At 41.2% G+C, this 72089-nt stretch overlaps 1 protein-coding gene and 1 long non-coding RNA gene across 4 annotated transcripts; one reads left to right on the top strand and one right to left on the bottom strand.

Moving 5' to 3' along the window:
- Positions 1–20132: 20132 nt before the first annotated feature.
- On the bottom strand, positions 20133–50494 carry SLC35B4 (solute carrier family 35 member B4). 3 transcript variants are annotated; one of them, XM_039860922.1, is made up of 11 exons: positions 50196–50414; positions 45319–45432; positions 31032–31134; positions 29842–29891; positions 26956–27037; positions 26704–26764; positions 25097–25206; positions 23706–23781; positions 21417–21492; positions 20597–20676; positions 20133–20478 (listed from the first exon to the last, which is right to left on the bottom strand). In XM_039860922.1, exons 1-11 carry the CDS (start codon positions 50270–50272, stop codon positions 20294–20296), a joined length of 1014 nt encoding a protein of 337 aa, XP_039716856.1. In that variant the 5' UTR covers positions 50273–50414; the 3' UTR covers positions 20133–20293. The 3 variants fall into 3 exon arrangements, with proteins under 3 accessions (XP_039716856.1, XP_039716858.1, XP_039716857.1); XM_039860924.1 differs by lacking the exon at positions 45319–45432 and having other exon boundaries at positions 50196–50494; XM_039860923.1 differs by lacking the exon at positions 20597–20676 and having other exon boundaries at positions 20133–20596.
- On the top strand, positions 21194–25311 carry LOC120601197 (uncharacterized). The gene is made up of 2 exons (XR_005652384.1): positions 21194–21322; positions 23319–25311. It is a non-coding gene; the product is annotated as an uncharacterized LOC120601197 (long non-coding RNA).
- Positions 50495–72089: the final 21595 nt, after the last annotated feature.

Below are 72089 nucleotides of genomic sequence, written 5' to 3'. Positions count from 1 at the left end.
CCTCCTGCATGAGGGCCCTCGAGGTGCCCTGGCAGAACCGATGACGAGGACTTTGGGAAAGCAGGAAATGTGTTCCAGCCCCCTCAGAGACGGGGTCTGAAAGAAGCACGCTGGCTCTCAGACAAGACCTTCTAAGACCGGCTCAAATTCCTGTGGCTGCGCAAGAGAGAGAACTCTTCCGCGGGGTCTAGGGTTGAGGAATGGGCGAGGATGCAGTAGCAGAGGCCAGGGCGCCTCGCGGGACAAGCTGGGCACCAGCTGCACCATCCCCCTGAGGGAGGTGGTGGGGACGTAAGTCCACTTGGAAGCTAGGAGATCACCAGGTTGGCAGAAGGCTCTAAACCAAGCCCCCACCCCTTCCTCACAGCTCCACCCCAAAGCAGGGAAACAAGATCTATAGTTGCACACAGTGTTTCACTGAGCAGTCATCTGCCTCTGCCTTCCCATTCTTTTTCTTCATTAAAAGCCTTTACTTGGCTTTAATTCCCTGTCTCCCAGGCGCTCTGTGCTCTGTACCCAGAAATAAGCCAAGTGTTTGGACCAAGGGAAATGATAAGAGTAACAGACCCAAGAGGAAGCCAAGACAGTGTTTCCAGGGCAGGCACTGGAGCTGTAGGGTCACCAATAACCAAGAACGGACAGAAATTCTGAATCCCTAGTGCATTTTCTAAACATCACATAAGCCTCCTGGATCTCTGTCTGACCCCAGGGGGTGTGGGAGTGCTGGCAAAGACAGAACTTGAGAGCCCCATCAGCCTGGAGGATGGGGACTGGGAATCAGTTCTTTAAATCAGTGGTCCCCAACCCTTTTTCGCACCAGGGACCGGGGGCTCCTATAAGAATCTAATACCTGATGATCTGAGGTAGAGCTGAGGCAGTGATGCTGGCCCTTGGGGAGCGGCTGCAAATACAGATGAAGCTTTGCTCAGTGGCCCGCCTCTCACCTCTGGCTAGACATCCCTGTAATTAACAGGCCACAGATCCGGTACCTGTCCGTGGCCTGGGGGTTGGGGTCCCCTGCTTTAAATCAAATTTTTCCTTCAGTTATATGTGACAGTCCTTTCACAATCCAGTTTGTGGTCTAAAATTCATACCCATTACACTCCCACTCTCTGGGATTGGTGGGGAGTGTGGTTTTCAAGTGCTGATAACAAAGCTGAGCTTCCCCAAGATGTTAGGGGAAAAAACTCAGATCATATCAGTGAATATTTGATCTCCATAAAGCAAGAAACTTTTTGTCTGCCGGCACATGACAGCAAAACACTAATCTTAGCGTTGGTGAAATACCTTCTGTCTCTGTCCTCCGCCTTGGTTTTCTGTTGCCCTTAAATGCAGTCTTGGTTATATATCCTACCAAGTATGCCCCTCTTCACATAACGAACCACCTCTGCAGTGGTTGATGGATGAGGGAGCAGCTCTTTAAAGAGTCAGTCCTGACTCATCCCATGTCTGCTGCTGGAAGACATGTGCTTCTGTGCCAAAGGTAGACACGACATGATGGGGAGTTTACACACAGCCTTTATGGTGTCATTCTCTAGCAAACGTGCGTGTATATTATTGTAAACTACTGTGTGCCATGTGATCACAGGATTAAGAAAGGAGTGAATTGCTAATCATGTCAGCCCAATCGTTTTCTTCCTTGATAAATTTGCATTGTTACACTTTGGGTGAAGAAAGATTGTAATTGGCTGTTGACACTGACTGAACGAAGGAGATGTGGGGTTTTTTTTGTTTGTTTGTTTTTTATGAAAAAGAGAATTAATTAGCTTGGTGAGGGAGGTAACACACAATTCAAATCTGCGGCTCTCACAGCTGCAAAACAGGAGTGAACTGTCAAAGAGTGTTTTCACCTCTCTCTTCCCCACCTGGTTTTCTCCTTTTGATGACACCTTTTCCTAGATTTAACACATTTAAAATTGGCCCACCAAAGAAAGAGACTAGGGGCAGGGGCGGACTGGGGAGCCTTCAAAAGAAAAGGAAGAAAATGTAGCTTTCAGGGTTTACGCCAGAAACACTGCAAACGTGCGTGCGTTTAAGCAGTGTTTGAGGAAGGTGGCAGAGACATTAAGCCGGGCCGACTCTTTGTCTCTCAAGTTGGTCTGAACCAGTAACAGATAAAGAAAGAACTGGATGCTTATGTGGCAGCCAGGAGGAAAAAAAAAAGGATCTAGGTAAAATGTAACTGAACTAGAGGTAGACGTGGTGATTTAAGAGAAAAGGACAATAGCTCGTTTTGGGGTGAGGAACTGTCCCGTCGTATTAGGCAGAAGCATGATGCTTTACTCTGTGAACAAAACGTCCACAGGACTCTTCTGAGGAATTAGAGTTCCATTCTGCTGTGATTTGCAAATCGGAGAACGTAGCCTTCAGCATGAATTGAAAACATGCTCCGATGTGGCAAATCTGAGGCGAGGATTTTAAAAGCGAGAGTTGCAAGGAGCTGATGACCAAAGGGATGCGTCGCTAGGAAAACATGTCATTTGTCTTAGATCATTTGTCTTCTGATTGGTGCGGGCAACTGGACTTTCAGGGGTCTGCTGACTCATGGTCAGCAGGCAGAGAGTCACTGGACATGGCCAACAGTTCAAGTCATAAGACATTGTCAGCAGGGAATAGAGTGTCACGAAGCAGGGGCTAAGGCCTCCGTTTCCTTTGCAGTCTGCAAAATAAACTAGTAAAACAAAGGTGGTGACATGGGGAATGTAGTTGGTCAAGTAGACAGAGTTTAAACTCCAAAACAGCCTCGTCACTAGAGCAGGATCAGAGGCCAAACTATAGAAGGGTCTGGATATTTGGTCACAGAATTATATTCGAATCCTCAACTTGTTTGTTTGGAGGTTAAGTATTGTTGAATGCTCCAAATTGTTTGGGAGTTTTGGAATCTACATTCCCCAGAATCTTCACCTGCAGTGTTCTGGGATGGATTCCTCTAATGACATGTGCATGTGTGACACAGAAGGCAGAAATGAAACAGAAGCCGTACAGTTGCTTCTCTGGCGATAGTGAGCAGGCACATTGCTTTCTGCAGGTGTGTCGCTTTAGAGCCGCTTTCACTTCCTTTCCTTGATGACTTCAAGTGGCTGAACCAGCCCCAATCTGCCTACCTCTTGTGAAAAATAAACCATTAGGTTAAGTTCCTATAGTTTGAGATTCTATTACATGCAGTTAAACCTATCCTGATAAAATCTGTATCAAAGGAATGACAGTTACATTTTCATTTTCTGACATTACATATGCAAACATCTGCAGAGACAAATGTTTTCTAGAACTAAAGTTTCAGCAATACTGTCACATTGATTCTTGCTTGAAAGGGGGCTATCAGGCAATCCGGTGAATAATGGATAATGCATTAAACTCCATTTGTGCCCAAGAATACTGAATCATTGAAAATGACAACTCTCGTAATGATCTTTGTATAATGGTTGTGGGTTTCTTATCAAAGTATAATTCAAGAACGGTGTTTGTCCAGAGAGAGATGACATAATTTAAATGGTTTCTGAGACAGAATGTGGAGAAACTAAAAGCACAGTTAACGCGTACATTAACCATTCTGCAAATTACAACTACTTAACGCAAATCGTGGATAAAGGCTTTGGGATTTGATTACCTAAGTTCCTGTACTGCATATTTGGTATTGTTCATTAACCTGAGTCGTGTGCTCAGACACCAGGAAGAATGGGTACGTTCTGATGTGAGCGTTTAAGAACCAGAGGCCTCCAGAGGCCTGTTTTGCTACTTTCTGGATTTTATTTTCTTCTTGTTTTGAACTGTGCTACAGATCATAAACTCTTAGAGGAAAGGTACAAATAGGATATGAAGTCAAAGACACATGCTAACAGAATGGTAAACAAACAAATTTGAGACTAGTCGTTGACATTTTGCATACGGAGATCTACTCCAAACGGGGAGACAGGGCCAAGGAAGATCGTATAGTCTCTTCCTGAGATTTTAGAGGTAGCATAGCGCAGTGATTAAGAGAGTGTAGGTTCCGGAATCAGTCTCTGTGGGTTCAAATCCCACTTCCAACGCATTTGACTAACTGAGGCAAGTTAGCTCCTCTGTGCCTCAATTTTCTTACCCGTGAAATGATTTTCTAACTTCGATTTGTCATAAGGATTAAATAAGTGAATGTATAAATCAAGCAAAGTGTTTCACGCATGGTAAATATATGTTTGCTATTACTACTATGTCACTCTATTTAACTGCTGGAATGAAAGCAATTATCTTAACACTGTGAAAGATTCTGGGAAATCGATACAGATGTGTAGACTTCATGAGAAGACTGTGCTCATGCAGTCTTCATTTGAAGCTATTCTAGGGAGCAATAAAACTCCATAGTTATCATCATAACATCCCATAGCTTTAGAACACATCTGTGCACCACCAAGTCGCAAGCAATAATGAAGACAGATGCTAAATCTTTGGAGTGCTGATTAAGAAACAATCAGACACGAACATAACTTAATTTTAATGATGTGATGATTTTATTAAGTTAATTTGCAGATTAAAAAAAAAAATAACTGAAAAGGCTTGACTGTTAACAAATACTTGCATAGCCAGATGTGCTCTTTTTTTTCTTTTAAAGAGGGCTTTCAGCATTCATACCCATTCAATTCACTTATCCGTACTCATTTCTGATCAGTGCTTGCACACCGAACGTAAGACAGGGTCAAAGAAATTGGATCCTTGCTGACATCCACCCGCGTGCTTGAGCCCTTACGAGTGAGGGCGAGCCCCGGCTCGGGCCGAGACGGCCGCTGTCCGCGTTTGTTTTGCAGCTGGCACTGGGATCACAGGGCGCCATGTCGAAAACCGCTCCTCTGATGAGATTACACAATTTGCTAAATAACTGAACTGAACCGTGATTTAGTCTCCCAAAGAGTTCTTTCCTTTTTTTTTAGACACGTGCTAGCATTTTAGAGTTCACCACCCTGTACGCCTACACGATTTGAGAGTGAAGGGGCTCAGAGGCGGCCGAGACCTTTCCAGCACGCGGCTGCAGGCTTGGACTGTCACACGCCAAGCCCCGTCCCGAAGAAGCTCTAGTGTGGTTTTTAAAGAGATGAATTTTAATTCTGCTATATCAAGTGCAGAATCTTTTTCTCTTTCCCTTTTAATGTTACATACCCACGGGCTACTGAATAACATGGTTGAAAACAGACCGGGTATGGTAAACTGTTTCGAAAGTCGCTTTCGTGTTAAGGTTTACTTAAAAGCAGCCGATTGACGATAAAGAGAGCTGACCATTGCAGCATTATGAAATCAGTATGTTTCTATTAAGGCAAAAAGGGTTCGAGAGATTTGCTACAGAAACTTACTGCTGGGAACCAACCTCCCCAAGGAGGCTGGTGCTCTGTAAATTTCTGAAGCAGAAACAGACCTATGGCCTGTGAAGTCAGTTATGGCGACCCAGCTGCTGGGCCTTAGAAGACAGGTCGCTTACGGCCATTTGTTGTAAAATGCACCGCCACCACCACAGAAGGCAAACGTTGGAGAGCTTTTGAAACCGCACGCGAGCTCCTGAAAGGTAGTGGTGATTGCAAACACCTGCGAGAAATGTATCACGTTTATTAAGAAACAAGGATTACACAATTCAAGATAAAAACCAGGTGTCTGATGAGTCGTTTCAGAAGGCAGAAAATTGCTCTTAATAAGAAATCATGGAAAAAAGCCTCATGCAGCTTTTTCGGAAAGGCATTTTATTCACAAAGTCTCCCTTTCTTCCTTAACTCTCCGCTCTAATAACTCATAAGGCTGGAAGCCGATGTTTGATATTTACACAGCTCAAAATTTGAATACTCGCTAATGTCTTTTAGCTGTTCTACATACTCTACTGCTGTCTCGTCTCCTCCTCCCCTGATCTCTGTGCTTAAAATTTAACACTGAGCAAAGAGCTCAGAGGCTGACAAAATCAAATCCCCACCGCCTCTCCCCACCCCCGCAGAATTTGTTGGGAAATCCTCCTTTAAAAATCATCCCCTTTTTTGGAGGACGATGCTGTTTCTCTGGAATTGAAAGCAACTAGCACAGAAATGACATGCGATTGCAAATGATGCCCAGACATTTTTATTGCACTGGAGATTTAACTGCTGCTTCTCTTGTTGGTTCACAGGAGTGTTCTTCAGATCGCAAAAGACAAATAATTCAATGCACCAGAGGAATCACTGCGACCTTTTTTCTTTAGAAGTATGGGTCTTAATTTCTGCTAAACGTAGACCAAGCTTTCCTCTCCATCTCTGGTACTCTTGCAGCTTGCCTCACTCGATTAAAATCGAGGAAATTTGGTAGGACGGTTAGTGATTTAAGTAGGTAAAGCCCAGGGGAGGCGTCTCAGTGTGATACTGAACAGGTAGACAGCAAGCTCTGGGCGACAGTCAGTGCAAACTGACCACACCAGCTATGGAGATTTAAGGGTCACTTCAGGCAGCCTACTTCAGAAACTTTCAAGAAGTCAGTGTGCACCAAATCATGCAAGGCGCTAAATGCATAATACTCTTCCCTCCTAGCACCAGGCGGAGAGCAAAGAGCCATATATCGCCATCAGTCCCTGGTGCGTGTCCGCCACTCCTCTGGCTTGGAAGCTTAGGGCCATTTCCTCTTAATTGCTTTCTTGCCAGCCAGCTGATGGGGAGTGGGAACAGGTTATCAGGGACCATTAGAAGGTTTCTCCAAAACTTGAGGGAATCATATAGATCTTGGCAAGCATTCATTTATTCACGTCACAAGTCAGCCACTGCTGGGGCTGGCCATACTGAACTGAGAAAGACACGCGCTCTGGTCCCTCCCTTCTCTGCATTGTCTACCACGTGGAAGCTGCTGGAAAGAGAGGGGAACATACTGCATCGCCTCCCACCCCAGTCCGGTATGTACTGAACATATCCCAATGCTTATGTCATGCTTATGACAGGCTCTTTTACTTGCAAATATTGCTTATACTCGTTCTCAACTGTCAAACCGATCAGTAATAATAATGGATTTTTTTTTAATCTTTCATAATGGTTCTTTCAACCTAAGAATGAACCGCCACAGGAAGTGCCACTCACATCACGCTTTGATTACCTAATACAGGCAGAATCACTCATAATTCTATTTACTCCAAGCCAAAAAGAAAGTAACTGCAGCACAGGTTAAGATCTCGACTCCGGATGTCTTGACGTGGTTCTTCTCAGTGTGTATTTATTTGCGTATCTGCTCACGTCTTTGCTATGTTCTGATATGTCAGTTGGTCCACTGAAGAGCACGTCCACCAGCCCAGAGCACTTTACCATGGGTTTGTAGTCTTCACTCCCGACCTAATGTCCCCCACCTCCTTCTCCCCCAGTGATCTCTCAGCAACTCCGGCCAAGTCAGCTGAGGTAGTGGGGCTTAAAAAAGTTTAAAAAAACACTGTTTTCCGGGGCATTGCATGGGAAAGGTGGTAAAAATTCCTCAGTCTCCCCAGAGCTTATAACAATATATATTAGCATTTTCACATAACCCTTCATGTATTCACATTAATAATTCCTGCCAGATATTTCAGATCCCTCGGAGACACAAACTCTATGTTTAATGCTTAATAATAGTGAAGGCTAATTAAAATACACAATACAGATACTTCATCACCCATGATAGTAGAGAGGGCATAAAACTGATAATTAGTAGGTGGCTAGGGGCAGAAAAATTACACAAGTAAATGAAGCTGCAGCCAGGAAACTGAGGTGGGGGTGAGAAAAAAAATAGGGCAGAAGGAAAGTGCTCGGGAAAGATATTTATTAGAATCCTTTAAAAATGTCAGGTGGTTGTTTCCAGAAGAGGTTTGTTGCGGGTTGTTGTGGGTGGCTCAGATCAACTCAGCTTTCACGAGTTTTCTTCACTTGGAGCACTGACCAAATTAAAGTACTGTAGCATTTCATCTTAGATAACGGGGCAGGGAGAAGGGAAAAAAAAAACTATTTGGATTGTGTCTAAATACTTTAGAACTTAATAGAAACTTATCAAGTGGTTATTTTGGACGAAAAAGAAAGGATCAGAAATTACTAGTAAAGATGAAAAATTGGCACTTATAATGTGACAATAGAATTGTGGCAAAGGATATGTAGACATTAAATTAACATAATTCCTATATCTGCTGTTTTCTCCTGTTACTTCGTCTATGACTCTGGTCAAGCTGTCAAGTGTGCACAAAGGTACACCACATTTTCAGGCTAGTGTCATCTATTTGATCTTTGCTCTAAGGGTAGAGTTTTGGATGTCTTAAACACCCATCTCTATTGCAAACAAACTATATTCTCTATCACTGGGGCACAAAATGACATGGGCTTGACCCAGAGAAAGAAGAGAGGTATTTAACAGACATTTCTCCTCCAACGAGGTAAGTCTGATCCTCTGCAAGATAGGTTTATTTGCCCTTTTAATAAGTGCTGAAATCAATTTCAACCTGAACTGAAAATCAGCTAACCTAGAGGAATGGTTAAAAAAAAAAATGTTTAAAAAAAGTATTAACTTGTATCTGTTACACATAGTTCCTTATATCTAACTGCTAGAGAGAAAAAACAATTCCCAGGGCATTTCAGGCATTCCATTCTTATATCTGCCAGTTTCACTGTAAGTGTGTCCTAATCTGTCCATACATTATCCTCCTGTTAAGATAGCGGAGGTGTTCAGACTGAGAGAACACACCTCTCTAAAACCAGAATGTAAAACCCAGTGAAATGCTGTCTGTGTACATCGACACATTTCAATCAATTGTAATATTTCCCATCAATGTAAAAAGGGTGATACTATGTTATATAAGGCTCATCCTATTATGGGTTATCCTGTAAAGATATGTAGCAATCAGACAGCCTGTATGAAGGGCCAGGTTTTTCTATAGAAAAAGTAGCTTTTGTTATTTTTGTTTTTAAGAGAATATTTAACACATGGTATTTATAGTACCATCAGTCTGAGGAACTCCACGTATTTCAAAGAAAGTAGCTCTTGATTCCACGAATGGATTCACACCTAAATCAGCATCTTTTAGAACTGATCATTACTGCCACTGGACAGTTGTTAATATCTAAAAACAACAAAACTCTAAAAATCCTGTTACTTAGGTGAAGAAATAGTATCTACATTTGCGCAACAAAAAACCGAGGGAGGTTTTTAAAAATGTAAGTATAGTTGGTATACAATATTATAAGTTTCAGGCGTACGTGGTGCTTCGACATTTACGTACCTTATGATGTGATCACACTAAGCCTAGTAATCATCTGTCACCATGCAAAGTTATCAGCATTATTGACCGTGTTTCTCCTTCACCTTTTTCACCGTCTCCCCATCACTCTCCCCTCTGGCAGGCATCAGTTTGATCTCTTTATATGAGTCTGTTTTGGTTTGTTTTAGATCCCATATGCAAGTGAAACCACATAGTATTTGTCTTTTTCTGTCTTATTTCACTTGGCATAATACTCTCCGGGTCGATCCATGATGTCACAAATGGCAAGATTTTATTCTTTTTTATTTCTGAGTAGTATTCCATTGTGTATATACAACATCATCGTTATCCGTTCGTCTGTCGATGGACACCGAGGTTGCTTCCGTAGCTTGACTATTGTAAATAATGCTGCAGTGAACATAGGGGTGCATTTCTTTTCAAATTAGTGTTTTCGTGTTCTTTGGGTAAATACCCAGAAGTGGAATTGCTGGGTAGTGTGGTAGATCTATTGTTAGTTTTTTGAGTACCTTCCATAACTGCTTTCCATTGTGGCTGCATCAGTTTGCAGTCTCACCAACAGTGCACAAGGGTTCCCTTTTCTCCACTTCCTCATCGTCACTTGTTATTTGCTGACTTTTTGACAATAGCCATTCTGAGTGGTATGGGGTAGTATCTCATTGTGGTTTTGACTTGCATTTCCCTGATGATTGGAGATGTTGAGCATCTTTTCACATGTCTGTTGGCCCTCTGCATGTTGTCTACCCTAAGAAGGAAAATACCTGCTAAGGGCCTCTTGTGGTTAATCAGCCCAAATTCATAACCTGAGTCCAGCAGCCATTGTTTACAGAGTCCTCTCACACAGACTGCATTTCAGTGAAAAGCCACGAGCCGGACTGCCGAGCCTCCCACTGTGCTCCTGCCATCTGAGCCGACCCTTATGAAGGAGTTCCTGGAATTGTATTCCAGCCAATAGGCTGAGACCTCTCCCATCCAGTCAGAGCTGCAGAGCTACATCCTCATTTGCTTCTTTACTCCACAAGAACCAATCAGAATGCATGAAGCCGGCAAATCAGGACAGAGCTCTAAGGTAAAACAAACTGGATGGTATATATTTTTTAAATGGCTCTTGAGGCTTCTTTTTCCCTCTCACCACCTTCTCTACCTCTGGGAGGTGGAGGGGAGGTGCAGGCAGCAGCTGTTTGTGCTCAGGCTCCACCTCCAGCGCCCTCTTCCCTCCCTCTAGGAAAGTCTATCTGCTCCCTTTAAATTCAAGCCCTTTGAGACCGCCCTCTTTGCTTCCTGAGCTTTCCAACTTTATTATGCACATTTACTTCCCTTTTTTTTTGTTGTTTGTTTGTTTATCGATAAGTCCACCTTAAGGGGCACCTTAAAAGAGAAGATCTCAAACCTCTCAGAAAATGAAATATATTCTCTGATTTTAAAAACTGCTTTAATGGAATTCTCACAGCATGCAAAAACTTTGGCCATCTGAGCAAAACATTTAACTTAGTCCATCTGCTAAAGACATAACTTGGATCCTGTTTTGTTTTTGTTTTGTATTATTGTGCCTGGGATACAAAAGCTAGTGTTTGTAAAATGAAAGCTACAAGATTTCTGTGTTTATGTGCATGTTTATGCACATATGTCTACGTATGTATGTTGTAGATACGGCATATTTCTACCACTGGATGGTACTGCCAAGGTTGAACTGTAATTTCAGAATTGGGCTGTAAAGGAACTTATTTATGTAGCTTAAAACAAATGAGAGCTTCTATGAATTTGAAAAATAACACACTAATCTAAATGCCTTTCAGGTGCATATGATCTAGGATCAGTAGTCAGTGAATAAAGAGTAGCTTAAAGTTGTTCGTTTAATTAAAACAGGCATGTCTTTAGATATAATGGCTAATCGCTTTGAGGTCTTTTGAAGCCTTTAGGAAGTAATGCAAAATTAATTGTTAAAAACATATGAGATAAATAGAATAAGAGTTTTTAGGTGAAATTTTGGCAAACATTTTCAAAAATTCTTTGATTACTAAAGACCTTAAAGTCTGCTATTAAGGTCCAGACACTTGTGACAAAGCCTGATTAGGACATTACACTGACTTAAAATGACTGTATGTGAAAAATAAGGTGTGCTTGGTAAAAGAAGTTACAAGGAATGGAAATACATTTTGTTGAAGGAAAAGAATAATTTTGTCCCAGAGTAAAACGACCTTTCTAGAATAAGGAAAAAACAAAAGCTGAGATGCTTACGGAAGTTGAAGACGGCTTATGGCCAAGGAATCTTGAAGAAGAAATCCTATGTATAGTCAAGCTGGCCAGGACTGAAAACGGTTTAACTTTCTTTGATTTCAGAAGCACACTGATACAGAATTGGAATCTGGGTTCTGTTTCTGTTAAAAAGGACAAGTTTTCCTATATTAATGGTACGCTCTTGGTAAAAAAAAAAAATTGTAAAAGGAAAGTAAGGATTTGGTGTTTGTTAAGATTCCCTCCTATGCCGTGTTATCAGGTCTCTGACTGCTTGGGTAAACCAAACCTTCTTAATACTGAAAGCTAAATTTTGCTTCTAACCATTTAACTTTCTGTAATTGCTTGTGAAGTCTTTAAATGGATGATTAAACGAGTAACTAAATGGATAACTAAAATAAGGGAATCTCTCTTTACAAAAGGGAGAAATGAAACTAATTAGGCCTATTTGATATGCTAAAATTCTGAAGTCTGGAAAGTGGATTTTAATCCAATTGCTCCCTTCTCAAGGACAAAAATATACCAGTGGCGACTTACATGTTTTCTCATTGGGTAAAAGCATCTGCGTGCCAACCGGCTACAGCTGCAGCACTTACTAAAATACTTCAAGAGGATTTTTCTCCTGCTTGGAAAATCGCAGAGCTCCACAGCAACTGGGGAACCCACTCTACAAGACAAATTCTACACCAGGTATGCAAAACTTGGCCAATGTTGTAGCATTTGTATTGCACTTATCCCCAGTCCTCTGGTTTCATAGAATCGATGAGGTAGTCGCAATTCAATTGAGGAAACTTGTTGAATTTTTTAATCTGCCTCAGCCTTAAGCCCCTCCCTTGGATTCCTTAAGACTTGTTCCCTTTCATAAACGCAGATTGTCCGCTTTTTAAAATCATTTTCGGAAGACCTACGAGGCTAGATCAGGGAATGCATGAACCTGCTATAAGGAGACCTTACGGACTCATCGCAAAAAACTTGGACTCTCTCTAGTCTCCTTGGCAGGAAACGTACCAGGTGTTGCTGACTAATCCCTGCAAAGGTAATAGGTATTAACCCAAGAATTCGTGTTTCTCATTTAAAAAGGCTCTCACACTTCCACCTCATTCGCCTGATTGAACGTCCCAACCTGTAGGACACCCCAGTTAAAGTTATCCAGAGCGGACAACCGCTTGGATGAGAAGCAGATGGCACCTGACACAGATGACCTTTCCCAAGACCCAGGACCAGGCCAGTCAAGTCAGCTCCTGCTGTGCATAATTCTTATGCTTATTTCATTATCATAGGGGTTATATTCCTGGGTATGTTAGTGGTTTTAATTTCTCGTGACGAGCTGATCACCTTACCTGTGTTGTGGATTGTATTTTCTAGTTATTTCATGTCATTAACCCTCAACTATACAGTGCTTCCTAATTTTTGCTGTCTTAACCCTTGTTAATTGGGAAACCTTGACATAGAATATTATGGTACAATACTCTGAAACCTTAGCCTCCTCAGGGAACATGCTAGAAAGCTGGATTTGTCATCTGATGCCTGCCTCTACCTTTGGTAAAAGTGACAATCCCACAGTTATTCCTGTTAGTAATTTCTCGACTGGAACATAACTGTTGATTTTATAAAAACCCTCTCTGGAAAGCCACGAGGGCAGGAAACAGCACTATTCAGCACGTTCTGCCTACCATCAAAGTAGACATTCCAGTAATTTCATCTACCACCTAATAGGGAAATAATCAGTTATTGAGGAAAAATTGTAGCCTTCCACATTTCCTTTGTACAAGGAGCTGTTTTGGACGTTACGTGCATTTTCCTGTTTCTGACCAATGAAGCCAGGTTGGTATGTCCCAGTAGAGTGAAATGCTGCTAGTTTATAAAAGGTACATCATTTTAAATATGAATCATTCCTTTTTATCTTGCTAGCAGGATTTTTAACCCCTACATTGATATCGATCAGTTTTTCAAGTGAAAAAGACCTGCATCTCAATTGAGGTGATTTAGAGCAAGAAGGTGAGGCAAAAATTGACGGAAAAACTGTTACATACAATCTTTTTGAATGTGTGTTCTCCTTTACCCTGAAACCTTAAACCGAAAAGAAAATTCCCTTTAGATAGGAGTAATATCTTGGTAATAGTCAGTCTGCAGCTGAAGTCACTTTTCTTACTCGCTGGGCTGATTATATTGAATAGAGTTCAGTGTTTTGAAGACTTCCTCCCTCTGTGAGTTTCTTATATCCACCTCGTGGCAGTGTTTAAAGGCTGATATGCATTTTAAGTGATGTGTGAGAGAGAATAAGCCTAAATATCTATTAGTATGGATAACATTTTACAAGAGCTTTTAAAGTTAATGAGTCTATAAATTGTATTACTGGAGTTAAAATATGGATTTGGTTTTCTCTGAGACAGAAGGGAAAGTCCTCTTTTTAAATATCATCCACCAAGTGGAACTCGTGCCCACAACAGGAAAGAATGAGACCTGGTCCTGTTTGTTGAGAAATTTTAATTCGATGGAAAAGACCAAACTGTTATTTGACAATTAGGGGACAGTTTCACTTCACTGGCAGCTGGTCCTAACTCCTCAGTCACTGATCCAGGAAATGTTTCAACCAGAGACATGGCTTCCTGGAATATTATACCAGATTCATGAGTTTGGGCAAAAGAAAGAAAAGGAAAAAGAAAAAATGGTGAAGAAATTGAATTGTTCCCTTTCCACTCCTGAAAGTACAATGATGTATTGGAGGGGAAAGAATATTTAAAATCTCTTTCCCAGCACAAGGTAGCATTTAGGTGAAAACAAATTAGCACTGAGGTGTATGCTTTGAAATTTGGGGCTATTGGGTCTTTTCCCTTAAAATCTGAACTGCTTGCTCAATTGGTGTAATCTGCTATTTATTAGTATATGTTCGTAAAGATTTTGTCCTATTAACGATTACAGAGTTCACGAATAGCGAGTTGCATGGTAAACAAATTACTATGCCTCTTTGTAAATTGGAACATATGACTCTGGTGCTCTTGTGGACGTAATAGTACCTTTTAAATTCCAACACTAGCTGGCTTTGGCTCAGTTAGACGTGATGATGTGAAATCTAACCAGACCCATAAACGGAATGGCCCACCCAGCCGCTAGAGCCACCAGGGCTCAGCAAACATCTTTAGACTCCCCAGCTCGAGCTCCAGCAGTCTCAGACCAGGATGACTTGATTATTTGCTTGCAGCCCAGGGAGAAGGTGGTGGCCAATACCTCCTGCTGTACCTAGATAAATAACTCTTCCCAGGTAGAATTAGAAACAACCAAACTCCTTCAACTTGCAAACTCTCTTAAGGGGCATTCCAGTTTTGCCTTAAGCATCACTGGCTGGTTAGGATTTAAATTCTCTGATATTTTCAGCTGGCTCCCAACTGGGCTCAGAGCTGTTTTAAAAGTCTGGGTTGCAAATTGTTTTCCTTTTTGTTATTCTAATCTGTTCAATATGTTTCATTTTCAGGCTATTGGTATTCTGTATAACAAATGTTTAAAGCCCCCTACAAAAACTCAAGCAAAGACTGCACGAAGGAGGAGGGCACCGATCCATCATGCAACTGCACACCCTCCATACTGAGTAATATATTGAAGAACAGCAGCGAGACTGAGCATTCTTGTCTTGTTCCAGATCTTAAAGGACAAACTTTCCGCTTTTCACCATTGAGTCTGATGTTAGCTGTGGGCTTGTCATATCCAGCCTCTATCATGTTGAGGTAAGTTCCTTCTATACCCACTCTGTTGAGAGTTTTTATCATAAAGGGATGTTGAATTTTATCACATGCTTTTTCTGCACCTATTGAGATGTGATTTTTGTCCTTGGTTTCGTTGATGTGATGAGTCACAGTAATTGTTTTGTGGCTGTCGAACCACCCTCGCGTCCCTGGAATGAACCCCACTTTATCGCGATGTATAATGCTTTTAATGTATTGTCGTATTCAATGTGCTAGTATTTTGTTGAGAATTTTTGCATCTATGTTAGTCAAGGATGTTGGCCTGTAATTCTTTTTTCGTAGTATCTGTCTGGTTTTGGTATCAGGGTAATGCTGGCCTTACAGCTTTTGGGAATAATTCAAGGATAAGTATTAAATCTCCTTTAACTGTTTGGTAGAATGCACCAGTGAAGGCATCTGGTCCTGGGCTTTATTTTGGAGTTTTTTTGATTACTGCTTCAATCTCATTGCTAGTAATAAGTGCATCTAGATTTTGTTTCTTTCTCGTGTAGTCTTGGAAAGTTTTATGTTTCTTGAATTTATCGGCATATATAATTGTTCATAGTATTAATGATCCTTTGTATTCCTGTAGCATCCATTGTAATCTTTCCCTTTTCATTTCTGATTTCATTTATCCAGGCTCTCTTTTTCTTGATGAGTCTTGCTAGAGGTTTGTCAATTTTATTTATCTATTCAAAAAACCAGCTTGGTTTCATTGATCTTTTCTATTTTTTTTAGTCTTTTTTATTTCCACTCTGATCTTTGTTTCCTTCCTTCTACTTTGGGTGGCATTTGTCCTTTTTTCTAGTTCCTTTAGGTATAAAATTAGATTGTTTATTGGGAAATTTTTTCCTGCTTCCCGAGGTAGGCCTGTATAGCTATGAACTTTCCTCCTAGAAATGCTTTTGCTTTATCTCATAAGTTTTGAAAAATTGTGTTTTCAGTTTCATTTGTCTCAAAATAGTTTTGATTTCTTCTTTGATCTGTTGGTTGTTTAATCTCCATGTTATTTGTATTTTTCCAAGTTGCTTCCTGTTGTTGATTTCTAGTTTCATCCCATTGTGGTCAGTCAGGGTGCTTGATATGATTTCAGCCTTCTTGAATTTATTGAGGTTTGTTTTGTGGGCTATCCTGGAAAACGTTCTATGTGTATTTGAGCATAATGTGTAATCTAGTTTTGGTATAAAATGTTCTAAAAGTCAATCTGATCTAATGTGGCATTTAAGGCCATTATTTCCTTACTAATTTTCTGTCTGGATTATCTATCCATCGAGGTAAGTGGGGTATTAAAGTCCCCAACTACTGTTGTATTACTGTTAATTTCAGCCTTTATGTTGTCCATTAATTTTTGCTTTATATACTTGGGAGCACATTTACAATGGTTATAGCCTCCTGTACTGACCCCTTTCTCACTGTGTAATGACCTTCTTTGTCTCTTTTTACACTCTTTGTTCCAAAGTCTATTTGCCTATGAATATTGCTACCCCAGCTTTCTTTCCATTTCTATTTGCGGAGAGTATCTTTTTCCATCCCTTCCCTTTGTGTGTGTCTTTCAATCTGAAGCGAGTCTCTTATAAGCAGCATATAGATAGGTCTTGTTTTTTTACCCACTCTGCCACCTTCTGTCTTTTGATTGGCACACTTAGCCCATTTACATTTAAAGTACTTATTGATAGGTGTGCACTTGTTCATTGTTTTTTGGCTGCTTTTGTAGTTCTTCCTTTCCTTTCTTGGTCTTTCCTTTTGGTTTGCTGTTTTTGTTGTTGTTTTCTATTTTTTGTAGTTTTTTTGTTTGTGGTTACCATGAGGTTTCTGTGTGTGTATATATATCCATCTGTATCTATAGCGGTCTATTTTAAGCTGATAAAGTGCAAACGCGTTCATGAAGCACATGTTCACTTCCCCTCCACACTTTGTTTTGCATGTCTTATTTTACTTCTTTTTGTTGTGTGTAGCTCCTGATTATTATAATTTCACTCTTTTGTCTTTAATCTTAGCTTTTTAAGTGACTGATTCACTGTGTTACTTCTATATCTGCCTTTACCTGTGATATTTCTTTCCCTATATTTTATTTTTGGGATGGCCTTTTCTGCATAAAGACCCTGTAACATTTCCTGTAGAGCTAGTTTAGTGATGAACTCCCTTAGTGTGTGCTTGCCTGGGAAACTCTCTCCTTCGATTCTAAGTACGGGTAGAATGTTTCCGGTTCCTTTCAGCACTGCCTCTGGCTTGTAAAGCTGTTGCTGAGAACTCAGCTCATGGCCGTATGTAACTCACTGTTTCCACCCTTGACGCCTTCAAGATTGTGTGTTTGTCTTTAATTTTTGCCATTTTAATTACAATGTCTTGCTGGGGGCCTCTTTGGGTTCCTCGTTTGGAACTGTGCTTCCTTGACGTGTTTCATTCTCTAGATTAGGAAAGTCTCAACCATTATTTCGTCTCCTCCTGGATTCCTACAATGAGAATGTTCGCGCACTTGATGTTGCCCCATAGGGCCCTCAGGCTATCCTCATTTTAAAAAAACGATTTTTTCCTTTTTGCTGTTCTGCTTGGGTGATTTCTGCTCTTCTATCTCCACCCAGGTGGCTGACCCATGCTTCTGTATTAACCAATGTGCTGTCAGTTCCTTCCAGTGTTTTCCATTTCTTATTGTATTCTTCATCGCTGATTAGTTCTTTATCATATTTCATTTTTTTTGATGTTCTGAGTTCCTCTATCCTACTCTCAAGTTTGTTGAGCATCCTTATGAGTTCCTTTGAAACCTTTATCAGGCAAATTACTCACCTCCCTTTCATTAGTTCTTCTCTGGGTTTTCTCGGTCCTACGAGTGAGATGAAATAGCTATCTCGCCCAGTCTTGAAAAAGTGGGAGTAGCCGCCGTGTAGACTGGGTGGTTTTGGCAGGCTGTTTGGAGTAAAAGCAGGCGTGCACAGTGCCTGGGGTGCCGCCAGGCCAGGAGGAGCGGGTTCAGGACAGGGCAGCCTGGTGTGCGGGCGTGTGGAGGAGCTCCCTGGTGCTCCGGCTGTCCACAGCCAGACCTGGGTCTGTGTGCCCGCTGTAGAGCCTTGCTGATTCCACTCTGGATCAAGATGGGGCTGCCTGGTGTGTGCATGAGGCACGCCCTGTGTTCTGACTGCCACCATTCTGGGCTGGGGAGCCCTGAGCATGCGCTGCAGCATTGCTGGCTCCCTCCTGCTCCAGCTGGGCTTCCTTCCACGTGCGCAGCTCACCCTGCTGTCCTGAATGCTGGGCACTGCAGCCCTCGGCTGTTCCCTCTTACTCTGGGTGGGGCTCTCTAGCAGGCAAGTACAGCAGGGGCCTGGCTCTAACTGTGGGCACTTGCTACGGAACCTTCTTGTTCCCACTGGAGCTGGCTCCGGGAGGGGAGACTGCGGATGCAGCGCTGGGCCTTGCAGTTTGGCCAGGGCTCCTGCCCACGCCATCCAGTTGTAGGGGGGATGCAAACAGTGGCACTCACCAGCTCCTCTGATCCTGGTGGGCTCCCTCAAATTCTGGGGTGCTCCTGCGGTCCCCCAATCTTCTCGATATGGTCTCTTCTTTGCTGTGCAGAATCTGTTGTCTCTTAGTTGTCTCAGAAGAAATCGCTCTAGATAGAGGTGTGCATTGGGTGTGTTCATGGGATGAGCTCTGGGTCCTGTTATGCTGCCATCCGGGATCCGCCCAAACCCAGGCAACTTAAGTGACTTCCCCAAAGTGACCCAGTTGTCCTAGGGCACTTAGCTCAGACTCCATCGAGTAACTCCAGGCAGTGGAATATACGTACCACAGCACGGGCTAAACACAACCTGCACCCAGGAAAAAGCAAAAGGTCTTCGTCTGTGTGCGTGGACTGGCTGGTAAGTTTACCTGCCTGCAGAGGAGCAGAACCTTGTGTGAGGTCAGTGAGGGTCCAGGGCTACGTGAAGAATGAGGAGATATAACCCTGACTTCCACCTTCTTCTCGCCTCCAAAATTATCACACACAAACTACACAGGGGCACACACTCGCCTACACACGCCATGCTGACATCGTTCCTCTGACTCAAAATGATGCCACGGGAGGAAACCTAGATCTTTGAAATGATTAGTAAAAGGAGGGCGCGTTTCTACATTAATAAAACACAACACACACACACACACACACCTGCCCCGCCATAAACCTCCATCAAGAACATTAAGATACCTTACAGGAAAAACACCTATTTTAATCATGATTTGACCTGACTTTTTTTTTTGACAGCACACCCACTGTAAACACGTGTCACTTGTGAACCTGTTTGTGACCATGGGACGTGCCAGGCAGAGCTGGACTCCTTGGGTAAGAAGCCTTTCAAAGACTCACCCCACACACTCAGAAGCAGCCCTGTGAGTGCTTGGAGTCCGGGGACCTGTGGCTCTCTGGGTGCTGAGCAGGGCCGTCCTGGCGTCACCCTCGCTGCTCTAAGCTCATGGGCTTCATGTAGAAGACCAAGGGGAAACGTCTCTTTCCCAATTCACATACGACCTTTCTTATTAACACTGTGCCACACGGAGCTATGCTGCAGGTTTGTTCTAAAAGCACAGAAAGCAACAGGTGTGAAAGCATCTAACTTTTTGCATAGAAAACAAAAGCAAAATGTGGGAAAGGGTCCCCCCCAGTCCTGCTGCAGTGTCACCAGGGCTCGACTCAGAGACAACTGCCTCTTTCCCAACACGCTGCAGAGAGTCTAGCCCCAATGTCACCAGTGTTTTCATTCACTTGGTCACTGATGGTGCTGCCTGGAGCATGTGACTGAAAAGTGCTGCTTTAGAGTAGAAGGGTGACAGGACCAAGGGAAGAAGCCACAGGACGATAATGACGATTATGGCAGAGAATCATCAGTAATCAGAACAGCAGCAAAAGGGATAATCTTGTCCAAGACCATGGCTATAAAACTAGTAGCTCTGGGGACTCAGGATTCATTAACAAGTACAGTACTGAAAAATGTAAACAAAACATAACGAATGAATGGCTGTTTAGTACAGTACTATTTTCTTTTTTTTTTCTAATTCAGGGTTAAGGGATCTCTGTGCAGAGTCCACACAGGTTGGTCTGTGTAGCCATGGGAGATCTGAGCAGGCCCCGCCTTCCAAGGATTCCCTGGCACACAGCTCGTTCAGTACTGGGGGCTCACTCAGCATCAACGAAAGTGACCTTGCCGGACCGTGGCTCATACGACACTGGCCTCAGTTCTTCTTGTCCTCCTTCCGAGGCTGGCTTTTTGTGGCTCCCAAGCTGTTCCACACCTCTGTGTACATGAGGGTCCCAATGAAGACAAACAAGGTGCCCAGCCAGTGCCACAGAGTGAACGGGTTCTGGAAGTACAAGATAGAGAAGATGAGGCTCACAAACTTGCGTAGAGTCACGAAGAGTGTGACGGTGAGGGAGGTGCATTCCGTAGTGAGGATGAAGACACCCCGGATGCACACGTACCTGAAGGGCTGGGGTTAAGGCGGTTTTCTGCAGATACTGAGAGGTCGGCCACGGGAGACCCTTCTGGCCTGGTTCTTGGCCTAAATGCTCGTATTCTAAGAACTAGAAAACACAGGGGTTGGCTACGGCTGCTCTGAGGCCCCTTCCTGGTGGAACACCCTGCGGCATTCCTGTTCTGCCATTCCCTTTGTAGATCCCAACTCGAAACTGCCTAAAACCTCCCGATATACTTATTCCGGATTCTTCCCATGGTTCACAATGAAGGTCACCTCCCAAGTAATGACAGAGCGTTAACACTCTCAGCGAAGGTGACCACACCCACCTTTCTTTGATATGGCTCCCAGCCTTCCACCACTTCCAAAAGAGAACTCTGTACGACAGATCTATGAAGTGACTTCAGAAGAATGAGGTCAATCTGGTTCACTATTTCAAAGACTGAATTGTTATAATGGACTTTTTTTTTAAATGGTTCTTTTGAATGACCTTAAGTTTTAATTAATTTGAAATTCAGAATTCTGTAGCAGTTTGTGAAATAGCCTAGGATGGTACAAATCACAGAACATTCGTGTCATACACTAATTGCTGACTGTCCCTGCCCCCAGAGCATTTCTTCACAGTGCCCTGTGACTTACTGACCTCCGGCACCACTGTCATCCCCTCAGCCCTCCACAAAGGAGCTCACTAGACGGGCCTCTCCGTCTCCTGCTTACTGCAGAAGAGATCAAGGTAAGAATGAAACTGTCACTGCGCTGTTAGAACAAATGTTCCTGGGCTAAAATAATCCAGAAAAGACCACAGGGCCAAGGCGGGCAAAGGATACTGGGTGATGATGTTCATGAGGAGGTAGAACCACATGATGGGCACGGCCACACCGACAACGGGAACTTGATATAACTCTGCAAAGATTAAGAGGGGAGATGGCTGTATCACTTTTGATAGCTAAAGTTTTCATCTTTTTGAACAAAGTAATACATACCGATCACAACGGAGACAGCAACGTCATTCTGGACCATATGCCACTTTACCTGTCTTGATTCCAGGCTACATCGGTCTCAAGAATCATTACTTCATTTTCTTAAAACAAATGATAAACTCTTAACCATTCACCTGACTAGGACCCCACTTTACAGAGAAAGACTGAAGCACAGGAAGTTCAAAATGACATGGTCATATCTGACAACACGACAGGAAAGGCAACCAGTAACCAAATGCCATTTGGAAGTATGTTCAATCCTACTCGTAATCAAAAAATTCTAAATTAAGGCTGTAGCATTTTATATCTAATAAATTAGCAATTAAAAGTTTATGAATAATATTCTAATCTGGCAAGGTAAAAGTGGAATTGGCAGCCACTCAGTTGGTGGTGCTTTCAAAAAAATTTCACGATTCTTATTAAGGTGCTATAAAAGTATTAATACCCATTCTAAGAAGTTAATCCTAGATAATTCAAAAAAAGTTCTTCATTGCAGTATAATTTATAATATGTAAAAACAAAATCAATCTGTGCAATGATAGAACAATGGCTATGTAAGCAAAGATACTTTAACTAGATAAGACCTTTACATTCAAAGTCATAAAGGTTACATTTGGTCACACACACAAAAAAAACAGCGGAAAGCGAAGTAGAAAATTCAACACAAGGATTACAACTATGTAAACAGTGTCTAGAAAGGAACTGGTAAAATGAAATTAACGGATGTGGAGAATAATGGAATTTTAACTTCTCTACCTTTAAATACATTCTTATGTTAGATTTATATAATGACGTTGCACAGCGAATATTTGGGATTACAGGGAATAGGACATTATAATCCTCTAAGGCCATTTCTTTCATATTGCTAAATTGTTTTCGGTGTTTGAAACATACAGCGTAACTGAGGAAAGTCCAACACAGTGATGCTGAGATCTGGTTAGGAAAAGAACATTAATTTTCTTTTGCAGAAAATAAAAAGCCATCTAGATAAATAATTTGTTAGAACCGTATGTCTGGACTCGTGGGAAATCCCAATAATCTGGTATTCTACTGTCTCCGAAACATTTTGCAAGTATTGAAATGAAAGTTAACAAATGTTATTACTCTTTTAAATAACTTCGGAGACCCACTGTATCAGTTTTCTGAGGAAAGAGACAATCGGTATGATGTAAAATATTTAGACGGAGAGTCAGCTCTCAGAAAATTCTAGGGTAACAGGTTCATCTGAGACACTAAAACTCATAACAAGAGGAAAAAATGTGTATTTAACTTAGGGATGTTCTGAAGAAGCTTAAGGCCGTTTCCAAAAACCAAACTTTTTATAAATACACAGCCCTGTAATTTTTAGAAGAAACATTCTAGTAACTAAATCAGTTCTAAGGAATTCGATCATGTTTATTTCAATAGCAGTTTGCTATGCTGTGAGAAATCAGCTGTCAACTACATCCCAATTTAAAAAAATCAGAAATGATTAATTCAGAGCCTTAACTTTCTTACACACTCTCTTCATCAAACATTCCTGGGGGGCAAATGGGAGAGGCGATATTGCAAACTCAGGGCAGTCAGAGCTTCACACTCAGGTTCGGACAGCAAACAAGTGTTTCCTGAGCACCCACTGCCGTCCTACAAAATACACTTCAATAGGTATAAGCAACTATTGACTTTTGAACTAATTTTCCTTTTTCCTGCTGCCTTTCTTCCTGTCATTTGAAAAAAAGCCCTGTCATCAACTTTGCTTCCCCTCCCCAGGGCTGGGCCCCCGAGCAGACCTGCCTCTGGCAGGACGAACAAATTGCTGAACCACTGCCCACCCTCCCTCGTGGCTCCGATGGCTACAGTGCGTGCATCCTGCAGACAAACCTTCCACGTCCACATGCAAAAACACACATTCCAAGGCAAAAAAAAAAAATCTGAAGATAGCGCTTCATCTGCAGATAGCTGAGAAGCACCTGTAAAAAGGCTTCTGCTATTGCATCCACTGATCAACAGCATCGTATTCATGGAACTGGGATGGTTTCAAGTGGGACAGATGATTTTGGATTAAAAAAAAAAAAAGGCAGTGGACAAGTCAAGAGTAAAACTGAAACTCTGCCTCAGAAACTGTCAGGTCGTTGTACTGGATCACGGCAGACTCACCAGACTTATTGAAGAGAACTGCATGGTCATAGATATCCGAAGCCAAGAAGATGAATCCAGGAAGTGGAAGGGCGTGCTACGGGAAGAAACATTCCGCATAAATGTAAATGCAAAAACACTGAGTCATTGTAAAGCTGCTCTCATTATTCTAAGTTTTACAAGTTGTTGGACAAGCACTATCATGAAAAGCAAGTTAGACTTATTAAGTTGAATGTATCCAGTGCTTCTAAACTGCTTGACGCTCTATGTCGTGATAGCACCAAAATTACAGTTCTTGCCCGTAAGTGTAACAGTCATCACACAAAAGAAAACAAAAAATAGAGCCAGCATCTTTTCCTCAACAAAAGGGAATGAGAAAATTAAATACGCAGTCATTCTACCCACAGGATTTGTTACGATTTACTGTTTTTGAGAATGGCTAAGCAAATATAATGGACTTAAAAATATAAAGAATGTGAAGGCAGATTTTAGGGAGTTTAGAAAACTAGTGGGAAGAGAGATGGAGGGCAGGGAAAAAGAAATGAAGATAAGAATAAAAAGAGGTGGAAGAGGAAACAACAGGTAAGCAAGGGTTACTGTACTTGACAACGAGCCGCCACCACCACCAATGCAATAACGAGGAATCGCAGGTAAGTAACGTTGACTGAGCAGGCACTGTGTGCCATGCACTGTTCTAAAAGACAGATGTGAACCAAACAGAATGCTCCTTTCTTTTTTAAAGTCCCAGACCCACACGCTAGTTCCAATTAAATCTCAAATGGCTTGTCTGCAGCAACTGGGCAGTGAAGATACCCCCCCTAAGGTTACTGAACCGGAGGCTGTCATGTCACCCTGACCGTGAGGGGCTGTGCTCTGGGCATCACCTCAACAAGAGGGAGGAAGAAGTGTCTCTAGAGCAGTTTAAAATGAAGAAGCTGAAGCAGTGTAACTAGCTATCTAAACTCTCCATCAAATGGATGAAGCCCATCTGAGGGACTCATCCTCTCACCCGTCCACCCCAACGCTCTCCAACGCCCGCCTGCACGTAGCCCCTGGCCATGCTGGTTTGGTTTTTTTGTAGCTTATTTTCCTTTTCTAGGCATTGGTTTCAACCTGATTTCACTTGCAGGAACACTGGAGGTGAGGTTCTTTGTCCCTACAGTAATTCCTGGTTTAGCGGACACGTTCTGTTCACACTGACTGATCGTGATCGTCCCGCGCAGAGAACTGTGGCTCTGAATGCACATTAGCAGCCTATGAAAGTACTTCGGTCTGTGGGGCTCGAAGCAGATTACTAATAACAAATTGATCCTTCAACTACATCAAAAGGACGGCCTATTACATTTGATACCATATTACAGTAATAATAACTCAGTAATATTTATCCTCCCCAGGTTCAATAAACTGCTTACATTATAAAACAAAGCCTCCTTGGAGTGTTTCCCAAATTGTTTGTATAGAGTCTCCTGGAAAATACCCATCCTTGCTGACATCAGGAGAGCAAATGTCAGTGCTCCAATACCTAAAAAAAAAAGATCAGGTTACAAGATACCTATATTTCCAGATATATCCTTTTTTTCCCCAGATATATTCTTAAAGAACATTTACTGGTTGTTTACATATTCTACAAATATTACAAACTCATTGTAAAACATGTACAAAGTTTGAAAAAGAAATAAAAATCAACCACAATTTACCATTACAGTTTCCTACATCTCTCTAAATATATTTATGTATATTTTGTGCTAACATGGGCTCATAGTATAAAATTTTGTATCTTGCTTCCTTCACGATCTTTTTCCTGGATTTTTCTTCAGGTCATTCATTAAAAGTTTTTCAAAAGTCTGATTTAATGGCTGCATATTTGTCATCTGTATGTACTGTACTTAAATGTCTTACAAGATGAGATTACTTCCAATTAAAAATCATCATTAAAAATCAATGTACATCCTTCTACATAAATCTTTTTTTAAATGTTATTTCCCTAGAAAAAACTCTTATAAGAATTACTAAGTCACAGGTTGTAGACATTTTAATAACTCAATATATAAATTATTTTCCAGAAAGGCTATGTCAATTTATACTGTAAACCGTTTATGTGAAAATGTTTGTCTTACTGCATCCTCAGCAGCAATGCAAATAATCATTTATGATCTTGCCTATATAACAGACCAGAAATAAGAAGGTACTGCATTTTGGTTTCAATTTGCATTTCTTTGATTATTAGACAAGTGAGGCTGAACAAAAAATTATTGGACATTAATTTTTTCTCCATAAATGGTATGTTCAATTCTTTGCACATTTTTCTTATTGGAAGGTATTTTTCTAATAGCTCATAAAGACCTCTCTAAGAATAGCAATCGAAGGGGGCAAAGTTTCAAAGCCAAGAAGCGAGGAGAATATAATTTCTCTTCCACACGGTCAGTCTCAATCTGTTATTGCTATCGCTGAATGAACTTGGAGAATTTCACCTCTACATCATACAGTGTGAGGGCCAAGCTCTACAGGAGTTGTCTCATTACTTCCACAAAGAGATACTTGTATTTTAAAAAAATTCCCCAGGAAATTCTGCTGATCCACCAGGTTTGAGATCACTGCCATACGGAACGGCTAACTTCTAAAGACAACAAATCTAAGATTTAGAAATGGGTCCCTTGGAAATTTTTTTTAAAGAGTCAACTAGCTGTCATGTGCCCTTCTTTTGAAGAAGCTCTCCTGACCAGACAGACCATGGAGAAGGGCACGGCACTCTGAGCACTGATGCCGGAGTGTGTGCTAGGCAAGCAGGCGTGTACTTTTCTTTCTATACCAGTGTCGACCAGGAAAAATATGGAGCCGTGTTACCGGACACATTACCACGAATCCGGGCATTTTCTTGAACACTAAAGTTCAGAGACACACGATCCCAGGTGCATAATTTGTTTAGCCAAAGCTTCTTGCCAAGAAACCAATCCCTTAGGAGAGAACTCAGCAAACAGATTGCAAAGGCAATTATCTTTATTGTAATTACTGTACTTGCCTAGTAACCACCATGCAAACGCCTGGAATCCATCATTCTCACTCAAGCTGGACTGGGAAGTCTAGGAAATAAGAAAAAAAACATTGGTACAGAGAGCAGACTACATACAAGGGGCCCAGATGCAGGAGAGAGATTTATTAGCCATTCCCCCGCCACTCTTTCAGAGATCTGAATCCCTGTATTACATAAGCATTCCATTTATTTTATCATTAATAAGTAGTAAATATAAATGATTTGTGAACTGATTCTTACCACCTGCTTTGCTGACATGAAAGTGCAAATAAATATCCCCACAGACACCAGGGCGATGGAAGTATATTTGAATATACTGTATCTGCAAAAATAAGAACAAGAACGCCTTAGGAAAGCAGAGGTACCAGTCTCCACACGATGTTCAAGTGGGATGGCGCATGAGAACACAGGTCACCAAAATACAGCTGAAGGTCATCTCCCAGCAGAGTCCATGGAAGTCTGTGTGTGAAAGAATCAAAGCGCTGACTGGTTGTTTTACGACACCCTTTTTCTGGGTTTAAAGTTCTTTAAAACACTTTCTGATAGTTTATGGACCCCAAATCGTTTCATCAGAAAAAAAAAAAAGACATTTCATTCCATCCTGCTCTCGAAAGTCCAAATGAAAGCCTCACTCGGATCTGGCATCTGCTGCTTTTCCTGTTTTGGGGGACCCAAACCTCAGTGTGAAGACACACACCACACAAGCAGAAGGGAGTATCCGGTACAAGCAGCAGGATTCGATCCTCGAAAAATAATTCGATCGTTCATTTTCAGGGGAGTATATTTTTTTTTAAAGCCTCTGAATGACAAATGTTGTTTTTAAATGCTGGCATAGTTGAAGAAAGGGAGGACTATTAAATGAATAGGACTACTGGCAGCCATAACACAGGCATTTCGCATTAACTAAAACAGTATCATTAACATCCCTCTAAGGCTCTTGGTGATGAAGCAAAAGGCCTCAGGCAAGAAAGGAAAGAAACTCACAGAATAAACCACCCGAGGTTTACGCTCCGATACTCTCTCTAGTTCTAGTTCTGGTCACTGCGTCTCCTAAAAGGCCGAGGGAACAGGCTGAGAAGCAGAGTGAGGGGCTGTGAGCACCGTGCTAAAGAGGGGTGGGTGAGGGAGCAGGCACTGCCGGGGGCAGCTATGGAAAGAAGGGAACTCTGCAGTCTGGGAAGATCAAAATAGAGAGGCTTATAATTCAGGCCTAAAAAATAATGAGCGGCACGGGTAAAATAAATATCGATTCGGTTGTCGAATCCTGGAACGAGGAACACACTATGAATGTGAGAGGCTTCTACCCAGGATAAATAAAAGGAGATAACTATTAAAAAATAAGAACGCTTTGAAATGTCAGAGCTGCCATCCTGGAGGAACTTTCTTGCACGCGTATGCCTCAAACTTTTGGAATGTTAAAACAGGGCAAAATAACCTTTGGACTGGGCGTAAAGCCACGTTGTGCCTCAAAGAACTGTCTGCGAAGATTAACGAGAAAGCAGCAGATATTAGGAATACCAGATAACTACTGGCCTGATCATTAAAAACAGTTCGGAATTAGCATCACTATGTTAGCTTTCTGCACCGATAGAAATGCCTTCCTTCTATTGTTGTGATTATTCTTCCCTTTCTCAAAAATACCCTTTGCCTAATCAGAACACTATTTGGGTTTCTGCCCAAATCAGTGCTTGCCAAATAGTTGGGTTTTTTTGTTTTTTGCTTTTTTGATCTCAAATAATGCTTGCTGCCTCCCACTTTGGCCTTTTACTTTTAGGCGAACATAAGTTAGTTACTAATCCATGGTATTAGACAGTTAACGTAGGCAAATCCCTGCTCTCTGGCTAATATACACTAAAAGTCAAAAAGGCCAAGAAAGTTAGATTCAAGATGACAGGCCCAAAACAAGTTCTTAAGTGAAGTGTTTGAGAAAACCCCCTGACCGTTTGAGACAGTATCAGGAGAATACATCTCGTTTATAGTATGTTCTTTTATATCCCTGTTATGAACCAAAATCAAAGGTTGGAAAGACCACAAGTGTGTCCGAGGTGACTTCTACGCTACTAACATACACAATGGTTACTTCAAACATAACAAAACTGACCAATCTGTATGTACAATGGCACTTATCTGGAGAATACAGAAGCCTCAAGGGGGTAAAGAATTCATGATAAAAAGCTCAGTAAGAGAAGACAATTGTCCTTTTTGAAACAGCCCTTATTACTTCAAAACTCTAAGTGCCCACACCCTGAACTGACAGCTACTTTCCAAGCTGGTACAGAGAGTTCTAATACTTAGGCTGGATATTAAATACATTAAAAAGTTGGCATCAAATCACACAATTTTGGACTTTATAGTAAGGGTGACCTTCCCGAGGAATGTTCCAGACTATTTGTGCTGTCTTTCCTCAATGGCCCTCCTTCTTGGGAGTGAGAGGTGGGGCTAAGAATGAAGGTGGGAACCAAATACTTTGAAAAAGCACCCCAGGTACTTCTGATGTTTTCAACCCTTACCCCACAGAAAGCCGTTGGTGACAGTCACAGAGAACAATCCTGAAACTTTTCATTCTATCTTCTTGGCCATCTGGGCCTTTGTTAGGAATTTTCTTTCTAATAGGTATGATTATTCCTCAGTTCATGACTTTGTACTGATAAATGCTTTCTATGACAGCACCGTCCCACAGAACTGTGAAGCAGGAAATGTTCCAAATCCGGATTCTCTAATAGAGTCTCCACTAGCCACGTGTGCCTACTGAGCCCTTAAATGTGACTAGTGAGACTGAGAAATATTTAAAATAATTTCAATGTGAATACTCACATGTGGCTAGTGGTGATCCTAAGGGACAGTGTTCTAGATCAACTGGCTTCATAGGTTGGAATGGTTCTAAGGATTCGATGATGACATGAGCTAATTCTGCACAGAAAATGCTGCTCAAAAGCCACAGGTGGGATCTCTCACCTGGTCAACTGCCTCAGGAATGACATCGTTGTCTCAGAGAGAACTAAGAAACAAAGTAAGTGGCTAAGAGCAAACTATCTGCACTATGAGAAAAGAAACCCAGATGATCAGTTTATAGATGGGGCTCAGGGTATGCTTCCTATACACCAGTGATAAAAGTATACTGCTTACCTTTTCTTCAAAATGATAATTCCTAGAACCATGTTGGCAATTAGAGAACCCTATAAAAGGAGACAAGAGAAAGTTTTAGTGCACGAGAGAAAGACAATAACATAATTCAAGATAAATATGAACACGGATGGGGTAAAAACAGCTGGAAAGAAGGAAGTCAGGATAAAAGTAAAGTTCAGGTGTTCTTATGGCAAAAAGTATAAACCACAAAAATCTGTCTTGTAAAATAATAAAACCTTTAAAGAGGACAATGAAAATAAAAATGATCAATTCTCAATAGCTGAAGCTAAGGCTAACAAGAATAAATTATATTATAGACTTATTTTTGTCAAATTTTCCTTCTATTTATGAGATCTTTTAATAAGCTTCTTCTCACATTTAGTTTTAATGAAAGAAGTCATGCAGGGATCTCCTCTCCAAAAGGGTGTCGATCAATCATCAAGCGTTTCTTGAAAGTCTACTATGTGCTCAGTGCTTTCGAGGACATCTTAGTAATTACAGTTACCTCGGGAAAGTCCTTTCAGGAATAGTACATTTGACCACGCAGAAATGTTATAATTCCAATCATTACCCATTTTGTATCATCCTGCAATGTTATCTACATACTCTCTGAAGTCTTTCCTGTTCTTCGGGCTGAATTGTTTAGTTTGTATGTTCTTATTTACATACAAACTAAACACAGATCTCTCACCGCATATGAGGCAAAGAAGAAAACCTCTACTGCTTTGAGAGAAATCCCACCTTCATCCAGAAATTTCCCTTTAATTAAGTCTCTGTTTAAAAAAAAAAAAAAAAACAGAAAAGGATCTGTTTCATGTATTAAAAGTAAATGTAAGTTTATGAAAGAAAAAAGTGATGAGAATAAGTTAAATAACATATATAACAAGTTTGAATATAAAATCAACCAGATGAAGGAAATTAAAGGTAAAATCTGTTTCCCAGAAAAATTTTATTTTTGCTTTTATTAATCACCCATAGACCTCGGATGAATAAAACCATCCGCTTTCACATTTCTCTCTTTTTTGCCTCATTTCTCAGATAAAAGCCAGCCTCCGCTCACTCACCATGAGACCTGTTCTTATACCCTAAATAGCACTTATTACAAGGCCTTTCTACTTTGGCATGTGTCTAATTTACCCGCTTAGCTGTATATTTCAGAGGACATACTCGTGTGAGCCAGCAGCACTTACAGATCTGAATATCATATGCAGGGGCATGGCGATGTTGAGATTCAGGGCGTAGTTGTTCACCACACTGACAGTGAAGAACATGGTGACCATTACAGCATAGTACCTGAAATACAGAGGTAACAGCTTGTCATCACGCAGAATCTACTACCTCAAGATCAAGCATAGAAGGAAATACATATTTTAGTTAAAAGAGTAATTTGCTTATTTCCTCCATATTAAGACTGCATCACTATTATAATGTGAAGCCAAATACTAAGTACCTATAAAAAGACTTTACAAAGTCAGACTAACAAGAACAAAGCTTGACTTATAGAATATGTTTCAAGAAATCCTATTTTAATATTTCAATTATATAAAGAAATTGAAAACTAGGCTTCAAAAAAATGTTACCTAATAGACATCGATAGGTTTTTTAAAAAGTGAATGGACAGAGGGGATGTCAGCATCCTGTGAGAAGACTCCATTGTTTCACCCCTTAAAGTTACGAGTCGGACAATTATAACGAAGGAGTTCCTGCTCAACACAAACACACACATAAAAGATCCACCCATCAGGATGTCTGAAGGTGGGAGAATTGGAAAAAGCAAGGGAGGCAGGATGGGAGGAAGGACAGGGACGGTGGCTACAGACACAGCTGGATGCCCACCCGGGCTCCAGTGAGCACAGCAGTGGTGAAGTCAGGCTGCAGCCCTCACACTAGGACCTGGAGTGTAAGAGGGGCAGAAGGAGTTTCCTTCCTGGAAAAGGCATCCCCCCCTTCCCCACCCCCATCAAGGCAGAGCTGGGAAGAGGTGGCTGGAAAGCTTTAAACAATATAGCAGTATCGTCAGCCATTACTGTAAGGGGAGCAGGGCGAAACAGTGAGATCGTAAACTTGCCTCCTCTGCCCCACATGCCCTGGCAGAGCCCAGCAAAGCCAAAAACACACTGGAAAAAGGAAGTAGTTATGAGAGCTCACAAAAACATTTTTCCACCGCTCGCCACATTCCCCCGCCACAGTAATCATGGTGCCCCACAACCAAGGCGAGCCAGTCACAGAGGGGACATTCACCGTCCCAGTGGGTACATGGCATTTTCTCTGATGTAAAGGGATGCCACTCCACCATGATCCCAGAGGCATAAATAATGCAGGTAAGAGAAAAAACTTGCGCTGTAATACCATCTACGTGAAAACAAAAAGTACCCTGCCTATTAACCTGCTGAATTGTTGAGAGCAAAACAGTATCCAAACAAAAGATCACTAGCACAAACAATCCATCAAATACCATGAACGACCAAGGTAACTTAGGAACACAGAAAGAAAATGAAATCTCCAGAAACCAAACTCAAAGTCATGGAAAACTATGATTTAAATAACAGAGAATTCAAGACTGCAGTTATGAAGAAATTCAACGATGTATAAGAAAACTCAGGAATAAAAAAATTAATGAACAAAAGGAGTACTTTACCAAAGAAATTGAAACTATAGAAAGGAAGCACATTCTGGAGCTAAAGAACTCAATAAATGAAATGAAGAATGCATTAGAGAGCACTGGAAACAAAGCAGACCGGATGGAAGAGAGAATCTGCGAACTTGAAAATAAAAACCTAGAAATGACCCAATAGGAAGAAGAGAGAGAACTAAGAGAAGAAAGAAATAGAGGAAGGGAAAGGTAGAGGGGAAGAAGCAGAAAAGGAAGGGGTAAAATGAGAGAGAACTCTATGAGAACCGACGACACTAGAAAAAGGAAACTTAGGGTAATAGATATACCAGAAAAAGAGAGGGAGAAGGGAACAGAGAACCTACTTAAATCATTGATTTAATTATTTAAGAAATTCTCAAGCCTATGGAAAGAACTGGACTTAAGAATTCAAGAAGCTAGCAGAATCCTTAATTATATCAATGCAAAAAGAACTTCCCCAAGGTACATTTGATTCAAACTGTCGAAAATTAATGACAAAGAATTCTCAAGGCAGCAAGGAACAAAAAGACTGTAACCCACAAAGGAAATCCCATTAGTTTATCATCATCATCATCGAATCTTTCAACGGAAACATTACAGGACAGGAAAGAGTAAAAGGAAATATTCAAAGTAGTGAAAGACAAGAACCATCAGCCAAGGATAATATATACAACAAAGTTATATTTTAGATATGAAGGAGAAAAAAAGGCTTTCCCAGATTAAAAAAAGCTGAGACCCCACAACATAAGAATGTTGAAAGATTTCATCATAAACAAACACAGAAACAGTAAAACTGAGTGTCGATTGATTGATCAGCTAGAAACTACCAACCACTTCAGAATAGGGCTATTAATTCCACTAGGGAAACATGAAGGTTAAAGGGGGGAAAACATTAAAATTGATCAATTACCTGGGCATTCTTGACAACAACAACATGGGGATAACTTCAGACAACAAAACTGCAAGGGGATGAGGAGTGCTGATCCTGAAATCAGGTAGAACGGAAGATGAGGAACTGGAAGAAAAATGACCATTGTGTGTGATGAGACATTTTATAGCAAAACCTTAAGAATGGCAACTCACAAAACAAAAACCAGATTACATAGTGCCAAAACGTTGAAACACCCCTGAAAGAAAAATCATAGAAAATGGCCACGTTAAAATAGCAGGCAGAATCACAAGGGAAAAGAAACAATGGAGATACAAAGCAACAAGAAAACAAAAGATAAATGACTGTAGTTAGTCCTCATACATCAATAATCACCCTAGGTATAAATGGACTGAACTCACCAATCAAAAAGCACAGAGTAGTGGGATGGATTAAAAAATAAGACCCAGCTTATGTGCCTGAAGGAGACTCATCCCAGCTACAAAGACAAACACAGGCTCAAAGTGAAGAGGTAGAAGCTGATACTTCAACCAAATGGCATCCAGAGAAAAGCAGGTGTAGCAGTATTTAATCAGACAAAATAGATTTCAAGATTAAAAAAGGTAACAAGAAACAAAGATGGACATTTTATAATGATAACGGCGGCAATTCATCATGAAGACATAACACTTATTAATATATAAGTACTCAATCTGGGAGCACCAAGTATATAAAGTAATTACTAACAGACCTAAAGGAGGAAACTGAAAAAAATACAATTATAGTAGGAGACCTGAATACCCCACTGACAGCAATGAGTAGATCATCCAGACAGAAAGTCAATAGAAAATATTGGCCTTAAATGACACATTACATCAAATGAACTTAATCGATATTTATAGAACTTTCCATCCCAAAACGACAGAATACACATTCTTTTCAAGTGCACATAGAACATCCTCAAGGACAGACCATATGTTGGGGCACAAAACTAGTCTCAATAAACTTAAGAAGACTGCAGTCATACTGAGCATATTTTCTGACCACATGGTATGAAATGAAATTAACAAGAACTCTGGAAAAAACACAAATATGTGGAGATTAATCAACATCCTACTGAACAACCCTTGGGTTAAAGAAGAAATACAAGATCAAAAGATAGAGAGACAAATGCAAATGAAAATACAGCATCCCAAAAGTGGTAAGGAGGAAGTTTACAGCATTCATTACAGGCCTACCTCAATAAACAAGAAAAACCTCAAATAAACAATTAACATCACACCTTAAAGAATTAGAAGTAAAAGAAGTCAGAGATGGCAGTGACATAGGACACTGAAATCGCCACCTTCCATGAGCAAACTCAAATACACATGTACATAGAGAGCAATTACTCCTGTGAGACAACTGAGGGCTGAGTGAACAGCTTCTGAACAAGAGAAAGAGACCGAATAGAGAAGGCTGGGAAAGCCACTGGAGCCCTCGGGGAGCTGTGGGAACTCTCCGTGCTGGAGGAGCTCTGCCCTACCTGCAGGATCACAGCAGCAATCCCAGCTACGCTGCCCAGAGCGTTTTGCCTCCAAGCAAAGGAAGCGAGTGGGAATAACAGGGTGTCACATGAATCTGGCCTCCCTGCTGGGGGCTGCTCCAGCCCAGCGAACCGGCACCTCAGGCACCGTAAGTACCTGCTGGGCTTCCCAAAACTACTTGGCACATAAAGCCTACACAGAGCACAGAGGCTGCTTCTACGTAAAACCATGTGCTGTACAAGAGAGAGAGACTGGGGAGAAAAGGCTGGGGAGCCATGGAGCTCTCTGGGACTGTGGGAACTATCTGTGGTTGGGGGTGCCTGTGAGTGCCATTGTTTACATCCCCCTCTACTTCCATAGGATGAGTGGGGGCTCTATCTAGCTGCTCTGGTCTACCTGAAAGGTTGTTGTAGTATGTACCTAGATATATCATCCAAGCCCATTTCAGCCCTGAACAAAGGAAGCAAGCAGGGTCAAGAGGGCATTACTACACGCACTGGCCTCCCCACCTAGAGCCGCTCTGGCTCAGTGGGCCAGTGCCCCGAATGCCTTAGGCACCAGCTTCGCTCCTACAGTCCTACCAAAACCATCTGGCACACACAGCCTACACAGAGGTCCCTTCTAATAAGGCTGCTTTTTCAAGACTTGGAGAGAGAGTTATTTTGTCTAATTTATATAAACAAATGCAGAAATTCAAACAAAATGAAAAGTTGGAAGAACAGTTCTCAAATGAAGGAACAAGAAAAATCTCTGGTGGGGGGGGGCAGAGAAACACCTAAGAAAATGGAGTTAAGTAATCTGCATAATAAAGAAGCAAAAGAAAAAGTCATAAGGATGCTCACCACACTTGAGAGTGAAATAGAGGAACAGGGAGAAAGTATAGTAAAGAATCAAGCAAACCTGAAGAATAACTGAAATGAAAAACACATTAGAAGGACTCAACGGCAGGTTAGATAATACAGAAGAATGAATCAGGGACCTGGAGGCAGACTAGTGGAAATCAACCAATCAGAACTAAACAGAAAGAAAAGAATTAAAAAAAAATGAGGATAGTTTAAGGGACCCTTTGGATACCATCAAGTATGCAAACATTCGCATTATAGGAATCCCAGAAGAAGAAGAAAGAGAGAAAAGAACAGAACTTTATTTAAAAAAATAATGGCCTATCTGACTGGGAAAGGAAACAGGCATCCACATCCAGGAAGCACGAGAGTTCCAAACCGGAAGAACTCAAAGAGACCCATGCCAAGATATACTGTAATTAAAATGGTAACTATTAGAGACACAATCTAGAAGGAAGCAACGGGAAAATAACGAATTACACACAAAAGAAATCCCATAAGGATTATCAGCTGATTGCTCAGCAGCAACTTTACAGGCCAGAATAGAGCGGCAGCACATTTTTAAAGTGTTGAAATTAAGGAACCGCCAGTGATTTACCCAGCAAGGTTATCATTCTGAAATAAAGAAGAGATAGTTTCCCACACAAGCAAAAACTGAAGGAGTTTATCACCATTAAACCAGCTTTAAAAAATAATAATAATAATAAAAGGTCTTCTTTAAGCAAAAAAGGATAAGCCCTATCCAGAAACAATATATGATAAAGGAAAAAAATCTCACAGGTAAAGCCATATATTAAATAAATACAGTGAAGCAGATATTTAAAAAGCTATTAAGGTCAAAAGGAAGACGTATCAAACTCAAACTACAGTCAGTAGCCAGAATATATAAAACACAAAGCACTAAAACATTACGTCAATAACATAAAGCATAGAGGGAGTAGTAAAAATGTAGTCCATACAGACTATATTCAAACCTAAATACCTGTCAGCTTAAAATAGACTGCTATAGGTATAGAATTTAGATAGATAGATAGATAGATAGATAGATAGATAGATAGATAAAGATAGATATAAACATACATGCATACCTTCTCATGGTAACCACAAACCAAAAACCTACAAAAAATATACAAAGAATTAAGAGAAAGAAAAAAAAACACTAACGAAAACCAGCAAACTACAAATGAAGAGATCAAGAAAAGGAACAGAGAACTATAAAAAAAATAACAAAATGGCAATAAGTACATACATATCAACAATTACTTTTAATGCAAATGGATTTAGTGCTCTAATAAAAAGACATAAGGTAGCTGAATGGATTAAAAAACATGACTTTTCCATATGCTTCTTACATGAGACTCCAAATTGAAGGACAAACAGAAATTAAAAGGTTGGGAAAAAAAGATGGGGTAGCAATATCAAGACAAAATAGACTTTAAAACAAAAAATTTTAAAACAAAACAGGATATTACCTAACTCTAAAGGGGTCAATTCAAGAAGAGGATAAAGTAATCGTAAATATCTACACACCCAATATAGGAGCGCCTGAATATATAAAGCAATTATTAATAACATAAAGGGAGAAGTCCACAGTATTATAATAGTATGGGATTCTAATACCCCACTCACATTAATGAATAGATAATCCAGACAAAAAAATTAATAAGGAAGTAATGGCTTTAAATGTCACACTACTCCAGATCAACTTAATAAACACTTTTAGAACACTTCATCTAAAAACTGCAGATCACACATATTTTTGAAGTGTACATGGAACATTCTCCAGAACAGATCACATACTAGACCACAAAACAAGCCTCAATAAATTTGAGAAAACTGAAATCATATCAAGTATCTTTTCCAACTACATGGCATGAAACTAAAGATCAACTATGGGAAGAAAAGTGTAAAACACACAGATACGTAGAGACTGAACAACATGCTACTAAACAACCAACAGATGAAAGAAGAAATCAAACTCATAAAACACATGAAAATAAAAACACAACTTTTCAAAATTTATGGGATGCAGCAAAAGCAGTTGTAAGAGGAAAGTTCATAGCTATACATGCCTACCTTGGGAATCAAGACACTACAAAAGAACAAACAAAACTCAAAGTAAACAGATGGAAGGCAATAGTTAAGATCGGAGCAGAAATAAACAAAATAGAAATTTAAAAAAAGAAAAAAATCAATAAAACTAAGACTTGGTTCTTTGAAAAGATAAACAAAATTGCAAGCCTTTACCTAAACTCATCAAGAAAAAAATAGCCCAAGTAAATAAAATCATAAATGAAAAGAGGAGAACTTACAAGCGACACAAAAGAAATAAAAAGAATCATTAAAGAATACTAGGAATAATTATATGTCAACGAATTCGACAATGTAGAAGAAATGGACAGATTTTCTATAAGTATATAACCAGAATATTATGTTTTCTATAAGTATATAAGTATATATGAACCAGGAAGAAATGCAAAATCTAAACGGACCAATTACCAGCAATGAAATTGAAGCAATAATTTAAAAACTCCTAACAAACAAAAGTTCAGGACCAGATGGCCTCACAGGTGAAATTTACTAAACATTCAAAGAAGTAATACCTATCTTTCTTAAACTGTTTCAAACAACTGAAGAGAGAGGTATATTTTCAAACTTATTCTGCAAAGCCTGCATTACCCTGATACCAAAACCAGGAAAAGACATTACAAAAAAAAAAGAAATTACAGGCCTATATTCTTGATGAACAAAAATGCAAAAATTCTAAACAAAATATTAGCAAACCAGATCCAACAATATATTAAAAGGATTATATACCGTGACCAAGTGGTATTCATCTCAGGGGTGCAAGGATGGTTGAACATCCATAAATCAATCAATGTGATACAACATAAAAGATAAAAACCATATAATCATCTCAATAGATGCAGAAAAAGTATTTGACAAAATTCAACATCCTTTTATGATAAAAACTCCCAAAAAAGTGGGTTTAGAAGGAACATCGCTCAACATAACAAAGACTATATGTGACAAACCCACCAGGTGGTAATATACTCAATGGTGAAAAGCTGAAAGCTTTTCTTCTAAGATCAAGAACAAGACAAAGATGCTCAGTTATCACTGCTTCTATTCAACATAGTATTGGAACTCCCACCTACAGCAACAAACAAGAAATAAAAGGCATCCAAATCAAAGAGGAAGAAGTAAAACTCACTTGCAGATTACATGATATTATATATAGAAAACCCTAGACGCCACCAAAAAACAAAAAAAAACTATTAGAATAAATGAATTCAGGAGTTACAAGATGCAGAATCAATATACAAAAATCAATTGCATTTTTATACACCAATAACAAATGATTAGAAGGAGAAATTAAGAAAACAAACCCATTTACAACTGTATCAAAAGCATAAAATATCTAGGAATAAATTTAACCAAAGAAGTGGAAGACCTGTACTCTAAAAACTATAAGACACTGAAGGAAAAAAACTGAAGAGTAATAAATGCAAGGATGTACCTTCCTCATGGACTGGAAGAATTAATATTGTTAAAGTGCTCTTACAATGTAAAGGAATATATAGATTCAGTGCAACCCATATTAAAATACTAATGGCATTCTTCTCAGAATTAGAACAACTAATCCTAAAGTTTATGTGGAACCACAAATGACCCCAAATAGCCAAAGAAATTTTGAGGAAAAACAAAATAGGAGGTATCACACTCCCTGATATCAAACTATACTAGAGCTACAATAATCAAAACAGTATGTTACTGGCATAAAAACCAATATATAAATCAATGGAACTGGAAATGAAAGCCCAGAAATAAATTTTTGCTTATACGATCAATTACTCTACAACGAAGGAGGCAAGGATATATAATGGGGTAAAGACAATTTCTTCAATAAGTGGTGCCGGGAAAACTGGACAGGTACATATTAAAAAAAACATTAAGTGACCACTTTCTTACACCATATACAAAAATAACTCAAAATGAATTAAAGACTTAAATATAAGACCTGAAACCATAAAACTCCTAGAAGAAAACACAGGTAGTAAATCTTCAACATCACTCTTAGCAATATCTTTTTGGATATGTCTCCTCAGGCAAGAGAAACAAGAAAAAATAAACAAATGGGACTACATCAAACTAAAAAGCTTTTGCACAGCAAAGAAAACCATCAACAAAAAAAGACAACCTACTTAATGGGTTAAGATATTTGCAAATGATGTATCCGATAAGGGGCTGATATCCAAACTATATAGGGAACTCATACAAAATAACGCCAAACAACAACAACAACAAAACAAGCAATCTAATTAAAAAATGGGCAGAGGGCCTGAACAGATATTTCTCCCAAGTGGACATACAGATGGTCAACAGATATATGAAAAGATGCTCAACATCACTAATTATCAGGGAAATGAAAATTAAAATCACAATGAGATATCTATTACCTCACACCTGTCAGAATGGCTATCATCAATAAATCAACAAATAACCAAGTGCTGGCAAAGATGTAGAGAAAAGGGACACCTCATATACTGTTGGTGAGACTGAATTAGTGCAAACATAAAAAATTGTAAGGAGATCTTCAATAAACTTAAAAATAAAACTGCCATGTGATCTAGCAATTCCACTCCTATTTATCCTCAGTAAACAAAATCACTTTCTCATAAAGATTATGCACCCCTGTGTTCATTGTAGAATTACCAGTAATAGCCGAGTTATAGAAGCAACCTAGATCTCCTTCAACAGATGAATGGATAAAAAAAGATGTGGTGTATATATGTAATGGTATATTATTCAACAATAAAAAGATAAAATCTTGCCATTTGCAATAACATGGAGGGTCTGGAGGGTATTACACTATGTGAAATAAGTCAGAGAGAGAAAGACAAATACCATATGATTTCATATCTATGTGGCATCTAAAAAACCAAGAGAAACAAACTCATAGATGTTCAGAACAAGCTGATGGTTGCCAAAGGGAAGGGAAGTAGTGGAGCTAGGAATAATTTTAAGAATTTAATTTGATTTAAAACATAGCTACTGAACGACTAACTATTGGGTCAAAGAAGAAATCAGAGATCAAAACAAATGGAAATGAAAATACAACATATCAAAATTTGGGGGAGGCAGCAAAAGTGATTCTAATAGGGAAGTTTAGAGAATTGCAGGCCTAACAAAATAAGTTGAAAAAATTTATCTCAGGAAATAGAGGAAAAAACTTATAAAAAAAAAAAACACAAATGAAGCAGAAGTAAAAAACACAAATGAAGCAGAAGTAAAAAAATAAAAAACAGAGTGAAAATAAATGAAATAGAGAAGACGATAGAAAAAAAAAATGAAAGAACTGGTTCTTTGAAAATTTAAAAATTTACAAACCTCTGGCTAGACTAAGAAAAAAAAACTAGACTCAAATTCAGAAATGAAAGAGAAGTTAGAACAGAGACCACAGAAATACAAAGAATTATACAAGAATGTTATGAAAGGTTATACAACACCAAATTCGATAAATGGAAAATTTTTTTAAATGGACAAATTATTAGGGATATATAGCCTTCCTAGATTGAACCAAGAAGAACTGGAAAACCTAAATAAACTGATCACTAGTAAGGAAATTAAAATAGTAGTTAAAAACCTCCCCAAAAAACAAAACTCCAGGACCAGATGGCTTTGGTAAATTCTGCCAAACATTCAAAGATTTAACAACAATTCTTCTTAATCTCTTCCAAAAAACTGAAGAGGAGGGAATATTTCCCAACTCATTATCAGGCCAATATTACCCTGATATCAAAACCAGGCAAAGACACACAAAAAATGACAGGCCAATATTTCTGATGAACACAGATGCAAAAATTCTCAACAAAATACTAGCAAATTAAATACAACAATACATCATGATCAAGTGGGGTTCATTCCAGGGACGTAAAGATGGTTCAGCATTCACGAATCAACCAATATGATACACCACATTAACAAAATAAAAGATTAAAAATCATATGATCATATCGAGAAGCAGAAAAAGCATCTAACAACATAAAACATCCATTTATGATTAAAACGCTCAATAAAATCAGTATAGAAGTACCTCAACATAATAAAGGCCATATATGACAAACCCTCAGCTGATATTATATTCAAGGGTGAAAAACTTTGTTTTTCTCCAAGGTCAGGAACAAGACAAGGATGCCCATTCTTACCACTGTTATCCAACATAGTACTATACATCCTAGCCAGAGCAATTATGGATGAAATGAAAGGCATCCAAAGTGGGGATGAAGAAGTAAAGCTGCCACTTTTTGCAGATGACATGATTTTATATACAGAAAACACTAAAGACTCCACTGAAAGATTATTAGACACAATAAACAAATACAGTAAAGTTGCAAAGTACAAAATCAGTATACAAAAATCACTGCATTCTTATCTACTAAAGACAAAATATCAGAAAAAGAAACATAGAAAACAATCTCATTTACGACTGCAACAAAAAAGATAAAATATCTAGGAATACACTTAACAAAAGAGGTGAAGGAACTGTACACTGAGAACTGTAAGACATTGTTGAAAGAAATTGAAGACGACACAAAAGAATGGAAAGATATTCTGTGTTCATGGATTGGAAGAATGAACCCAGTTAAAATGGCCATATTACCTACAACAATATACAGATTTAATGCAATCTCCATCAAAAGAACTGTATAATTTCACCCATATGTGGGATATAAAACAAAACAAACAAATGAACAAGCAAGCGAAAAAACAAACTCATAAACACAGACAACAGAATGGTGGTTACCAGAGGGGACAGAAAGAGCATGAAGAGGGTAAAGGGGATCAAACACATGGTGACGGAGAGAGACTAGACTCTGGGTGGTGATCACACAATAGAGTATAATAGATGTCCTATTATAAAGTTGTACACTTGAAATTTATATAATGTTATTAACCAATGTTATCAATAAATTTAATTTAAAAAAAAGTGAATTGGTCATTTTTTATTATTGTATCAGTTCTTTGTATAATTTTCATATACCTCTAAAGAACCTGAAAATGGTTAATTCTCACAACTACTTCCACTATACACTTGTTTATACTAATCTTCACTATTTCTGAATAAAAGATTTGTTAAGTCAAGAGTTACTTTCAGCCTATTAATTGTAAATAATTATCCCACATTCTGAACCCATGGCCTCCAAATTAATGAGGACATCATTTAACTTGACTAAACATATTTAAAAGCAGGGCCCATGTTTTTGAGTTTATACTTCTTAAACAAAACAAAACTAAAAAAATGCAGTAACCCTAATACCTTAAGATATATAAAGGGATACAAAGAAATGAACAATTATGAACGAATGAATTAAATAATTTTATATTCATATGTCTCCATTTTGAACTAGAAAATACTTAAGATGCCCTTCCTACATATCAGGTTAAACCATGTAAAATTACCTTTTTTTTTTTGTAAGTCGAAAAGGGTTTAGAACATCAGCAATTTCATTTGATTCAACCTAATACATTCAATAGGAGAAAAAGTGGCATTTGAAATAAATGGCTAAAGAAATGCAGGGAAAAGGCATATAAGTGGTTCCACATTCTTCAGGAGATATTGACCTTTGTCCACAGATCCCCACTCTTTCCTCGCCTTTGCTCACTTGAAGAATGTGACAGCACCAAGTGTCAAGTTATCTTTCCTAACAAGAACCTATTTTGCATTGTTGGTTAGGTATGGAGCTATATCCCCCAATAGGCGGCCATGCCAGGGCTAGACTAACACAGTCTGGAAAGTCTGAGGAGCTGTCCCATGAATGCAGAGCACAGTATCGCACACGTGCAAAACCGTTAGCTGTTTCACAGCATCTAAATAATATGGTACCTGGTGACTTCACGAGGTTTCTTGCCAAATTTTCTTAGCCCTGTCTTGAAAAGATGCCATTTAGAGAGAAAGTGGGTTCATCAAGGTCTTGCAGGATAATTAATTCCACCTATATTCCACATTGCTGCCTACACAGCACTGCCTAGAAATCACTCATGGGGATGAGTGACATGAGCAAGATTTTGATTACGGCTTCGCAGACAGAAAATAAAAAGCCAGCACAAACGAGACACGCGTGAGAGTATGGCTGTTAGGACAAAGATCATGGGAGCCTCAAAGGGCAGGTTAGGGACTCTGGGCTTCCCTCTGTCCTAACGGTGACCCCTGAGTGTTTGCGAGAAAGGGTGCCACGATACAAAGGTAGGGAGTTGACATGGAGGGATGAGGTGACAGGCAGGAGGTCAGCCAGCTAGGATACTATTATAAAAGTTAGTAAGAGAGAGAATATGTTCCTGAACTATGCTTATGGCAGCCAGAATGGCAAGAGATGGGGGAAGGAGAGAAAGGGTCAGAGGAATCAAAAAAATGCTGCTGCTCTTACTGTGATGTAAATGCTGGTCTTGGGAGCAAAAAGTTTTATGCAGATACTAAAGCCAAATAGAAACGAACAAAAAAGTATTCGGACTATGTAGCATCGCATTGGGAAATTTTAAAATACAATATTAATTACAAAATTCAGCCAGATTTTCTACAGCAAGCTATAGAAAAATTCGGTGTCATTTAGTACATCTACAATGTTGTATAACTATCACCTCTATTTCCAAAAGCTATTCATTTTTAACTTGAAAAATTTTTTTCAATTACAGTTAACATCCAACATTATATTCGTTTCAGGTGTACAACACAGTGATTAGACATTTATATAACTTACGAAGGGATCCCCTGATAAGTCTAGCACCCATATGGCACCATACATAGTTACTACAATATTACTGACTGTACTCCCTATGCTGTATTTTACATCCCCATGACTGTTATTACATGTGACAATTTGTACGTCTTAATCCCGCCCCCTTTTTCACCCATCCCCTCCACCCCATCCCATCTGGCAACCATCAATTTGTTCTGTTTCTATGAGTACTAATTTGAAAAGATATATGCACCCCTATGTTCACTGCAGCATTTACAATGGCCAAGACATGGAAGCAACCTAAGTGCCCACTGACAGACGAATGGATAAATAAGATGTGGTATATATATATATATACACACAATGGAATATTCTCAGCCATAAGAAAATCTTGACATTGTGATAACATGGATGGACCTAGAGAGTATTTCACAAAATAAGTCAGAGAAAGACAAATAGCATATGATTTCACTTTATGTGGATTCTACAAAACGAATGAATAAACAAAGCCATTTGTTTTTTTTTAAAGGAATAATGATACAACTCTAACCATATTTGATAAGGATAGCATACATAACGGTTTAAAAATTGGTGGTCACACTAGGCTTTTAACTGGCCATACAATACACAGACACACATTTATAGACCTTTTTGTCTCCATTTTAGTTATTTTAAGTGTGATGGCAGGAATTTCATTCTAAATACAGGCTCTCTGGAGTTTCGCAACATATTAAATTCAGAAAATTATTATGCTACTCATATCTTTGATATAAATCTTATAAAAGGATGTCTCATATTCCTTTTGTACAAATATAAGAAAAGCTCTTAACTTTAAAAAACAAAGGCTAAAAGAGACTTCGGTGCGCCATACCTTATTGGGATAGCAGGCTGCTTCCTTCCCAAGTCTGCTTCAAAGAGAAAGCCTTCCACAGCGATAAATAAAAATTGTGCAAAAGTCACAATGTTCCCGCATCCTGGATGTTTCCTGTGTAATGAAAAACAAGATGAAAAACAAGGCACAGGAAACTGAGATGAGGCCACTCTGGCTTGTTATAGTGATAGGTCAAAATAACTGGATAGATTTCTATTGCTCACTGTCCTCTGTTTTCATATCCTATGGGTCACACACATTTTGCAGTATACCTGTCAGCACTATTTCACTCTTCCATAGTGTACCAGGCCATAAGAATCACTGATACACTCATTTCCTAGAGCTATGATACTTTCCTAGTAAACTGTGGGAAGTTGGTCATATGCTCTTACTGGGAACCTCACTCAACCAAGAGGGCTTCAGGATCCCAGTCGGCTCAGAAAGCAAAGCCCAGAGAGAAATCTGCTCGGGCCTCTTGGGATGTTTACATGTCCTCCAGACCAGGAATCTGAGACTGCTGTCAATCGAAGAGGTGTGCCCAGTGTTGGTGACACGGACATTACCTTAGATAGCGCCTCCATGGGGGCAAAAATTGGATCCTGGGGTGGAAGAGAATCTTACTATTTTCATAAGTACGAAAAACATATACATATTGTACATAAGCTCATATATAGTGTATCTGGAGGTGGGGATGATTCAAACAAAATGTCTAAGACGGGGCCGGTGGTCGGCGGGGGGAGGTTAAGAAGCAACAATGAAAAGATGGAGGACATTGCTCTAGTCTACTAGTCTCCACAGCCCTAAACACAAATATATTAGGCACTCGACAAATGTTCATGAAATTCAATCGAACCTCTGCAGTGATCTACGTAAGGAATAGGGAATCTTCCACAGTGACTGCTGAGAACAAACTGACAAGGCAGAAAATACCTTCTGACATCCCTCTTGAGGTTCTCTGTGAAAATTACTTAAAAGGTTTGTGGTTTTGAGTTTATCCTCCATTAGGCTCTGTTCGATCACTGGAAGGAGTACAAAGTGAGCAGCTGTCTTTGTTTCTCTGAAGCTTCCAGATTTCCCATATTACCAATATTCCCATATTACGAAACATGGCCTTTGCATTCTGTATCTTCACCTTAACCCAAAGCTAGTGACTAGAGGGACTTAACTGTATTATGGTATTAAATATAATGGTATTTATTAAAAACAACTCCATTCTCCATTGGTGGTATTAATATTAAATAGCAGTGCCAAGTATACAAACTCTTAAATACTCCCATCAGGCATAATAAACGAACAATATATAAATTCCAAGCATAAGCCATTCTTGAAGAGCTACGCTTACCATCTGAAGCAGAACGGCTGCTACTCTTTAAGCTCTACTGCCTGTGAAGGTGTCCCTGAAAACTACTGCTTTATATTCAATTCAGTGACTTCTTCTAGCACTTCTTATGTTCAGGGGACGGGGCTATGCGTTGCAGGAATCCATAAATAATCATGTAAGACATTTACCTCATTCAAGGAGCTAATTAAAACCGTTAGCCTAAATATGAGTGACAGGATGAGGAACTTTAGCTCTAGCTAGTTCCTAGCACAGTGATTTTCAACTCTGGCTAGGCCGCTCATTAAAATCCATGTGCCTGGGGAGTTCTCCCTGGCTTGGTCTGCAGTAGGGCCCTGGCACCTGTACTTCTGAAGGCTTCCTACCTGATTCTAATGTGCAGACAGAGAACCAACCACTAGTGTGGGTCTGGAGAAAGGGCTGGGATGGGTGTGCGGGTGTAAGACACGCAGCTCATTATTATGTGCTGACACAGGATTGAGAACCACTGTGCTCCACAGAGGTTAAAAGTACAGGATGACAGACAGGACCCAGCTCTGTCACTTACCCTGTGACGGTGGACGTTAACTATCTTATCTACATCCGGTTTTATCTTTAAAACTAAAACGGGAATAGCATTACTGCCTATCTCAGTGGTTTATTGTAGAGCAAATAAGCCAGTCTCTGAAAAGCATTTCCCACAGTGTCTGGCACGGGAGGAAAAAGGCAAAGACTAGAACTCGAAGGCAACCGGTTTGAACAAAGCAGCTCTGAAGAAAAATTGGGCAGGCAGTTTATGCCTTTTTGTACCTCCTAGTCTAGATTTAGGAAACTTTCCTATTTGATTCAGCATTAGGCACTTGATTGAAAAATAAAATGGGAAAAAGAAAATGTTTCAAATTGTTCTCATGTAAGACACACAATACCTTGCCTAGTTAGTGAGCTGATGTGTATCTTGCTTCCAAGAATGTACGCTTCTTCAGCAGAGAGATCGAGGCACTCACTCATTGTTTGCATCTGTTCTTTACTGCTTTATATTTTATTATAGGTCCCAATTATAGGTATGAAAATCAGAAAGAAAAACCTAAATTTGTTTTTCAATTTGGGAAAAGTGGTTAAAAATGTTCACTTCTCTCTGCAAGTCACTTTAGCATTTCTATTTATGTTTAATGTTCTACTTGTCACTTATTAGGGCACCCAATGGTTCCAAGGAAGCCATAAAAAAAGCAGTTCCTTCCTGCTCTGTAAAAATTTATGAGCTTTCCGCTGTGACGTTCCAAGATAAAGTCACAAATTCCGAGAAGGCCAAAACTACAAAGAACTTTAAAGACCACATAGTCCAAACAGCTCTTATTTTATTGATCTGTAACATGACAAGTCGTGAGTTGCCAAAGCAAATCAGGAAAAAAGCTGCTATTCGGTCTGGTGTGCCATTCATTAAATTAATAAATGTACTTCTCACCGCTTTATGAAAATCCATTGCTGTATGCAAAAATCCAGACATACATAAAAAGATGAGTGATGAGTTATTTACAAATTATCCAAACTGTTCTAAATAGGAGCTCTAATAACTCCCAAAAACATTCTGTAAACAAACGCATCATACAAGGTATCTCTGTCTTGAAACAAAGTTGTTTAAACGTAGGGGAAGGTGACTATTAGTAAGCTTCGAGCTTTGCACATGAATCTCATTTAATCCTTCAAAACCACGTGAGGCTGGTAGAGCCATCACCTGCCTTTTTTTTTTTGTTTAGAAAAAACTCCCGAGACAAATTTAGCCAAGGGCTCAAAACTAGTAAAGAAGACATTCGGTTGCTAGCATAACTGACGTCATATAGCCTTTGGTAAGATTTAACTTAATAGCATATTCAACACAAAGATTACTCTATCATTTTCTGACCTTTGTATTTCCATGGCTGGTCTGATTTTATCGCTTTCAATTTCCAAAGTAATCTTCCTTTGAAATGTACCAGCTTACAGCAGGATACATTTTTTTCATTTTCATATCCCTCGCCACCTACTCTCAAGAATGACAAATGACAGAGCTTCATCAACTTTCTGCATAACAAAATTTCAAGCTCTGGAACTATAAAAATTAACCCCACACAGTTTAACCTTAAATAAACTGGTTGCTTCAGAATGACTTAATCAATGGTATCGAGAAAATAAAATACATTTCTAGTAGGCACCACATGAGGAACTGGGGGTCCAAGATCTATAGGCTGCTCAAGTTCAAAATTAACAGGGAGGCTGAAAAAGTACTGGACTATGAGTTTAGATATCCTGGATTCCAGTTCTGGCTCTGCAACTTACAAGTAGTAAAAGATTATCTGACTTCTTAGTACCTGTTTCATTTTCAGTAAGACAGAGATGATAATTCTTGACTTATTTTGTACACAAGATTGTCTTGATGGTCAATGGAGACAAAATGTTGACTCAGAAACATAGAATAGATAGCACCATAGACCGTATTTTACAGCAAGAAAGAGGCTCAGAAAGGCTAAATGAGTTAAAAGGTCACACAGCCAGCATATGACAGAGCCAGGACTGAAATTCATAATTTTGAGATTTTAAGTCTGGAGCCTTTTCCAGTCCACCTGTTGTCCTTTCTGTAATGGTTTCTGCCCACTGAACTCTGCACTTTGTTTCTCAACATTATTTACGTGCCACCTCAATAAAGCCCACCTAGTCTCCCTTTGGTAAGGTACCCTAGCCGCTCTTTTTCTGAGGCAACATTAGTTTATAACATTATATATTTCAAGTGTGCAACATCAGAATCTGACATCAGTGTGTAATAATACAGTGTGCTCACCACCTGAAATCTATAGCTTCCATTCGCCATCTCTTGATCTGTTTCGCCCTCCTCATCCCCCATTCTTAATTTATAAGATTACACCTCAAAACACATGCTTCCCAATTTAAAGACTAACATCTTAAAGCTGGAAGTTCTCTCTCAGGTCAATCGGACGGGCCTCATGCATAAATAAGAATCTGTTCTACTACATCACGGAGTCATGTTTGGACAAAGTACTCATAACCATCTTCAGGGGTAACAATAAAACAAATGTTCTGCGGGCTACTTTAATACACACGAAACTTTCTTTGCAGCGTGGACAAACTCAGACTGCCTTTTAAGTCAAAAAGCTTTGCTCAAATCAAACGTCTGGTGTTATTAACAGGATGGAGAAAAGCGCTGGAGGAACCCTGGCTTCTGCCAAGAGCTCCCTGCCCACCTGGGACCAGTCACGTGAGAATTCTCGCAGCTCTAATCCTCCAGTGAGTGAAAAAGGGGTGACGACAGCAACTCCCCGAGTGTTCCCCTCCGAGGGGTACTGTGAAACCGTCAGGAAGGACGGAGGACCGTGCGCAGGATAAAGGAGCAGCCGACTCGGCAGGGTCCGGGGCAGCTCAGAGGCGACCCCGGGCTCAGGAGCGTCCCACAGCCGACCCTGCGCGCTGGGGGTTGCGGAGCAGCCCGGGGGGCAGCGCACAGACACCTCTCATCCGGCTTTCTCAGAGCAGTCCCGGAACACCCGTGCGGCCCGTGGGGATCACTCACCTGGCCAGAAGCTCTAAAAAGATCACGTTACTGCAGCAGCCTGCGAAAACCAGGCCCACCGCGAAGAACGGGCGCATGGCCGGTGCAGGGAACGGGGAGCGAGCGCGCAGAGAAAGCGCCCGCCTATACCGCGACCCCAGGAAGCCGGGCTGCTTCCTCGGCCGCGGCACAGAACATCGCCACTGTCCTGGAGCGCAGCTCTTCCCCGGGGCCACCGCAGTCTCCGGCAGAGGAGCTGTAGTTCGCAGTCAGACCCGGCCCCATTCATCTGAGAGGGCGTCCGAGTCCGGGCCAGACTACATATCCCAGGACGCCGTGCGCCCTTACGTCAGGCTGGGTCGCGTGCCGCCTCCGCTGGGCGGCTCCGCCAGAGAGAGAAGGGCGGGGTACCCGTCATGCGTTGCGCGCTAGGAAATCGCGGGGCTTGCTGGGAAGTGAAGTAACAAACGCAAGAGCTGGAGCCACTAGGCTACAAACTGTAATTGATCATTGGAGACATTCTAGCATCTGAAACAATTCTGCTGAATTGAGTGAAAGTAGCAATTCTTCTGAACTTAACTTTTCTACCTCTTGGAAAGAACATTGGACTCAGGAAGTTCTGGGATTGAATTTTGGCTCAACTACTAATCAGCATTGCTGTCACAAGCATCTTCTTTAAGCCTCAGTCTCATCATAGGTAAAGATGGGAATAGTAATGCCTATCTTACCACTTGCTGTGCAAGTTACAATCTGTGATCACCTGGGAATCTCGTTAAATATGTGTTCTGGTTCACTCCACCTGCAGTTTGCCCTGAGATTCTGCATTTCTAACAAGTTCTCAGGGCTGCTGAAGCTACTGGTCTGTGGACCACACTTTGAAGAGAGATGCTTATAAAACAGTTGACTTTTAGAGACTTTACCCCACCCCTGTTATTGGCTCTGAGACCTGCAACCCAATTTTCCCTTAGTCTCTTCCTTCCTCTTAGCCCCAAATTATGCTCGAACTGATTTATCTTTCTTTCAACTTCACTTCACTACCAAATATCTTTAAAGAGAAATCTATATTCAGAGTCTCTGCTTTTTTCTCTGATCAAAGCCAGATTTTTGAAAATAGTCTCATTTAGAATCCTACTGACCTTAATCGTCAAAACCACATATAGCAGGTCTTCGGATAACGTTTTCTTGTGAACTTAATTCTTGCTTATATTAATTAGCCTATTGCAAAATTGGTTTCACTATACATTGATCGTTTCACTTAAAGTTGCAGTTTCCAAGAACCTAGCAAGCGAGGATTTAGCACAGTCTCATCTTACTTGATCTTGCAGTGGCTTTTGACAATGAAAGCTCCATCTTCCTGACATTCTCCTGTCCCTCTGCATGAGTCTCCTGTTTCTCTACTTCTCTTATTTATTCAGTATCCTCTGCCCACTGAATTCTCCTTCCAAAGTTCCATTATTTGTCCCTCCTTTTATTGCCCTGAATACTCTCCATTGGTGGTCTCATCTCCATGACTTCAACCATTACCATACATAACTGTGGTCTTACATATATATAAATGTACAGCCTCAATCTCTCTTGTGTCTTAAAGTTTCCAACCGCTTCTTTGACATCTTGACCAATATGATGCGTGAGCAGGGGAACTTTATGCTCACAAAAGCTGTCTGTGTGTAGCTTTTCAATGCACCGTTCATGGCACCCTCCTCTATATCGCCAGCGCTCCAGTCATACCTCTACTATTCCAGGAATCATGTTGCATTGTAGGTATCTGTTTTCATGTCAGTCTCCCTCGCTAGACTATGCCTTTTTGTGGACAGGAACCAGGAATCACTAATTCATCTCTAGATCTTTAACATCATATGTAGTGACTGGTATGTAATATGTACATATAGTTTCTGCTGAATACATGAATGAATGAATGAACTCGACTTCATTATTTGAGTAAAATAATTCACACCTCATAAATTCGATACATATGCAATATTTTCAGCCTAATTTAAAAAATGTAAACATTGAAATTTCACTGCTCAATGAACTTACATAAACAATGACATGGAACCAATACTCTGCCAGGAAACAGAATATTACTAGCACTCCAGAAGCCCCTCATGCCCGCTTCCAATCACTAATCCCCTCCAGGAGTAACTGCTTTTCTTACTTTCTAACCCCAGAAATTAGTTTTGCTTTTGGGGGAGACTTTATGTAAACAAAATCATACAGAACATTTTCTTTTTTTTCTGCTTCTTTCACTCAACATTGACAGTTCATCAGTGTTGTTCCGCGTATTTGTAGTTTATTTATCTCATTACTGTATAGCATTCCCTTGTATGAATATACCATGGTTTGTCTCTTTCCTAATGTTGGAGAGTTTGGCTCTCATGAATAATGCTGCTATGAAATTTCTTCTATGGAGCTTTTGGTGAAATAAACACATAGTTTCATTGGATATTAGTATATTAATCAAGGACCAGTAAGATCATAAAAATCACCCAATAATTTGAACAGGGAAAGTTTAATATAAAGAACTATTAACTAGTAACAGAGGATTTGTTTCTATGAGGTGTTTAAAAAATCACCCAAGATTATAGGGAGAGCAGATGCAAGGAGCAGCTACTGCCTAGGCCTGACACAGGCTACCCACGGAAGGAACAAATTTAGAAGAGGGCCTTCTCTCTACCAAATTGAGATTCATGCTTTCTAGAAGGAGGTTTGGCTTCAGCCCTCTGGCTAGCAGAGAATTTCAGTGAGATGCTGATAAAACTCGCTATGAGCCATCCTTGGGTGTACAGCGGGGACACTGGCCCATTTGTCAGGAAGCTGCTGGTCGGGGGTACTGTACTGTAGAACCACCTATAAGGGTACTGCTGAACTTGCCAAAGTGAACGCCACAGTGTGTCCCATATACTGCAGGGACAGGAAAGGAGGAAAACACCAGAACCAGGACGAGAAGTCACTTCCTGTAGTGCACTGCAGCACCCAGCCTGACAAAGCTCGGCATTTGCGCCACCTGGCAGAGGATAAATATCCACGGGATTCAGTTTCGCCATTACAAGCAGGGCCAAGGAAGGTGGGTTTGGTGCTGAGAGGCTGTCAATCAACAACTGGGACACCCCGGGCTGTTTTTTTTAGGGGTTATTTCAACTTTAACATTTTAATTATTTCATCATAAAACCAAAGCTATGAAGTATCGGCATGGCTTCATCTCCCAGATGTTTTTTTTTTCTTTTTCCTTCTCCTGACCTCAAACTTCTAGCATCTTTGAATGAATAGCATTTTCTGGGTTGGCGGCTGGACTTACCCTGTTTAAACCTTGGCACAGTCCTCTTCCCCTGTGAAGAAGCACCTGTCTCTCTGGGAGTGTTATCATCTTTGCCACCGTGTTATCAGCAGGAAAAGCTGTCAAGGTTGTTTTAAAAGCCATTTTTGTTTCTAATTCCAGCCACTCAGACATATTTTGAATCATTTATAAAATCCACTTAACCAAGCTGTTGACAAAAAAAAGTTAAGTAAGACGATTCCTGTGGGATACTGCTTGACAAGTGTCCTTGAGTCGACAATCCTACAGAGATTCGTCACTTGATTTTTTTTTAAACTTGTTTTCCATATCTATCACATGAGGATGATTTTCTCCTCTCTGTATCACATACAGCTCGCGATGCTTGGCGATGTGCACAGGCAAGGCACACTATAATATACTTAAGGTATTATACATAATACAAAAATATTTTCGCTACTTGCTTCATAGGTCAGATTCAAGCAACGCTCCAGTGTATTGATAGATTTATAGAATCTAGCTTCTTCAAGGGCATTATTTAGACAACTTTTTCAGAGTACTGTAGTTAAAGCACACAGAGTTTTGGCTAGGAAGGAAAAGTGCTCTACCAGAATGTTAGTGACACAAGGTCAAGGACTTTTATCTTATTAGCCATAGTACCCTCCATATCTAAATGTCATCTGGCTCATAGTAAATGCTCAGTGAGTAATGGTTAGAAGGCAAGAAGGAAGGAAGGAATTCAGGGACAGAGGGACAGATGGGGGTTGGGGGTGTGGGGAAGGAGGAAGAAGGACCTTTAGAAGAACCAGCTTCTTTTTTAGGGACTTTTATAAACAAAGTAGGAGAGGGGTTGAAAATAGTACCTGCCATGGGAGAAGGTACTAAGTAAATAATCACCTAAAGAAACAATCCCTGTGCTCAGGCTGTGGGTGACTTCCTGAACGACAGAAACCTCCTCTGTTTGATCTATGTTCTCCTCACAGTTCTCCCTTCATTGCTGCTGAACGGATGTTTGTTAAATTACATTATCGAATCAGGGTGGCACATCTAACTCTGAAGGAAAGACACTGTTGAGACCACCTGTAGAAAAGGAACGATGTCAGAGAGCCAAGTTTTCTATATCAAATGTGACACGTCTCAAAGTTATTTACTAAACTTCAACTCCCCCGGCCCCCCGTAACTGATAATATTTTAAGGGAAAAAAAAACCCCATAGGATCATTTAATTTTAATTGTCTTACACTGATTCTGTCACCCTTTCCCTGTCTCAGGTTTTAAGTGTATGTGAAGATGATACTAACCCATACACTGAAACACGCTTCGATCTCTCCCAGGGAGTGACTGTTTCAGTTTATAAAGGCTTCCACGCATAGCTCACCTACCTCTCCGTCAATTATGTGAGGTAGCCAGAGATTATTATTCCTAGGAGAAAATCTGAGGGTCGAAAAGGTTAAATGTATGTCCTAAGTGTCACAAATTTGAATGCATACAGGGCCAGGCATGTAAGGCAAATGTGTGAAACTGATTTTTAAGGTAAAGTGTGAAACTGGCTGCAAAACATCTGAGTTTTGTTGGGGAGTTGGAAAGTGTAAGCTCTGTTTGGATACATTCAAATTCACATTTTTAAAATGTTATTTTTAATGGTGGTGACATATGTAACATAAAATTTACCCTCAACTAATTTTTAAGTATACAGTTTATTTACATTGTTGTGCAACCATCACCACCATCTGTCCCCAGAACTCTTTTTGTCGTGCAAAACTGGTAGTCAGTACCCATTAAATAATCATTCACCCTTCCTTCCTCTCCCCAGCCCCTGTCAACCACCCTTCTAGTTTCTGCTTCTATGAATTTGACTACTCTAGAAATCTCATATAAGTAGACTCATACAGTATTTGGTCTTTTTGTGAATGGCTTTTCCCCTTACCATAATGTCCTCGAGTTTCATTCGTGTTGTAGCATGTCAGAATTCCCTTCATTTTTAAGGTGCATAATATTCTATATATTCCACATTTTGTTTGTCAATTCATCTATCATTGGACCTTTTGGCTATTGTAAAGAACACTGCTATGAGTACGGGTGTACAAATATCTCTTTGAGACCTTGCTTTTAATTCTTTTGAGTATTAGGCAGAAGCGGAATTGCTGGGTCATATGATAATTCTATGTTTAATTTTCTGAGGAATTGTCTTACTATTTTCCACAGCAGCCCTACTAATTTATATTTCTACCAACAGTGCACAAGGGTTCCATTTTTTCCATATCCTCACCAACACTTGTTTTTTTATTTTTAATAATCGACATCCTAATGGGGGTGAGGTAGTATCTCACTGTGGTTTTAATTTGCATTTCTCTAATAATCAGTGATGATGAGCATCTTACAATGTGCTTGTTGGCCATTCGCAAACCTTCTTTTGGGGAAATGCATATTCAAGTCCTTTGAATTCACAATGTTAAAGCATGGGGCACACCAATCTTTGAGTTAGATTCTTTCTGGCTTATGACCCCTAATCATACCCCAAGTGACAGAGCCAGTAAAAGAGGCAGCCCTAGAACAGCCCTCATTTGACACCTGCTCAATGTGGTCTACCGTCTTACCTCAACATGCTCCCTTCGGGATTGGTGACACGCTTTACTTTCTCTTCACTTAAAGATTTTTTTCATAGACTTATTTTTGAATTTGTAATATATGCGAATGTACAAAATTCAAAAGGCAGTAGGCATACCTTCCCTCTCCTGGACCCCAGTCACCTAGCACCCCTACTTTGAGGCTACCATTGCCACCAATATTTTGTGCGTCTTTGTTTTGCAGGATTTTTCCCTCCACTCCGATACTAATTTTTTTCCTTAACAATAAATTTTAGAGAATGTTCCATATTAGCATTGTCTTGTTCTTTTTAATAACTGCAGAGTATTCTATTTATAGATGCATCGTCTTTTATTTAATTGGTCTCCTGTTGTTCGATCTTTAGATTGTTTCCAATATTTTGCTCTAACAAACAGCACTGCACTGAGTATCAATGGCATGTACTTTTGAGTAAACCAGACAGGTGGACAACTGGCCATAACTGAGCTACGAAAGTCAGATTAACTGACTTAATTGTGTTTTAGATTCAAAACTGTAGCACCAGGACTAAGCATACTTCTTCCCAAGCCTCCTCCCTATAACCAGATGGTTTAAAAAAAAAAAAAAAGACCTAAGTAGATACTTTATGTAAAACTTATGTACAAGACAAAATATTACATAGTATACCTCATGCATTGTCTAAGAACTATGGCCTAATAATAATTTCTGTTAGATCTAATATCACTAGAAAATAAATGGTAAAGCCATGAGGGCTAGATTCCAACCAAGCAAAAATGTTAACACATCAATTTTAGAACTGAAAATTGTACCGAAATAATTTTGAATGAAAATCTTCATATAATTCCCTGGTTTGTCAAATATAATACAGGGAATGTTGACTGTTCTTATCCTGTACACTCAGCATGGTGGTTTGGGGCATCCGTTATTGCATGGTAGGTGTTACTGGGTCACTGGATGAACCATGCATGGCCTGGGAGCCCTGGTACTAAATGGCCCCCATTTCTTTGAGAAAATGGTATCTGCCGGTAAAGACTGATCAGTGCTCCTCTAGCGCCCTCTAGTGTCATGTGCTCACCTTGATCTATCAACGCTGGGATAGTTTCCTTGCCTGTCTACCCCCACCGTATCCCGAGCTCTGTGAGGGCAAGGATGATGTCCGTGTCACTTTTGTGTGCCCAGCTCCCAACAATAGTGGCTAGCCTACAATAGTCACCCATGAATATTTGTTGAGCAAATGAATTATTGAATAAATGAACGGAGTGAGTGAATAGATTCCTGTATTCCTTTTTTGAATTCTCCTCTCTTTTTATAGTTTTACTTCTGTCTTCTTTTGCATTATTGCTCTCTTTACATTAAGCATGTTGGCCTTTGTCTACTGTCCCTTCCAACTCTCTGTAACCTAAAAAACCTGACTGACTGAGTGATTGGATTTAAAAACCAGTAAGGAATGGAGAGTTCTCCATGATTAAATTTATAGCTTTAATACAATAACCTTCTGACAGATGTTTCGGGAATTCTAAGATATATTTTGTTTTCCTTCTGGTTCTTGGCTTCTGAAGAGTTGTCAGTCAGCTGGTTGTTAGGTTACAAAGCTATTGCTGTTTTGTAAGTCTACAAAAATTCATTAAGCGTTACGTGGTCAACACAATGCTAGCAAGTATGAGAGTACACATTGCAAGGTTTGCATATGATAAGGCTTACTCTGTATTTGTTGACTGATGAAGGAAAAGTGTAGAGAACATTGTCCTGCTGCCCTCAATGATAATAGCTAATATATGGAGCACTTACTCAATGCCAGACACTTTACTTAAATTACCTCATTTAATTTCCATAAAAAATCCAGTGAGATAGGCATTATTGTCATCTCCATTTTATAGAGAAAGAAATCGAGGCTTAGAGAGATTAAGAGACCTTAATCTCAAGTTGTGAGCTTGGCTAACACCCAGATCTGTCTGATGCTTGAGATTGTAGTCATAACTGCTCTGCTCCACAGACCCAAGAGATGGTTAGAGTCATCAGGGAAGCAAGATAAACACACTAAACCACCGAGACTTTGCAAAACACCCTAGCTCATGAACTGGACTCTGGTACCTCCCTTTCATTCGTCTACCACTCTTCCTTGTGCAAACCGTTCTCCAGCCACATCGGACTACTTGCTGGTTCTGCTGAGTACATTCCTCCCCCAGGGCCTTTGCACTTTCTGCCCTACGCCTGGAACACTCTCCCTCCACATGTACCCATGGCTCGCTCCCTCATTTCATTTAGTTCTGAGCTTAAATGTTACTTCCTCCGAGAGAGCTTTCCTGACCACTGTACCTGAGTGGCAATCCCTGACATTCCGTCTGGACTTACCCCACTTTGTTTTCTTTATTTTACCATTAGCTGACATGATATTAATGATCGTTTTTATAGGTTTTTTATTTTCTGTGTCTTCCACTCCATAGTAGACACCAGGCACTTGTGTGTACCTCCAGCAACCAGAACAGTGCCTGGCACGTAGTAGCGCTCAATATATACCTGTCAAATGAATGAATTATTTTATTATACATCAGTGTTCTTTAAGATAATTGACAAGTACCGAACGGCAGTTCTGTGCCAGGCATTTTGCCAGTTTTAGGTTACAGTGCCTCATGTATTATTCTGCCATACCCCTAGGAGAGAGGCATACTATTTTCTTCTCATTTTATAGACACAGATAAGGAAACTGACTTCGGAGAGATTAAATAATGTGCTCCTGAGCAGTTAGTGGCTGAGCTGGGACGCAGACGTGCTCCTTCCCACCATGGATTCTGATCTGACACTTCATTCTCCCAGGCCTGATTTTTTTCTTGCACAACTACTGTCTATATCACCAAAGCTCTCAGCGGCAAGTTGTTGCTCTTCCATTTTGCACGGATGATCGTCCACCAAGATCTAACAGGACAGAGAAGAAACGTGGAGCAGGGGCTTTTCAAGCTCCAGCCTGATGTCCACAGCACAGCCACCAGGGTCAGAGCACAGGACAGCCTCCAGGATGCTTCAGATCACTGTCGTTGTTGCTGTTTTTCATCCAGGACAGATGGCTTGTACGGAACAAATAGCTCTGTGAGCAGTGAGGAGGACAGCGGTCAGAGCAGCTGCGGGACAGAGAAGGAAAGCTTGTTCCTATGTAGAATGTTTTCCAGAGATTTTGATGATGTGTCCAATAGGTTTGTTTCAAGTGTGGTGCTTTCCTCATGCTGCTCTGATTGCTGGAAGTCTCACCACACCCTTAAAAAGTGGAGAAGTCATCCTTGATCTCCTGCTGGAGAATAATCATAGTCTGAATGTGGACCTGGCAGGTTTTATCTTTAACAAACCTACTCCGTTCACTTCAGCGTGTTCTCGGGGGAGGGGAAGGGGTGAGGGAAGGCGGTTCTTTCATGCAAAATCAAAACAAGTCAGAATTAACGTCGACTCTTGCTTCCCACGAGGCACCGATTGTGGTTTTTGTTACAAATAAAAGTTTTGGCATTTCTTTCTTAACAAGCCCTCTCACGATACCAATGTTCTTTTTGTCGTCGTTATAGAGCCAGCATTTGGTTTCCTTCTCCAGGCCCCCAACACCCACGATTTCATAAAGCAGTGTGGGGGTGTTACAGAGGAAGGTGGTGGATTTGAAAAGAGGAAGTTGTCCTGTGTGAAGCACTAAGCTTGCAGTGGTGACAGCTGAGAAAGGGAAGTTGCAGCGCATGCTGGATGCCACCTGTTGCTGGGTAACCGGGGCGGGGTAGTCCCTGGGTGTTTTACCGTCCTTTGTTAGGTCTCTTATCCCTGTACGCACTTCTGTGGAAAGTCCTGTCATAAAAACTCTTTTCGTTAACCCTTTGAGTACATCGTCTGTTTCCTTCTGGGATTCTGACAGAGATAACGTCAACTTCTGCTCCTTCTCCTGTGGGATCTACCTGTTTCATAACTTAATGTAGCCATTGATTTTGTTGGAGCAAAGAGTTTGCAAACTCCCAAGGGGGGAGACAATGCAGATCCGTCGACTGCTTGTTTTTGTAAATAAAGTTTTATTGAATCTCAGTCATCCTACAATGGCAGAGTTTAGTAGATGTGACAAAGCCCCACATACTGACTATCTGTCCCTTTTCAGAAAAAGTTTGCTGATCCCAGCTACAGAATGATACGTACTTCCTCAAGACTTATCTCACATTGGAATTACCCACAGACTCACGTAGAAAAGCCACACGACCTTTGCACATTCTGACCCCACTGCCGACTCTGGTGCTGGTCAGCAAACATTTCACTGAGCACCTAGAGTGGAGTGTGCAGCTAGCTGGGACCACCCACTCTGGCATCAGACAGACCTGATTCAAGTCTCAGCTCTGACAACCACTAGGTGACCTTGGGCAAGTTTTTAGAATTCTTTAAACCAACCTCATATTCTTAATCTGTACAAAGGGACTAATGATCCTCCCTCCCTCCCTCTATCCCTCCCTCATAGACTAGTCATGAGAAATGAAGAAGATGGCACAGTATAAGATGCTTAACACATGGCCCGGTGCACAGTGAATGGTTCAAATCCATTAGCCCACTGTGCGCCAAGCCCTGTACCACGTGAAGATATGTAAGACATAGTCTTTCGTCTCCAGGAGCTCACAGGTATGAGGGAGAGAAATGGCTTCACTAGAGATTTTCTCATGTTCGGTTTGGGATTACAGCACAGCCTGAACCCTCCTTCCTTGGCCCCTGGCCCTTTTTAAGCTCCCAAGACCATCCCTTCTAATCCCAGCTGTGCAATTGAAGAACCTCACGCCCTTTATAATTTTCTCTGCCCTGTGTTCATCCCATCGGGGGGGGGGGGGGGGCAGATGATCCCTGTTCAATTAAAGGTGATTTGCACTCTATTTGAATGTTATCCTTTCAAGGGCACCAAATTCCACTGGTTTGAGTAGAAAGACGCAGCTACTGTAGACCTTCTATTGACCTGGACCCCACGAGTCCCCTGCAGCCGCAGCTTCCATACCATAATACCATTTAAAGGATCTTGGTGAACTTATTGGCATTCCATAGGAGACTTAGTGACAATACTGAGCTGATGGAAGGGTCTTATGAGTCATGAATATGAATATCATTATTCAAATTACTCTGGTAGATGTCGAAGATAAAAGGAAATGTTTTATTTTGTGTTCATTAAGCACTAGAGGGTATGTGTCCCCTGATGCCGACTCATTATGCCTGTAACGTTAATGGGAGTTAAATTCCGGCATCACATCAAGGGGAAGAGATGATCTCTCAAGTATTTGGGACCGCCTTTCTCCAAATGGCAGATCAAAGGTAGGTTGTGAACTTCTACATCCGTCTTGCTAATGGATTCGACTAACTGCATTTGAATTTTTTTTCCCCCTTCAGACACTAACTTTCCCTAAATAGAGATGATTACAGAAATGTTGTCAGCTTGAGAGATCGTGTGGTCTACCAGAGCCAGCCACTGTTATAGGTTTTCTCTCCAGGGGAGAAAAACGAGCATCGTATGAACGCCTGTTACGTATCCGGGGCTTTACTTGTGCCCTCTCACGTTTTACAAAACCCCAATGAGATACTTCTGTCTTAGATATGAGAAGCCGGCTCGGGATGGTTGAGTAACCTACCCCAAATCACACGGCCGATGGGACAATGGGGCAACGAGCCCAGTGCTGTCTGCCTAAAAACATTCTAATCCATGGTTTGGGGCCGTCTCCGAAGCATCTGTCAGATACATCCTCTATGACACATTTTATACACGGGGCAGGGGTGGGCCCACAAGACGTGGAAAAGCTACCCAAATTGCCAGCGAAGTGTGACTGATTCATAAGAACTCACACACGCTATCCTGTGATGTGGTCTCCCCTTTCCACAAGCCTGCTGATGGAAAAACGAGTTTAATCCCAGATCGTGGTGAGTGCGTAGCTAGGCCTCTAAGTGGCCTCTCTGTGACTTGGGAGAGGAAGGGGCACGTGCAGCAGTGAGGGCACCTGGGCGAGAAGGAGCCGGGTGCTGGGTTGTGCCCTCAGCGTGTTCGCGGAATGGGATGCCCCTCCTTGTGTCTCACATCACTGTACGGGAGCTTCTAGTGACTTCCAGAAGGAGAGAGAGCCCAGAAAGCTCAGCCCCATGCAGGTTATAATACCACTTAAGACAACACGTCTCTGATGAGGCACAAAACCCGTCCTTTTGTTGGCACTGAAGATGGAGGAGAAAGTGGCTCTCTGCCACATTTTCCCATGACTGCCTCTGGCCTTTAAATAGAACACAGCTCAGCTTTGTCACCTCTCCTCCCAGGACCCGTTTTCTGGGTCTGGGTCACGTTTCCACGGTTCCCCTTTGTGCTCTCCTGTCTGGAGTGAAATGTGAAGACCCGGAGGAAACGGAAATGAACCTGCTAAGCGACCCTCAGAGTAACAGACGACATTGCTGAGGCCCCACCTGGAGGGCTATACTCAGCTCTGAGCATCTCATTACCAGCCAGGTACAGACAAAGGGGGTGAGTGTTGCGGGATCGGCAGCCAGAGTGATGGAGGAGGAGAACGGGATTTATGAAGAAAGATTAAAAGAGCTGAATAGGTAGAGCCCTGTAAATGATGATCTGGGGGAATTCGGGGGCCATCTACTTATATCTGAAGGTTGTAAACAGTCAGCCCAGTAAGAATTATTTCAGTTAGACCTAAGAAATATAGCAAAGGGTAATGAAAAGAAATATATAATAATAATGGACTGTAATTTTATACCTATTCCTATCCCAAGAAACCTCGAAACATTTTATGGCTCAGTATAATTTACGCACTATGGTGGAGTGTATTCAGACTGTAAAGTGGCTTGTAATTTAGCTAAAGCCTTTGCAAAAAATAATATTTAGTGAGAGGGTAATAGGCACTTTGCGTATAAAGTGCAAGGCCTTGGCTTTGTTTTGCCTGCCGCCTACTCACAGGCACAGTGCGTGTGGGGAAAAGTGTTGCTTTGTATGAGTGGGACCGCTGACGAAGCTTGCCGCTGACATTTTCAGAGGCACACACAGTTCAACCCCCATTTTACAGAAAAAAAATGTATCTGGATCGTCACAGCCAGAAAAATACAGGTCTCAGAAAACCGTGGAAGGCAGCCCCCACTGACGTGTGAACACTGCTTTAGGTCGTTGGCTGCCTGATGGAGTCGGCAGGACTGTGGCCAGACCTCGTGTCTTAATCCCGCGCCTGTCCAGATGGGGTTTGGGGAGGTCTACACCCTTCTCTGGGCCTCAGCTTTCTCGGCCTCCACTTGAGGAGGCAAAGCTTTGTGTCTTCTGATTGTGATACCGAGCGATGGGTGAACCTCTGCATTTTTCTGTTCCCTCTGTTTATAATGCACCTTGCTCAGATATCCACATTGCTCACTTCCTCATTCCATTCAGGTTTCTGCTGAGATGCCAGTTTGTTAGAGAGGCCGTACCTGGCCACTTTGGCTAAAAAGGCAGCACCCTCCCCACTTCATCTCTTCCAGCCCCTACTCTTCTTTATGTTTGAAGCGCACCTATCAGTACCTGAAATTGTTATATGTTACATAACATTTTATTAGGGTTTATTTCTCTCTCCTCTGACTAGAATGTAGAATGTAGACTGCTCCTTAAGGACAGGGACTTAGCCGTTCTGTTCACTGCTGCATCACCAGCAGTACCTAGGTCAATTCCTGGCCACCTACGGTATCCACTCAGCAAATATTACCATAGTGAGTTTATTTAATAACTCAGAATAAACGGACCTTATCGACTGCATAATTTTGATCTCTTAAAACTCCTACACTTTCAATAGTCCTAGTGGTCTGCTCTCCAGTGTACAGATAGGAAAACTGAGGCACAAAATTATAACTTGGGAAAAACTTCACGCTGCAGGAGCCAGATTTAAATCCCGAGCTCCTGAGTTTCCAGACCTTTCCTGGGGCCTTTGAGCATCTCCTATCAGAATCCAAGTTTAATGTCTATAAGCTCCTCGCCTCCTACATAAACTCGTAGAAAGTCATAAAGGGATTACGAAGAAACTCTTCACGCAGAATTAGGTAAGTGTATAAAATAATGATCTCATTATAGGGAAATTTATACAACTGAGCCAACTCAAGATCTCTGGCCCAGGTTGTTTGCACGATATATCCTTCAACTGGTTGCGCGCTTCACTGTTCCAAGTAGCGGGGAGAGTGGACGGGATGCTTTGCTGCTGAGTTTTTTCTGCCTTCCATCTGGTTAAGATTCTTAATGGCTGTTGTGCATGGCCGATAATGTGTTTTCCAATCTAAGTTTTTAATGATTGTCCTTAACTTGCAATTTGCTGATGTCCCAAGAGGATTCCAAGGTTTCTCCACTCATGTTCCTTTATTGGCAGCTGTCGGCATCATTTTTATTTTTTAATAGAGTCAACAATATGCCAGATAGCAATACGGGGACCCGGGGGTGGCAGAGAGTCCTTGGCGGAGCCCTCACGAGAGAGTTTCACAGGAAATTCGAGATGTAGAACTGTAAGTGACAACTGTTGTCATCTGGGGAAGTGAGGCCATCATGTGCTGTTCGCCGCATTAGGAGCCTCCGAAGTGGCTTCTTACACTGGCAGGGAGTTCAACAGCCATCGTTTGACCGAGGGCAATCCGGGGTGGACCAGCCGTAGACACGAAACCTCCAGGGACTCACTGCGAGTTGCGTGACAGAACATTTAAACCTGGCTTTTCCCTTTGCCATCTCCTGAACTCTGCCTTGTGTATTTAGAGAGTTGATACTTTGCTTCATTTTTGCAGAAGGCTTTCCTCTGTCCAACGACTCAGCAAGTAAGGTCAGACCTCTTGGTCCCACCAACAAGGAGCTGAAGAAATGATATACGATGATTCTGGAGCTCATTGACTTTCCTCCGTGTACCATGATTCCATCTCTTGGAGAGTCCACCCCGTCCCCCATCTTCTTAGAGACCCAAGATGCAATCTGGGAAGGTCAAATTAAAAATATAAGGACAAAAAAGCCAGGTGCCAGTTAAGAAGTACCTTTTTTGAAAGAAAGTGTTAATAGAGCCAGCCACCTCAGACACTCTGCAGACCATCCAGGCGACGCAGGTAATGATTAAGTGACCCTTCTTCTTTCTTTTTAATCAAAGATTTTTTTTCTTTGAGTCCTTCACCCGGCAATGAGGTGAATTCATTAACTCGGAGAACAAAGGGAGTCCACTTGGGCAATGTGCTTTAGGAGGGAAGAAATTAGGTTCGTTTGCTGTTTGATTTTACATTTTGTGGGGGAAAAATTACAGTTAGATTTATGTTGTTTCTTGAGATGGTGAATGACAGGGTTGCACACGGGACCATTCGGTATCATGTACGCATTGTGGCTGCCTCAGTGAACGGTCTTAAACAGCTCTTGTCCTGTGCTGGGGTGAGGCCTGCACCATATGTTCCCCCAAAAAGAATTTCCTCCTCCATTTGAGAGGTCACGATCACTTGTCCATTCTGAACACTCCTAGGAAATAAATAAATCTGGAGATGGAAGTGTCAGGGTGTGGGTGGTGTTTTGAGTCGTAGGTGGTTGATGATTTTAACTGAGCTCAGAATGTGTGATTTTTTTCTTCTGTGAAAATGCTTTTCTTGAGGTTTTCTCTATCGAGCCTTAATTTAGGAATACGTAAAGTTGATCTATACAAGTTAATGGGCTTTAATATTACTGTAAAACATTGAAGAGGGGGAAATTATACGGAGCTATGGGAAAAGTAGATATCTTGAAATCAGATGGATCTGGCTTCAAACCCTGACTCTGCTTCTTACTAGGTGTTGTGACCTTGTGAAGTTGTTTAAAAACCTACAGCTTCAGTTTCCTCATCTGTAAAAGGGAATAACAGAACCGAGCAATTATACGCTCTGAAAATTCAGTAAAATTACATACGTAAAGCTCCTGGCACATGGCATACATGGAATTAACTTCAGACCCCTTTCATCCCCAGGCCCCCATAAAATGCATCTGACTAAATGCACAGCCAAGGCTAATGGAGAAGGTTCTGCTTAATGCATGAGGGCTACTGCTGGATGTGCCTCAGACACCTGCTTTCGCAGTGGTCACATCCAATCCAGAGCCATGAGAGAGAGGCTTTGGGACCCCCTAGGGACTTCGGGCAGCTTCTCACTGCACTTCAACTTCGTTTAGAATCCAGATCCTTTAATGCTTTGTTCCCCTTTGGAGATGTGGTGTAACCTGGGGGAAATCAGCCTGGCTTCAAAGTGTGGAGTCTGGATGACCAGTGACACGATCAAACGCACGTCCCTCTGCCTGAATGAGAAATAGATACATCCTTCTTCATGTCCAGAGAGAGAGAGAGAGAGGTGCAGGATGTTCCACTGCGTTCTCAGAGCTTCTGCAGAAAGCTGAGACACGTGCCACTCGCACCTCGCTGTCATGAGCGACGTCTTCCCCCACCGGCGCGAACACACGGAACAGTTATTCCCTCGCCGCTTGGGAAGGCCAAGTGCCCACTCGGTCTTGCAAAGCAGGGAAAAAACTCACCTTCCACTTTCTCCTCCATCCTTTCAGGTTCTCCTGTAGATTTCCTCCTTTAAATCAAGTTTTGACTAACACGGGTGGAAAAAACCACTTCCCTCAAGCCAACAGCCTCCACAATTGTTAGAAGTGCTGATAAATGCCTGGCATGGCTTAAAAGCAACCCAGGACGCTCCCAGAGGAGGTTTCTTGGTTTGGAGAAAGCGAGATGGAGGTGGGAGGGGGAGGAGGAGGGCGTGAGAGCTGGGAGGCTGGGGGTGGGGGATGGGCGTGGTCTGTCATGGCAGAACTTCGCTCGTGCTTGGGAAATCAGAGGGCAGAGTCCTGGAGAGGCGAATAGTTGGAACTCGGGACTGGAAGGTATTTTGAAAAGTTATCTAATCTGTGCCCCTAAATCATCTGAAGCAGGTTCATTTTGTTTTGAAACCTGCCACCCCCCACCCACCCCACTCCCCAGAGAAAGACATGTGGAAACCTCTTTCTGGTAGAGCTGTTGCAGTGTTAACAACTTTCACTCTCTGGAAGTTTGATCCCCGTAATTCATCACCTGCCACAGCAAACACACGCTCATGGAGTCTACTTTCTAAAGACTTACGCCTCTACCTACTTCCAGAGTGAGTGCAAGGCAATCCCGCTGATGGAGTTGGCTCAGAGTCTAGGGAAGAGTGTCAAAAAGCTGAGTGCTGGGTGAGACGCTGACCCAAAGAAAGATGGAGGATGGCCGGAGCTTGTGAAAACTGGGCTGGATTTAGCATAATTGGAATGGGCTAAGCACCACCCTACCAAGAAGGGAAGAACTTGTCGTGTTGGTGGCAGTGGTTAGGGAGGACATCAGCCCTGGGCAGGGATGCTGGCTTAGGCAGGAGAGAATGAGGCTCACCATGAAGGGTAGCAACAGAAAGTGATCTCATCAGTCTTCGTAAAGCTACTACGTTGACCTTTAAGGCATCGCTACATAAGGGCTTTTCATGCTGACAGGCCAAAAGAAAATGCACCTGTTGAGAGAAACTGAGCAAACTGAGGGAAAGTAGGTTTTCAGTGGGTTAGAGGCAATCTAGACTGCGTGAAAACAGTGTGGGTAATTTGGAAGCCAGAAATATTCCTCCTGTTCATTGAAAGGAAGATTGTTTCAATCATCCTATTATCTATCACTCATGCTAATTTAACATAATTAAATGTGGATCTGATGTTCCTTACCAAGACCAAATACCAGAATGAATATCATTATATGTACACGAAGCAAATCTTGCACGATTTTTTCAGAGCCAGAAAACAAAAACCAGCAGAGAAGGAAGAAAAAAAATGAAAAGAAAGGGGACTGAGGGCTCCTTCTCATGTGCCCTGTTCCTTAGTGGGAAGTCTGGGACTTGGACGGAAGGACGGACAGAGGGGCAGATGGATGGATGGGTGGATAGGGAGGCGGGTGGAAGAATGACTGGATGTTTACAGTTCAGAGTTGGAGTTGAGAGTACAAAAGTGAGCAGCAGGAGATGTAAAACAGAAAAGGGTGGGAAGGAAAGTGGGGATAGAGTCACGATTCGCTCTGTACCGGAGACGCCTTTTGCACCCACGAGCTGCGGCCTCACAGATGGGCCTGGGGTTGGTGTTGGTTTAGGTGACTAAACCACTCGGCAGCTTCTGTTCCAGCTGTCGAGTCCCTCCATTTCCTTGCTCTGTGACAGCCTGATCACCAGGCTGTCCTCGTTCCTCCCGGGTCACTCCCTCCCCCACAGACTTTTAGTCGACTCTTCCCTCTCCCTACGTTCCTGACTTGGACGTGCCCCAGCTCAGGGCGGGGCCTTGGCCTCATGTCCCTCTGTGCTTTCTCCTTGAGTGACCTCACCCATTCCCATGATTTAAAACACTCTCTTTATCCCGATGGCTCTTAAATGTATCACCTCGGTCAGATCTCTCTCATGAGAGCTAGATTCATAGATACAGGGCCTGTATTTCAAGTCTACGCTGATGTCTCAGAGGCGGCTGTAGCTTCACGCGTCTAGAACAGCGACTTCTTCCGGCCCATCTGCTCCTGCTCCAGGACTTCTGGTCTTTGTCCTGGCACCTGTATCCACACATTTGCTGGGGAGCATTTTTGCTCTTCCCCTTTACCTCACCACCCCCACATACACATAAAATCTATCCCCAACATCTGTCATTTCTATCTTCCAAATTCATCTCGAATCCCTCTCTTCTCTTCATCTCTACGGCCGTCACCTTGGACTAAGAAGCCTAGCTTCTCTCTGGACCCCTCAAATGGGCTCCTCACAGGCCTCCCTGCTTCCACTGTTGCTTCCTGGTTATCAAGTCACGCTCTTGCCAGAATGATCTTTTAAAACAAATACACGCACACAAAAATGATGCATCTGCTTAAAAACTCATTGTTTCTCACTGCACTTGCCATAAAACCCCATCACCTGGAGATGAGACTGACACGGTGAGGCTCATCCCGGTTCACCCTCATTCACCGCTGGCCACGGTGACGTTTAAGACCCTCCAACAAGCTCAGCTCTTCCCTGCTCCGGGCCTTTGTTCATGGGGTTCCCTGGCCTGGAATGTTCTTTCCCTTCCCTTTGAACAGCTAATTCCTACTTTTTGTTCCGGGTTCAGTTTCAATGTCCCTCCTTTAGGACAGAACTTGCCAGCATCCCCAGTGGCTATGCCTTCCACCATTTTAGTCCATTCAGGCAGCTAGAGCAGAATATCACAGACTGGGTAGCTTATGAACAACAAAGGTTTATTTCTCACAGTTCCGGAGACTGGGAGTCCAAGTTCAAGGTGCTGGCGGATTCAGTGTCTGGGGGGATGTAAACATTCGGTCTACAGCACTCCCCCAAATATTCTTCTCTACCATAGCCGTCTATATTTTGCACCCTGCTTCATCTCACTTAGTAATTTATAAAGTTACGTGCCTATTTTTGGTAGTGTCATTTCTCGCTATTACATTACAATTCCATAAAGGCAGGGGGTGTGTTCTTTTTGTTCACAAGTTTCTATTTGCTAGGAATCTGGACTTGAGAATCAGAGGCAGGGTTAGTCCCCGCTGGTTGCCTGCAGTGGGGACAGGTACTCCAGGAGCTGTGAGAAAGACTCTCTGGCCAGAGAAGAGAATGTGGAGCAAGAGCAGAAACCCTCGTGAGAGGGGAGACAGACCCAGAGCCGGAGACCCAGAGAGAGGCGGACGCAGCCCAGCCCGCTCTGCTCCGGATTTGTCAGTTTGTTTGTCTGTTTTTATGAGATCTCAGAATCCTCGCGCCCATCCCCTTTGAGTTCGGTCTAGGCCAAGTGCATTTCCATAACCTAAAACCCACATGGGCCGTTTGGAGATGAAGACAGAACAGTGGGAAGAAAATTCTCTCAGCAATTCCGGCAAAGAATATACATCTTGAATCAAACGCTGCCATTGACCCAGTGGCAAATTTCAGGAACGGAGACTGAGCTCTCCACATACCCATTTGTTTGCCTGTTACTTTTCTCTGGCTTTAAAGGGCGCTGCCCTGGTCTGTAGTCTCTTGAACTATCTTGAGGCTGGAGCGTGGCTGGGGGGCAGCAGAGGCCAAGGCTCTGCCTGCTCCAGACACCTGTCGCCTTGAAGCTGAGTAGGATGTGAGCCCTGGAGCCCATTCTTCTCTCTTTCTGCAGCTGCAGTGTGCAGCAGAAGCTATGGGGGCAATGATGGATTTTGTGTTTCTGCCTTTGAAGGACAGGGCTGGGCTAATGTAACACATCCTTCCTGCAAATGATGCATTTCTCGATTTCTGTGCTTAAGGGTATGTGATTTCTGAAGGGTAAACATGGCCTTAAAGGGGGAAAAATTGTTCTGCTTAACTATGCAGAGAATTCCCAGCAGTTCCTTTAATTTGGTTTTCTTGAATAGGGCACATTTGCATTCACTGACTTGTGGCTTTTTAGAATAGCAAATGCATCTCTCTCTTCTGTGTTTCATTAAATGAGGAGGCAATCTCCAAGCGGCACTAACATTAGCCAGTCCCCCTGAGATTTGGAGGCACGTCCATCCAGCTTGCTTGTTTCTCATTTTTTCATTTGAAATCCTTTTTGTCATATGAGGACTGGACCTCGGAAATGTGTGTGGTATGTTTGTGCGTGTGTGTTGTGTGTGTTGTGTGGGTAACACATACTGCAATAGGATAAGGTTAGAAGGACAAGCAAAGCATATAAAATCTTGCTTAGGATAAAAAAAAAAAGATTGCCTTGGACTACAGCTGAAATTAGAAAAGGGAATGGATGTTTTTATTGTTTTACAATTTAATTTTCTGGTAGCACATGTGGCACTTAATATTTGGTGTTAGCGACACATGCTGGCAATTGGCTGCTTCCCTCATCCATCAGTGTGGAGGGACAAGTCTGAGCAGAGGGTCTGTCTCTCCCATGAACCCCTGGACTCCTGCCTGAGCCTGGGTGAATGGGGGGAAGCTGAGATCAGTACAGCTTGGGGACTCGCATTCCAGAATGTCACAGGTGAGTGAACAGAGAGGAGAGAGAAATTCTCTGCACACTAGCAGAGAAGCCAAGATTTTTAGGTTGATTTTACACATCATCTGTGGTTGGACATTTTGTTCCAACTACAAATAAGGCAGATTGGGAATCATCAGGAATAAATTATAAGTAAAGAACAAAAGCATTGAAACCTTCCCAAAGAACTCTGAAAAATTGACAGACTTCCCTAGAAATGTAATAAAGGTTATAAAACAACCCCATGATGCACTAAAATTACTAATAAGCAAGATAATTTTCCATCAAATTAGGTTCATGTCCACATTGCTCTTTTGATCCGTTTAAGTAAGTTTCTTAGGATCAGGTGATCTAAAGTGATGGGGTTAGAAATCCTGATTTTGAGACAATTATTCTACCCAGCTTAGGCAAGTTGCCATATTTCTAAGACTTCCTTTTCTGAAAATAACCTCTATGTCATGAAGACTCGTGAAGGGATTATTATTTCTTCTCTAGGTGACAAGCAGCCGTTTTCAGCAATGGTTGATCAAAATAGTGAAACATATTTTTGGTGCTTACACAACACCTTACAGGTGCATGATAGTCACCGCTTACGCGCTTGGTGCTATAGCTTCTCTGTTGGCCTCTCTGGATTCACCCTGAAGCCAGAACCCATCAACCTGTTCTAGGGTATGCTAGAACTAGAACGTTCCAGGAGTATATGCCTGGGAGTAACTTATATTTCTGGAACTGCCACATGGAATCAAATGATTTCATTTCTTTCATCAATATGAACCTCCTCTGATCATCTCCAAACTTCCTCTTGCACGCTTAGATGAAAGGAAAGGCTGTTTGTTCTGGGACACTGCGTCAGCAATGTTTTCTATATATCAAAACTCTAATATCATAAGATATTCCCTTAGGGTGTTCGCCCACAGGAGATTCTACATTGTGCTGACTTAAACCCCATCTGCGAGCGAATGTGACACTGATTACGTACCTATTTGGCCTAAGGCGCAGTGCTAGGTCCTGTGGAATATAGTGTAACATACATGTAAATACTCTCTTCCAAGGTAATGCGAAACCCCAGATATATGTAAATATTCACACAAAGTGAA

The sequence above is a fragment of the Pteropus medius genome, unplaced genomic scaffold, assembly GCF_902729225.1.
Source record: "Pteropus medius unplaced genomic scaffold, Ma_sr-lr_union100, whole genome shotgun sequence".
Classification (NCBI taxonomy): domain Eukaryota; kingdom Metazoa; phylum Chordata; class Mammalia; order Chiroptera; family Pteropodidae; genus Pteropus; species Pteropus medius.
This window is presented reverse-complemented; position numbering and strand designations above follow the sequence as displayed.

What these genes read in the sequence shown, in the direction of transcription:
- SLC35B4 (XM_039860922.1), bottom strand. Translation starts at nt 50,272, where the DNA reads ATGCGCCCGTTCTTCGCGGTGGGCCTGGTTTTCGCAGGCTGCTGCAGT. An exon ending in TCATGTCAGCAAAGCAGGTG is followed by an intron (nt 26,765 to 26,955) that starts GTAAGAATCAGT and finishes CTTATTTCCTAG; the next exon opens with ACTTCCCAGTCCAGCTTGAG. An exon ending in AGGAGGCTTTGTTTTATAAT is followed by an intron (nt 23,782 to 25,096) that starts GTAAGCAGTTTA and finishes TTCTTCCCGTAG; the next exon opens with CACGCCCTTCCACTTCCTGG.